The sequence below is a fragment of the Salvelinus namaycush genome, chromosome 1, assembly GCF_016432855.1.
Source record: "Salvelinus namaycush isolate Seneca chromosome 1, SaNama_1.0, whole genome shotgun sequence".
Lineage (NCBI taxonomy): Eukaryota > Metazoa > Chordata > Actinopteri > Salmoniformes > Salmonidae > Salvelinus > Salvelinus namaycush.
In genome coordinates this window covers 73435505-73507593 of record NC_052307.1, presented here as the reverse complement: position 1 = coordinate 73507593, position 72089 = coordinate 73435505, and the positions used below count along the sequence as shown (strand labels likewise).

The 72089-nt window shown below is 44.1% G+C and overlaps 1 protein-coding gene across 2 annotated transcripts; it reads right to left on the bottom strand.

Moving 5' to 3' along the window:
• Positions 1-15138: 15138 nt before the first annotated feature.
• On the bottom strand, positions 15139-59220 carry ppip5k1a (diphosphoinositol pentakisphosphate kinase 1a). Of its 2 annotated transcripts, none has more exons than XM_038994438.1 (29): positions 59118-59219; positions 53037-53656; positions 50889-51084; positions 50305-50395; positions 49690-49775; positions 45334-45488; positions 42347-42448; positions 42065-42226; positions 41365-41486; positions 40595-40696; positions 40236-40322; positions 39713-39788; positions 38649-38761; positions 38012-38097; positions 37238-37363; positions 37034-37155; positions 36772-36954; positions 35844-35985; positions 35114-35337; positions 34621-34748; positions 34257-34371; positions 34042-34149; positions 33847-33963; positions 33195-33335; positions 32775-32868; positions 28981-29106; positions 19639-19776; positions 19372-19485; positions 15139-18707 (listed from the first exon to the last, which is right to left on the bottom strand). In XM_038994438.1, the coding sequence occupies exons 2-29, from the start codon at positions 53190-53192 to the stop codon at positions 18073-18075; spliced, it is 4047 nt and encodes a 1348-aa protein (XP_038850366.1). In that variant the 5' UTR covers positions 53193-53656; positions 59118-59219; the 3' UTR covers positions 15139-18072. The 2 variants fall into 2 exon arrangements, with proteins under 2 accessions (XP_038850366.1, XP_038850375.1); XM_038994447.1 differs by having other exon boundaries at positions 18589-18988; positions 59118-59220.
• Positions 59221-72089: the final 12869 nt, after the last annotated feature.

The following is a 72089-nucleotide window of genomic DNA, read 5'->3' as shown; positions in this document are numbered from 1 at the left end:
GCATTACTTTGAAAACTCTGACAGTAGTGAGGAAGAGGATGACGAGGAAGGTTACATGCGAGAGATGGGCCTGTCCTTCTCCGAAAAACACGGCAGCAGCACCACCACCTCAGGTAAAATAGATGGCGCTGGTCTCCCTGATGTGCTCACCTCGTACATGCCCTCCTCTCTGCTGCCCACCAAGCCAGACACAGTCAATGGTCCCATGGAGGTCAGCAGCATGAGCTCCCCCATCAGTGCAGGTCCGGGGGCCAGCTGCGTGAGCCCAAGTCTGGGTACAGCTGAGGAGAAAAAGGTGAGGAGCTCCTATGAGTGGAACATGCAGAAGCCCCAAATGGACATGGTTCCTGGCGACTCCCCGCCTCATTACCGCCACGAGGACGAGTTTGAGGAGGAATGCGAAATGGAACCAGAGTGTCCCGCCCGCCCGCTCTCCCTCTCCTCCACTGATCACACCTTCGGCTCCCCCTTCTACACGGAGGCGTCGTGCCGAGGAGAAGCAGGAGGAAGAGATGATGATGACGACAGCGACCCGGACCTCCCTCCTGAAATGGGCGCCTCCTCCTACACGTCCTCCTCCAAAGCCTCCCCTGGCTACTCCTCCTCGGAGCACAGGCACCGCAAAGGAGACCTCTCGCCCTCCTTCATCAATCCCAGTATGCAACAGCAGTCCAGTGATGAGGAGGACGAGGAGCGGGGACGCAGGAGCGACCAATCGCAGGAAGGGGACGAACATGACCTGTCAGTCAAGAAGAGAGCCAACAAACAGCCACACCACCCCCACTTCCAGGGCGACCCTGTCCCCCACGCCGGGACGGCTGGGCTGGGGTTAGCCAGAGAAGACACCCCCCCAACCTCCGTCAGCGAGTCTATACCGTCGCAGTCAGATTCAGACGTTCCCCCAGGGACAAAGGAGTGCCCCTCCATCACGGGCAACAGCAACATGGACTCGGATGATGACACTGAGTACCTGCCTGTGGATAAGTTCTCCACCATGGGAGGGGGCCACCATCACTCCTCTTCCTCCTCCTCCTCCTCCAGGATGAGCCTCCGTGACCCCCCTCCCGCCCCCCTCATGGACCCCTTCCCCAATCCCCCTCACCCCGACGTCTGCATGGTGGACCCCGACGCTCTGGCCAATGACCAGAACCGGGCAACCTCAGAGTCGCCCCTCAAGAAGGACCCCAAGACGAAAGGCGTGCGGAAGACAGGGAAACCCAAGTCGGCATCTCCGGCTCGCCGTAAGCGGTCCCCCATGCCAGTGAAGCAGTTGCCGTCCCCTCGCAGTGCCTCGCTGAAGAAGAAGGAGACAGAGAAGAGCTTGAGGATGTCCCATCTGTCAGACGGACAGGGCTCCAGAGACGATGACCTCTCCAGGTCCAGCTACAACGCCGGCAGGGTGGCCAACGGAGTTAAGAGCACCTCAGGTAACAAGTGTCCCCATTATACAGTATATTTATTCAACAATCGTATTATTATGTTATGCATAATATGACTAGTAGTGTACAGTACAGTGCATTACACATTGCACAACATAGCACAAACAGATCTGGCTAAGTCAAGGCTGCTAGGCTGTGGAAAGTGATTGAGGAAAGGAGGGGGGAGGGAGGAAATAAGCAGTTGGAGCAGAGTTTAAACCAGCGACCTTGTGGAAAGCATCAAATCGTATGGAAACGTCTGAGCACTGACTCCTTGTCCTTCCCCCTAGGCTCTCAGAGGTCCAGTTCCGTGGTTCCCCAAGGCCCTCCTATCTACGTAGACTTGGCCTACATCCCCAACCACTGCAGTGCTAAGAACGTGGACCAGGAGTTCTTCAAACGCGTCCGCTCTGCATACTACGTGGTGAGCGGGAACGATGTGGGCAATGACGAGCCCAGCCGAGTGGTCCTGGACGCTCTACTGGAGGGCAAGGCCCAGTGGGGATCCAACCTACAGGTAACAAATCAATGCCATAGAATTAGATGGAGCTCAATCATTCAGTTGATGGATCAATACATCACCTGTGCATGACATTCACCCCCTATGCATCTTAACTAACTAACTAACTAGCACACCTGACTACCTGTGGCGCTCAACTCAAACAGCGGAGTGTAGCCTACTGTAGCTCCTTGCAAAGTAATTCAAAGCCTCTAATTTATCACTCAGGATGGAACCAGTGCTACTATTTCTGCCATGTAATGGTGTTGTTAAAACAATCAGACAACCTCATAGTAGAATAGTTGACCTATTTACCCAGACGGCTTGTTGTTGTGTGTTCTATGCGGGATAAATATTCCTCTCGATGCGCATTTAAGTTGCGAGAGCCATAGGGAGGGAAATGTATTCTGACAAACAGTCAATGCACAACCATTGTTAATGCAAGCGTGGGGAAAACACTTCAGAAAGCAGTTTTGGCTTTTGTTTAAAGAGAGGGGAATCCCAGCTTTCCATTGCTGCCACACTTATTTCCCTACTCCCACAATTGCCCACGTGGCATCATTTAAAAACTGCAGTTCCAATCTGAGTTGCATGGTTTAGGCACAGCTGTGCAACAGAGCTCTTAAAGGGGCAATGGCATACTTTGTAATAGAAACCAAGAAAAAAACATATTTTTCCGATTGAATAATAATTAATAATTATTAACAATAATTATAAATGATAATAATATCTATCAGGATGTTGTGTCCAATGAGGTACATACAGATGGATAAACCCCATGCTTCAGCCTATGTATGTATAGACACTATGCTGCATCAGTTGGGCCACAGGTGATAAAGCTTATTGTTAATAGCACATCTGATAATATAAACCAAGGGACAGGACCTTTTATAGGCCTGCAGATCAAGGGGACTGGAATTGGTCAAACTCGCAGTTTAATACATGTTCAAAATGATACTCTTTCCATTAAAGCATGATGGTCATGACTTTTTACATGAAAGGGGAAATTTACTTGGCCCCAGACAATCAATCTGAGATGGACTTCAGTTTCAGTCATGGGATTTCTTTGTCTGCTTTAACACCTGATTAAATCTCCCATCTTTCTACCTCTCTCCTTTTCATCTCTCCCTTCTCTCTCTCTCTGTTCTCCCCATCTTCTTCTCCTCTGATTTTCCTCCTTTCTTCCTCCTACCTCTATCCATTACCTCAATCTCTCTGCCTCTCTCTCTTTCTCTCTCTCCTGCAGGTGACGTTGATTCCCACCCATGACACAGATGTGACTCGGGAGTGGTACCAGCAGACCCATGAACGGCAGCAGGAGCTAAACATCATGGTTCTGGCCTCCAGCAGCACCGTGGTCATGCAGGATGAGTCTTTCCCCGCCTGCAAGATAGAATTTTAAGCCCCATCCCCCCTCTCTTCCCTCTGTAATGGGACAACACACAGCTCCCCTGGTTCAGTCTGTCTGTTTCAATGTTTTGGATCTGCCTTTTCTAGGGATTTATTTCTTACGGTAAATCATAACAGTACATCTCAAATTACACCCTATTTGTCTTATAGCTAACATAGAACTCTGGTCTAAAGTAGTGCACTGGACTCTATGTGGAGTAGTGTGTCATTTATTTGTCTTATAGCTAACATAGAACTCTGGTCTAAAGTAGTGCACTGGACTCTATGTGGAGTAGGGTGTCATTTATTTGTCTTATAGCTAACATAGAACTCTGGTCTAAAGTAGTGCACTGGACTGTATGTGGAGTAGGGTGTCATTTTAGACACAGCGATATTCAACAACCACACGTTTGATTATGGTTATTGTCATTGTTTGTATTATAAAGGTGCTCTTCAGACTACAACGCTCCTCTACTATAATTATAAGGTTTATTACAGGAAACAAGTCAGTTGTGCATACAGTAGAGATCCAGGACAAATGTCCAGGCAATGCTTACTGTTTCCTTCAAGTTAAGACAGGTTTTCTTCTAATAGGCATAATTCAAAGCACAAGTATGCCCTATTATAATGTTACAGAGTCATCAACAACAACAACTTAATCAACTTACAACTTAATCAACAACAACTTAATCTTTGTTTAAAGAAGTTATAACACCAAAACACATTTTGTACTTTAGTGTTTATATGTTTTGTAGAACTGAATACACCATGCTAATGCCAATGGTACTTTTCTCATCCACGTGCCACTCATTGAACTTTGTGCCTAATATTGACACATTGACATAGATGATATTCTAAGTAGATTGTCTCTAAGAGTCTTTTAGATGTCGAATAATTATGTTTGTAGTAGAATAGGGTGGAAAAAACAAATCGAGTCATACTCAAAGGTGTTGTGTGTGCCATTCAGTTTTCATGTAATTTCTGCAAGGTGAAATTCGCTTTTAATGGATTTCTCAAGCTCCATATTCAGTAAATCGTAACTATCAGTGCTGTCTGGTTGTAAAGTGAAGTCTTTTGAGAATGTTCCCAGCCAGAACACATCCAGATCTGTCGAACAGGGCTGGTGTATATTGTACAATATACAACATGCACAGTAGATTACCCTTGCATTTATTTTCCAAGCTTGCATCCACAAACATATCTTGGACCAGACCAATGTATGCTACTGTGTGAAAGGAAAGGAGAATACTCACATTGCAACATTTTGATGACTGTATGTCAGGTTGCAATGTTGCTACATTCAATGTACTACTTCCTCGTCATAGCATTTATACGCATGTATAACATAATGTAAGCATTACACATTGGCTTGGAATAGTGTGGCTTATTAAATGACAAATAGCTTAAGCAGCTTGTTTGTGTTCATGAACTCATTGATAGAAAGGAGGCTGTCAGGTTAAAAGATGTTACGCAACTTAAAGACAACAACCCTCCGCTATTTAACTGCAGAGCTACAGACCGACACTGTCTGTGAACTGGAGTAGGTCCACACTTTGGGAAGGTATCACAGATCATATGATTATTCTCACATTTAGTATTGACCCTTTAAGAGACATGGGTGTGATTTGGGATTTGTGTAAGGTGAAGATAGTGTAGACTAGTACTCCAGCTATGACCATCATGGTATCGTCCCAAATGGCACCCTATTCCCTATGTAGTGCACTACTTTTGACCAGAGCCTTATGGTAGTGCATTACATAGGGAATAGGGTGCCATTTGGGGCAGTCATACCTAACCTGGTTATGACTACAGCAATAGGACCATGTGGTTGTGAGCCCATGGCCCATCACCTGTACAGGGTACTAGTTAGATTGAGTGTCTGAAGACTTGTCTGTGAGGTGTTTGTGCCGTGCATTAAGACCACGTTGATGAAACGTTGATGAACATTGTGGGGCGGTTCCATAGATGATAGAGGTTTGACTGTCACCCACATGTGCCTTTCTGTCCTGTCGTGTGTTCAAGGAAGACTCAGATGCTTGCTTGAAATGGCCCTTGTGGCAAAGCCATAGATATTCAGTGTTCGGCAAATATTCAGTGTTCGGTCTCAGAATTTGAACGGGCGCCATGTTGGCACTGAAAGCTCCAAGACAATTACATTGTAGTTGGAATGCATATTAGAATGTTCTCATCATGGCATGTTTGGTGCAGACATGGAGGATGGTTTGCCATGGTAAAGTAGTGGCTAGGTGGGCAGGTCAGTGTTGTAGTATGATCACTAAACTAAAAGCAAAGGTCCAAAAATATGATTTGCACATCCTACTAAGCAAACTAACGTGGTACTTTTACCAGTCAGTGATCACAGTGTCTGATATTCTCCGTCGGCGATAGTGAACAAGAAGAACAAACTATCAAACAACTTAACAAGAACCAACTGTGGTCAAACCCTTATTCTAAGAACTTGTAGGCCTACTCATATGAAAATACTCTAATTTGGGATTTCTACCAATTGTGTTTATGTTCTTTAACACAAAAGCAGTCATTTTTAATCAGAAAAAGAGAGAGCTTTGTTGGAAATGTTAACTCACACAGATGTGTTATTTCCTATTGAGTTGTATTATTTTCTTAATCCTTATGATGCCCATGGAAAGGGATTGAGGTATTTTGCTCTAGGGCTGTTTTAGAACCGTTAACTTTGGGACCAGAGGCCAAAAGGTTTTTACTCTACCACAATCACCTTGACTCAATGCCTTGGAATGTTTTTTAAAGACAAAATGTACAATTTGCTTTTGATTTTATGTGATCATATTCAGTGTGTCTAGAATGTAATTTTCAGTGTTATTTAAGATGGGTTTTCATTTGTGTGCACAGTTTGTAATTGTATCCTTTAATATTACTGTAAGTTAGGACTAACTAAGTAGATTGTTAGAAACGAACTGTTAGAAAACGAGACAAAAATACATGTTTTAATTCCATTTTATTGCATCATGACATTGAGTTTGAGGCTTACAAAGAACAAATTATAACATGCCTTGTTCGAGGGTCTAGACAAATTGTACCATTGCGCAATCTTTGAGGCCAATCAGAATATTCAGCAATGTATTCCAGTTTTTCTGACACATATGGCACACACACATAAATAATATCATAGAGACAAAGAAAATAGAATGAATTGTCAAATGCTTTCAGTAAACATGCTTTGAATCCTGCAATGTCTTTTTCTTTTCGTTGCCGATGCTCATTGCACAAATGTACCGGACCATGCAGATTATCAGAGAGCAGTTCTGAGATAGCCTGGTTAACAGACTGAGAGCAGTTCTGCGATAACAATACTGAGAGCAGCATTCAGTCTGGTTTAACCAGGCTAGTTCTGAGTGTTCCAGCTGATCCGAATGTGAAGAAGCAGATTAACCTTTACGTTCTCCGTGGAGGACATTGATATCTTGGTTGCCTTGGTGACATACTAGTTAGTAGTTGTATATGTTTTCTGCTCCATCAACTCAAAAGGGTTGTCAGTCAAAGTCAGACTGTCTCCTCTATTGTGTGTGAATACAGTGCATATCAAACTTATTTTTAGGGCAGAATGTCTTATTTTATTTCTTTACTCTTGTCTGAAGTCTGTCTATTTCTAATGGTTGCCCTGAGAAACGAGTGCAATTAATTAATCAGCGATTGATTAAAGAAAACTGGACAAGTTCTTCATGTTCAGAGACTGATTTTTGACCGTACAGGTAATTGTCTTACTAACAGTTTTTCAAAGGAAAACTAACATGCCTGCTATATTGTTTAGCTGAGAGAACATTCTGTATAACAAATATTGGATAATTTTACAGTGTTTGCAATTGGCTTTCACATAGAGAATGGGATTCAGAACAACAGTATCCCTTTATATCTCAGCAACTCTATGAGAAGATGCTCAATCTTCTTGTGCTGTAATTTAACCAGTTTTCCTGTGGTCTTTGACTTCAAGGTTGTCTTAATCGAGACATCAACTGTTAACTCATGTCAGCGTCATTCTGAAGACTAGAATTAACATTATATTCATAGACATAGACATACAAAACTGACTGCCAGATAGTGACTCGGATCACTATATCAATACATTTTATATCTAGGGTATTTATAATGGTTCACACAGTGAATTTTTCCAAATAAAAAAAACAAACAGAACAAAAACAGTAACAATGTATTGTGCAAAAAAATTATTCAGTTGAATTCTCCAGAACTCCTCAGAATCCTGATGTAGAAAATCCTCATGAAGATTGTCCATCATTCCAATAAACTCTGCTTGTCTGTGCATGCTACCTTATTAGTTCTAATCCTGTAGGTAATAGTTTAAAAATGAATAAAATAAAAACGCTATTTTAAAAGATGCATATTTAAAAAAGCTAACTGTGTGGATGGTATGGGGAAGGCTGGTGCAAGGTCGTCATCTTGCCTCCACTGGCTGTGCTGTAAGGAAGGCGTTGTGATCGCTTTCCTCTTTCTTTCTGCGAGCTTCATGACTGTTCTTAAATCTTTTGTTTTAAGTGCAATATACTTCTGTATCTATCTTTAACACGTCAAGGAACATAGAACTTCAGCAGATTTATTGTCAAAGGGAAAAGTGTGGTGACCATCAATAAAACACATGTATTGAAGAATACAAAAAGCCTCAACTGTGTCTGATTTCAGGTAACTTTTGATGTGAGTGCCTGGATACCTTGGCAGCAGCTAATGGGGATCCATAATGAATACAAATGTTTTATTCAATGCCTAGGTTTACCTCCACTGTACTCACATCCTACCATACCCTTGTCAGTACATTATGCCCTGAATCTATTCTACCACACCCAGAAATCTGCTCCTTTTATTCTCTGTTCCCAATGCACTAGACGACCAGTTCTTATAGCCTTTAGCCGTACCCTTATCCTACTCCTCCTCTGTTCCTCTGGTGATGTAGAGGTTAACCCAGGCCCTGTAGCCCCCAGTACTACACCTATTCCACAGGCGCTCTCATTTGTTGACTTCTGTAACCGTAAAAGCCTTGGTTTCATTCATGTTAACATCAGAAGCCTCCTCCCTAAGTTTGTTTTATTCACTGCTTTAGCACACTCCGCCAACCCTGATGTCCTAGCCTTGTCTGAATCCTGGCTTAGGAAGGCCACCAAAAATTCAGAAATGTCCATCCCCAACTACAACATTTTCCATCAAGATAGAACTGCTAAAGGGGGCAGAGTTGCAATCTACTGCAGAGATAGCCTGCAGAGTTCTGTCTTACTATCCAGGTATGTGCCCAAACAGTTCGAGCTTCTACTTTTAAAAATCCACCTTTCCAGAAATAAGTCTCTCACTGTTGCCACTTGTTATAGACCTCCCTCAGCCCCCAGCTGTGCCCTGGACACCATATGTGAATTGATTACCCCCCATCTATCTTCAGAGTTCGTACTGTTAGGTGACCTAAACTGGGATATGCTTAATTTCAATAAGCATTTTTCTACGGCCTGCGATGCTTTCCACCTGGCTACCCCTACCCCGGCCAACAGCTCTGTACCCCCCGGAGCAACTTGTCCAAGCCCCCCCGCTTCTCCTTCATTCAAATCCAGATAGCTGATGTTCTGAAAGAGCTGCAAAATCTTGACCCCTACAAATCAGCTGGACTAGACAATCTGGACCCTCTCTTTCTAAAATGATCCGCCGCAACTGTTGCAACCCCTATTACCAGTCTGTTCAACCTCTCTTTCGTATCGTCTGAGATCCCTAAAGATTGGAAAGCTGCCGCGGTCATCCCCCTCAAAGGGGGAGACACTCTAGACCCAAACTTTTACAGACCTATATCCATCCTGCCCTGCCTTTCTAAAGTCTTCGAAAGCCAAGTGAACAAACCGACCATTTCGAATCCCACCGTTCCTTCTCCGCTATGCAATCTGGTTTCCGAGCTGGTCATGGGTGCACCTCAACCACGCTCAAGGTTCTAAACGATATCATAACCACCATTGATAAAAGACAGTACTGTGCAGCCGTCTTCATCGACCTGGCTAAGGCTTTCGACTCTGTCAATCACCGCATTCTTATCGGCAGACTAAATAGCCTTGGTTTCTCAAATGACTGCCTCGCCTGGTTCACCAACTACTTCTCTGATAGAGTTCAGTGTGTCAAATCTGCCACAGGTTTCAATTCTTGGGCCGACTCTTTTCTCTGTATATATCAATGTCACTCTTGCTGCTGGTGATTCTCTGATCCACCTCTACGCAGATGACACCATTCTGTATACTGTACATCTGGCTCTTCCTTGGACACTGTGTTAACAAACCTCCAAACGAGCTTCAATGCCATACAACACTCCTTCCGTGGCCTCCAACTGTTCATAAATGCTAGTAAAACTAAATGCATGCTCTTCAACCGATCGCTGCCCGCAGCCGCCCGCCCGACTAGCATCACTACTCTGGACGGTTCTGACTTAGAATATGTGGACAACTACAAATACCTAGGTGTCTGGTTAGACTGTAAACTCTCCTTCCAGACTCACATTAAGCATCTCCAATCCAAAATTAAATCTAGAATCGGCTTCCTATTTCGCAACAAAGCATCCTTCACTCATGCTGCCAAACATACCATCGTAAAACGACTATCCTACCGATCCTTGACTTCGGCGATGTCATTTACAAAATAGCCTCCAATACTCTACTCAGCAAATTGGATGTAGTCTATCACAGTGCCATCCGTTTTGTCACTTAAGCCCCATAAACAACCCACCACTGCGACCTGTATGCTCCCGTTGGCTGGCCCTTGCTACATATCCGTCGCCAAACCCATTGGCTCCAGGTCTATAAGTCTTTGCTAGGTAAAGCCCCGCCTTATCTCAGCTCACTGGTCACCATAGCAACATCCACCTGTAGCACACACTCCAGCAGTTATATTTCACTGGTCATCCCCACAGCCAACACCTCCTTTGGCCGCCTTTCCTTCCAGTTCTCTGCTGCCAATGACTGGAACGAATTGCAAAAGTCACTGAAGCTGGAAACTTATACCTCCCTCACTAATTATAAGCATCAGCTGTCAGAGCAGCTTACCGATCACTGCACCTGTACACAGCCCATCTGTAAATAGCCCACTCAACTACCTCATCCCCATATTGTTATTTTTTTGCTCTTTTGCACCCCAGTATCTCTTCTTGCACATCATCATCTGCACATCTATCATTCCATCATACAATTTAATGCTAAATTGTAATTATTTCACCACTATGGACTACTTATTGCCTTACCTCCCTAATCTTACTACATTTGCACACTCTGTATATAGATTTTTCTATTGTGTTATTGACTGTATGTTTGTTTATCCCATGTGTAACTCTGTTGTTGTTTTTGTTGCACTGCTTTGCTTTATCTTGGCCAGGTCACAGTTGTAAATGAGAACTTGTTCTCAACTGTCCTACCTGGTTAAATAAAGGTGAAATAAAAATAAAAAATAAAAATGGCGCAAATCTGATCTTGCCAGAGTTTCCACCTATGTTAAATCCATGTGAGAAAGTGCACACTTCAGGAGATGGGGGAGAATTGGGACACAGCCATAGCCTTGTGTATAATAGCTGGCTGAGGACCCCACGTCTCTATCCCAACATGCCTGTGAATTTGGGGATGATGTCATGGTGAATTTTGGATGACGTCATGGTGAATTTGGGGATGATGTCATGCTGTGGTGATGAAGGGGAGACTGAACCCTGAATAATGTCCCTCTGCATGTGAAAGGAGGTCTGGACAGGGGGACAATGTGCAGATTGTGCTGCCAAGGCTGGCCACCAGTGTCTGTCTTTAGGAGGGTGGGGGCATTTCCACAATTTGGGCAAGGGATGTAATGTTGCTTGCAGTAAGACCCTTTTTTTCTACTGTCATTGAGATCAGTTATAGTGATGAGTGTTTGCATTGTAAAACTGACACGGTGGAAAGATACAGTTAATCTACAACAGAGCAGTTATTCTATCTGTTTAATTAGTATAGAATAGGTCTAGATTGTGCCTAAATTGATCTGATCAAATACGCTGCCACTGTGCTTACTGCTTACACAATATATCAGCCATTGTCTTGAGGCGAGCTCGGGGTACAATCCGTGCTTTGAGCAGCTGGCGAATGAGTAGTGATCTGTTGAATACCCCAGCTGGCACACGCTGAATGGCAACAACTATGACATCATCCGCAGGGTCACATGAGCTCGATGTAGTAGGACCAACAGATGTAGCCGGAGCCTGTTCTTCCTTTTCTCCTCTTTTCTGAAATGGGATGAATGTGGAGCAGTGTTCCTGTGTGTTTGTGTTCCAACTGTCGTACTGGGCAATGGGGTAATGTCGGGTGGCCGCCAATTGGTCCAACAGTAGCATTTCAGATGGTTATCTATTCCATGGTTGGCCCAAATCTCACTGAACAGTTACAATGCCATTTTGAAGGAGTTTATTTAGTTCCCGTTTTTTCCCAAGGACGTTTATAGGACACTCTTAGAAAGTTCTGTCTTAGTCGCCTAGAGGCTTTTATCTAGTTCCCGGCTCAATCCGGGGACGTCCCTAAAGACGTTTTTAGGATATTTCCAATACATAATTTTTCCCCTGCTGAACAGAGTATTGAACTGGTTATCAATGATAAAACATAATGCAAGTCCTTTATACTGCTAAACTTTATGTTTATGTATTGTTTAAAGAAAGTCATTTTGCTACCATATTTGGAATTGGAAGATGTACCCAAATAAATCTACAGAAATGAAGTACATTTCTTTCAAGATGCCATAGCAATTGAAGAATGACCCACCTGACTACTCTCAAAGGAGCAATAAGGAGAGGACAATACAGAGCACTAGATGAAAACGAACTCACCTCCCTGCTGTTACCATTTATACAGTTAAATGCATTGGACTGCTGAGTCAGCAGCTGACAGCATTTCAAGGGATAAAGGCTTTTATTGATATTAAATTGGACGATGTAGTGATGTGGTTATTTTTAATGTAACCTTTATTTAACTAGGCAAGTCAGTTAACAAATTCTTATTTACAATGACGACTCAGGAACAGTGGGTTAACTGCCTTGTTGAGGGGCAGAACAACAGATTTTTACCTTGTCAGCTGTCCCTACGCTCTAACCACTAGGCTACCTGCCGGTTACTGTCCCTACGCTCTAACCACTAGGCTACCTGCCGGTTACTGTCCCTACGCTCTAACCACTAGGCTACCTGCTGGTTACTGTCCCAACGCTCTAACCACTAGGCTACCTGCTGGTTACTGTCCCAACGCTCTAACCACTAGGCTACCTGCCGGTTACTGTCCCTACGCTCCAACCACTAGGCTACCTGCTGGTTACTGTCCCAACGCTCTAACCACTAGGCTACCTGCTGGTTACTGTCCCAACACTCTAACCACTAGGCTACCTGCTGGTTACTGGCCCAACACTCTAACCACTAGGCTACCTGCTGTTTACTGACCCAACGCTCTAACCACTAGACTACCTGCTGGTTACTGTACCTACGCTCTAACCACTAGGCTACCTGCTGGTTACTGTCCCAACACTCTAACCACTAGGCTACCTGCTGGTTACTGTCCCAACGCTCTAACCACTAGGCTACCTGCTGGTTACTGTCCCAACGCTCTAACCACTAGGCTACCTGCCGGTTACTGGCCCAACGCTCCAACCACTAGGCTACCTGCTGGTTACTGGCCCAACGCACTAACCACTAGGCTACCTGCTGGTTACTGTCCCAACGCTCTAACCACTAGGCTACCTGCCGGTTACTGTCCCTACGCTCTAACCACTAGGCTACCTGCCGGTTACTGTCCCTACGCTCCAACCACTAGGCTACCTGCCGGTTACTGGCCCAACGCTCTAACCACTAGGCTACCTGCTGGTTACTGTCCCAACGCTCTAACCACTAGGCTACCTGCTGGTTACTGTCCCAACGCTCTAACCACTAGGCTACCTGCTGGTTACTGTCCCTACGCTCTAACCACTAGGCTACCTGCCGGTTACTGTCCCTACGCTCCAACCACTAGGCTACCTGCTGGTTACTGTCCCAACACTCTAACCACTAGGCTACCTGCTGTTTACTGACCCAACGCTCTAACCACTAGACTACCTGCTGGTTACTGTACCTACGCTCTAACCACTAGGCTACCTGCTGGTTACTGTCCCAACACTCTAACCACTAGGCTACCTGCCGGTTACTGTACCTACGCTCCAACCACTAGGCTACCTGCTGGTTACTGTCCCAACGCTCTAACCACTAGGCTACCTGCCGGTTACTGTCCCAACGCTCTAACCACTAGGCTACCTGCTGGTTACTGTCCCAACGCTCTAACCACTAGGCTACCTGCCGGTTACTGTCCCAACGCTCTAACCACTAGGCTACCTGCCGGTTACTGTCCCTACGCTCCAACCACTAGGCTACCTGCTGGTTACTGTCCCAACGCTCTAACCACTAGGCTACCTGCTGGTTACTGTCCCAACGCTCTAACCACTAGGCTACCTGCTGGTTACTGTCCCAACACTAACCACTAGGCTACCTGCTGGTTACTGTCCCAACACTAACCACTAGGCTACCTGCTGGTTACTGTACCTACGCTCTAACCACTAGGCTACCTGCTGGTTACTGTCCCTACGCTCCAACCACTAGGCTACCTGCTGGTTACTGTCCCAACGCTCCAACCACTAGGCTACCTGCTGGTTACTGGCCCAACGCTCTAACCACTAGGCTACCTGCTGGTTACTGGCCGAACGCTCTAACCACTAGGCTACCTGCTGGTTACTGTCCCAACGCTCTAACCACTAGGCTACCTGCTGGTTACTGTCCCTACGCTCCAACCACTAGGCTACCTGCTGGTTACTGTCCCAACGCTCTAACCACTAAGCTACCTGCCGGTTACTGTCCCAACGCTCTAACCACTAGGCTACCTGCCGGTTACTGTCCCAACGCTCTAACCACTAGGCTACCTGCCGGTTACTGTCCCAACGCTCTAACCACTAGGCTACCTGCCCCACCATGCGGCTGAGAACATGTTCCGTTTTAAAGCCAATTGTTCTTCAATAATACACATTTTCTCATGGCTTTGCCTTGTTCTACAGTATCTGAGTGACTCAAATATTGGAACAAATTCAATGCCATTTTTTTAATTTTAGATGAACCCTGATCGTTTGTTCTCTAAGACTATCGTATTTAAAACTGGAATTGTTCCATTATTTTTTCTACATACTTTCTGGTTTTAGTTGTTTCATTTCAGCTCATGAAACATGGGACCAACACTTTACATGTTGGGTTTATATGTTTGTTCGCTATACATGACAATGGTAAATGAGACAACACATTTTTATCTGAACATTCTGTTTCGTTGAACAGGCCCCTGTTGCACGAGGCATCTGGCAGTTGTTACCCCAATGAGATTATTGGGCTGTATGTATGACACCATTAACAAAATGCTAGTGCTCACGTAACTGACGTACTGGGGGATGGGAAATACTGTCAACGTAAAAAGGGGTGAGGATGCACCTCTGTAGACCCAATCAGTCAATAACCCACCGCTCGCTGCCACGAACATACTAATTCAAATCACAATTCCAATTCAACTTTTTATGAATATATGATTTGAGCCATGTTATCTAAACATAAATATTGTCAATGTAAAGTAAACCATATTGTTATCTGCTGGTAAAGGGTTGCTATGTACTGCAAGTACAATACACCATACTGTCTTTTTGTTGTTGTGGAATTGTTGTGTACCGTCCAGATGCTCACAAATATAAAAAGAGGAAAAGCATGGTTATATGAACAAAGGCCAGCCATGTACTCACAAGTCAAATCCAATAGAAGCACACAGTGGGAGAAATATCATTTCACAGGACATTTTATTCGGAACATCCTTTAGAGAAATAAAGCGGCATTTGTAGAAACCATAGAGCCATTGAGCCGATTACCCCACACAGCAAATAGCATAGAAATTAAAGCAGAGTGTGTTTTCTCAGCTGAATCTTTTAAGTTAAAAGTCTGAAATCACTGAGAGCTCCAAAAGCATTTAAGTGCATTTTTCATTCGTAAAAGCGTTCATGAAGAGTTTAGAAGTGCATAGCAGCTAAACAGGGAATTCTTCATTACGCTATTTCATTTTATCTACTCACTTTCCAACTCCTTCAAAAAGATGACTCAAAAAGGGTTAATCAATCTCTTTCCAAACCTAACAGATACAGCACTTCAGTGTAGTTTAGCATCCTGAATTGCAGATTAAATGTTGCAAACACTTAACAGACAACACTAACCACTACTGTAGGCCGGAGACACAGACCAAAGGTATTACACACAATCAGATATAGTTTCATTGTTTAGATTTTGACACACATCTGTACATGTCCACTGAAACAATGACAGATTACAGTGTTAATGTTGCTTCTATGCAGCAGCAGTGTTGTTCATTCTTTGACTGACATTAAATTGTTACGTGACAGAAATAATCATCTCTACAGTACATCACGATACGACTGCGCCAACCCCAATAGTCAAATACAGAATCTCATTTACTCTCACACTGATAACAGTCCACACACAGAACAGGCCCTGCAACAAAAACTGTCTAACGCAATGGAACCACAGAGAACCATCCAAAAATACCCCGACCTCTTTTGTTCAGTCAAAAAAAAAAGATTGCTTAATACAGCAATGTTTGAGGTGATCTTTTACAAAAATATACAGTTGCTATGATACAAGTTAAAACGGTTAATAAATCTGATGGCTCTGCATTAAAAATATCACCTCACTAGGTGTCATTCAAAGTTAAATATAGATCTCTCTCGTCATATGGTTTCTATATGATTACTTATATTAAAGTGGTAGTTGAGGTTTAAGGAATTTGGCAAAAAAAAAATCAGTGCACAAGTTGTGATCGAATCAAACGTTGATTATTTTTACAGTCAGTAGAGTACTGCTCCCTCCTATGCAGGTCCTTCAGGGGCTAGGGGAAGTGACTAGGGGATGCTTTCAAACCGGGGCTAGAGGGATAGTAGCCTGGTGCTCCAGTCCGTTTGTGCTTTAGCCAACTCCTGTGTGTTTGCGTTCATTGTCGTGACAACATGTATGGCTTGACAACAATAGAAGAGCTAGCTACAGCACATAAGATGTAAGATCTTCATTTGATCACGATGTTGCAGGAGAACTTTCATTGCAGGAAATGTAAATTGTGTAGTATATTTGATGTTTAAAAAGGATTCTGAAGTTTGTGATTTCCACTTAAAAATGTATCAAATGACCCCCTACAAAAATGTCCATTAATTATAATCCACATTTCCAGTTCCTGCAGGATGATTTTTCTGCTGTAGCAAACTGGCTCAAATTAAGATCCTACATCTGTGCAGTGTGGGACCAGGCTAGGATTTGAGTATATTGAATCTCAAAAGAGGAAACGGAAATAATAAATCTCACCACACATGTAGTGGAGATCTTCTTTACCCCTAAGAAAAGACCTCAGCTGCTAGTCAGGAGTTTCTAAGGCCCGTTCACTTGATTGGCACAAGGTGCGTAGCGCTGCTTGGTCGGGTGCAGCGCAAGATCAGAGTTTAATGGACTTTATCTCGGAGCGCAGCGTGGTAACAGGAAAGAGCCTACCGTGGCTCGTTGGCTCGATGCAATACATTTGTGGCGCATATCAAGTGAACAGACCTTAACGGTGATACAGACCATCACAGGGAGAGGAGAGCCTAGAATAGGACAACTGGGGAAACACACAGGGTGACATCTTCTGTTTGATGAAATGTCACAGACCAGTCATGTGGTGCATTTATCATTTCAATGTGTGACAAGACCATGATTTCAATATATTGCAATAAAGTTGCCAACTGAAAACGCATTTCAAAACGGCTCTGTTTGTGTTTGCCGAAGCCGAACTTGATGAAATTGTGTTTAAATTACATTGCAACACAACATAAACACATTTTGACGTGTACATTTCCCAGCAGGAAAAATAAACGTATTACTCACAATACTTGAAGTGAGATTTCTCTCAAACCATCTCCTTTTACAATGTCCATGAGTTGGTGGACATGCTGCAATTCTAGCTATAGTAAACGGTATGTATGTAGCGATGTACATGATGCAATATGCGAGCCCACCTGTCAAATTGAAATGTTGTTTCAGTTATATTTGGCGAGATCTCCACAATGGTGCACACTGAGGGCTGTTCAGTGGATAGAAGATGTCACCCATTATAGACTTTACATCAGCAACATTAAAGCTTCTCTTCAGAACAAGAGGCTTTCTATCGGACACCGGGACAAAAACATCCATACATGACAGTCCTGATAAGGATGTTGTACTGTACTAGGTGGTAGTTCTATGGTCACACTGAGTTCTCCTACAACGGCTGGTTCACAGACAGCTGTGGGATAGAGACTGGGGTCGTGTTCATTACATTTTAAAACGTTTTGTAATGGAAATAGAAAATGCGCGTATCTTAATGGACAAGTCCAGGAAGTCTCTCCCTTTTTCAGGCCCTTTTCCTCTGTTTCTGTGCCTAATGAACACGACCAGGGTAGAGAAGCACTAAGAAGCAGCAGCCCGATCCACTATTCACCAGACATAAGTTACAAGCCACAGGGCCTTGGTCTTAGACTAGGTCACTAGAAAGCTCCACTGGGGGTTCACCACATGGAACTGGCCGAGGAGAGTTTTTAAGGGCTTCCTGGAAGCCTCCTTCCAGCCCCCTAGAAGTTCTACCTTACTTCCTTCTAGCCTCTTAGAAGACCTAGGCTCCTTCTCTGGTTCTCTGAGCCCCCACCTAGGCCTCTGACGCGTGAGGGGCTCCCACCTCCAGTGGCGTCCCAGGATGGGGGAGGCTCCCCGTGCTGCCCCTCCACATCTCCACCGTCTCCTGGGTGTCAAAGAACTCGTCAGGCCCCTCTGGGGACTGGGGCGTCTGTGCGCTGGATCCTGCCTCACTGCCACTCTCTCTGAGCTCCAGGAGCACCGGGAGAGAACCGGGGAGGTATCCGTCCATACGGCCCAGAGAGAGGTCTGCCAGTGGGGAAGATGGCGGGCTCAATGGGCTGAGGTCCGGAACTTCACCGCAAGTGGCCTCAGTTGAAGCAGGGGACTCGCCTGGCTCCTCCTGCCTTGTTTCAGAGTTTACACTCAGGGGCAGGTGGCTGGCTGGGGCCTCAGGATTGTCTTCTGGGGGTGTCTGGCAGGGGGTGGTCGGTTCCTCCATGGGGCTGGTGGGATTGGAGAATTTGGGGGTTTGGGGGCCAGCAGTAGGGGCCTGCTGGCCTGTGTTGTGATGGCAGGAGTGGATCTCCTCGCTGTTCTGGGGGGTGAAGGGCGTCTTGTCGCTGAAGCTAAAATGGGGGGAGGCGTCTGCCGTGGTGGGGGAGGAGGGGCCAGCGCTAGACACCGTACTGGACGGACCGCTGCTGTCTGCAGAGACCAAACAAATGTTCAATGAATCAATGTACCAAGCAATCAGTCATCTATCAATTCAATTATGTTTTACTAAGGTAATGTTAATCATATTGAAATTGTGTCTAATAGGTTACAATTGAGTGCAGGGAAAGACATGACCAGAGAGGAAAGAACTGAGCTAGTTAGCACATAAAAAAGCCAAACCTACCCACCGCTAAGGAAAATGGTACCTGGGGATTTCACTTACAACAAAACCACCATTAAAACAGAGAACGTTTCTGTCCTTGAGCACACCTCTGAAAATCAGGAAATAAGTGGTTTACAGAAGATGATAGAAGACAGCGGTGGGAGAGGGTTGGAAACCCAGTTAGTCAACACAGGCTGTGGTGGGCCACTGTAGTAGTAAATCACTTTAAATAGCCCACAGACAGTGGAGCCTAGGGATACTGTGGGAGGCAATTACATGTAAGCCTTAAAATTAGAAATTTCAACTCCAACTTCTAACAAACAATTTTTGTAATGTACACACACACACCAGAATAAGACCTACTGATAGTCATTTGATGCTAGATACCAACCCAAATCAACACTCAAATACCCCCCACTGCAACTCTAAAAACAACTTAACCAGTCAAACTAAAAAGTTAAATGAATTACATGAAAGAGAATGGACACTCACACCAGGGAGGTCTGTCAGAGCGCTGTCGGGGGGATACGGAGGAGGAGAGGACTCTCTGAGGCATGTAGGAGTCCACCAATGGCTGGTTCTGAGAGTCAAACATGGCCGACAGAGCTGTGAGGAGAGAGGAGAGCGGTTGACAGGTCTGTGAGGAGAGCGGTGGACCCAGGGCTGTGATCCAGTAAGCGTTTCATTAACCAGTGATACCTTATATCTGTCAAGTCAAGACATTTCCATGTGGTTTTCCTGTGTGTAACAGTCCATTACCTCTTGTGGTCCTGGAGTGGGCATCTCCACCAGTCTCACACACGGCGGTGATGAACTCATCCACCTGCTTGAGGGACAGCGAGTTGTGCAACGTCTCCAGTGGGTAAATGGAGGGCACCATGGAGCAGCCTTCAAAGCCTGCAGTCAGAGAGGGGAAAGACCCAGGCCCGCAGCCCCACCACCCTTCAGTCAGACTGGGCTAGGAGAGGTGGTTAGAGGGGTCTCTGGAGCAGGCAGGACCACTACTACAGCCAACACCACCTCCCCAGTCCCCAAGGCCAGTCACCCTACTGCAGTCATCACCGGCCGTCCTAGTTCTGGATGTGGAGCGCTTTGTTCCAGCCCTGCACTATCAGCTGATCACAAAGAGTTCCATTTGTTTGTTAGAGCTGGGCTGGAACCAAAGCCTGCACACCACTAGAGGTGGAAGGTGAACACTGCCCTAATATTACAGCGTATTTCGGTTATGGTGTATTTCTGCTACGGTTGGTTTCCACACAAACAATACTGGGGGCAGACACAGGACATGTCTGATTCATGTAACCACATACAGGATGAGTCAAAAGTTTGGACACCTTCTTATTCCAGGGTTTTTATTTTTTACATTGTAGAATAATAGTGAAGACATCAAAACTATGAAATAACACATATGGAATCATGTAGTAACCAAAAAAGTGTTATACAAATCAAAATGTATTTTATATTTGAGATTCTTCATATTAACCACCCTTTGTCTTGATGAAAGCTTTGCACACTCTTGGCATTCTGCCAACCAGATTCATGAGGTAGTCACCTGGAATGCATTTTAATTAACAGGTCTGCCTTGTTCAAAGTGAATTTGTGGAATTTCTTTCCTTCTTAACGCGTTTGAGCCAATCAGTTGTGTTGTGACAAGGTAGGAGTGGTATACAGAAGATAGCCCTATTTGGTAAAAGACCAATTCTATATTATGGCAAGAACTGCTCAAATAAGCAAAGAGAAACAACAGTCCATCGTTACCTTAAGAAAGAAGGCCAGTCAATGCGGAAAACTTCAAGAACTTTGAAAGTTTCTTTGAATGTTGTCGCAAAAACCATCAAGCGCTATGATGAAACTGGCTCTCATGAGGACCGCCACAGGAAAGCAAGACCCAGAGTTACCTCTGCTGCAGAGGATAAGTTCATAAGAGTTACCAGGCCCCCCAAAATTGCAGCCCAAATAAATGCTTTACAGAGTTCAAGTAACAGACATCTCAACATCAACTGTTCAGAGGGGACTCCGTGAATCAGGCCTTCGTGGTCGAATTGCTGCAAAGAAACCACTACTAATGGACACCAATAATAAGAAGAGACTTGCTTGGGCCAAGAAACACAAGCAATAGACATTAGACCAGTGGAAATATGTCCTTTGGTCTGATGAGTCCAAATTTGAGATTTTTGGTTCCAACCGCCGTGTCTTTGTGAGAAGCAGAGTAGGTGAACAGATGATCTCTGCATGTGTGGTTCCCACTGTGAAGCATGGAGGTGGTGGTGTGATGGTGCTTTGCTGGTGACGTCAGTAATTTATTTAGAATTCAAGGCACACTTAACCAGCATGGCTACCACAGCATTCTGCAGCGACACGCCATCCCATCTGGTTTGCACTTAGTGGGACTATAATTTGTTTTTCAACAGGACAATGACCCAAAACACACCTCTGGGCTGTATAGGAGCTATTTAACCAAGAAAGAGAGTGATAAAGTGCTGCATCAGATGACCTGGCCTCACAAACACCTGACCTCAAACCAATTGAGATGGTTTGGGATGAGTTGGACCGCAGAATAAAGAAAAACCCTTGAATGAATAGGTGTGTCCAAACTTTTGACTGGTACTGTACAAGACAGATATCATTCAAAACGACTGTACAAAACAAAAAGCATCCCTTACCCCAGGACACTAACAGGAGAATAAAGAAAAAGCACTGTGTTATGCGATCGCACGGCACTATGTGAGTATTAATCATGGCTCAGCTATATAGCTATTTCCTACCCAAGGCTCTGAAGAAGGCGCCCAAAGCCGACATATGTCCCGTCAATAAATACTCAGATCAATGCAGACACAGAGCGCTCCTTTTTATATATTGTCACCTGCTGAAGTGTCCTGGGGTAAGAAATGCTATTTGGGATTTTCCAGTCCCTCAGTCGAGCACTCAATTCCCTTTTTTGTCCAGGCTGGGTTGAAGCGAGTTTGGGTACGCTTTCTGTCTACTGTACAACACATTTTTATACATTGTAGTGGACACACGACTCAAACCATATCCAGGAAGCAAGACAGACATGCACGCTGTCTTTCACACTACTGCGCCGACCCCAACTGTACGGGTTTGAATATTATCTTCACTGTCTTTTTCGGCCACTATGGTGGATGTGTAACCAGGGCAGTACAGTTCAGCTTGACTCAGTAGAGTGAAACGGGTCTTATTGACAGTCAGTAAAGCACCGGAACACACAGCCCAAGGTGTCTACAAAGCAACAAATCAGTCCAGTCGATAGACCATCCATTCACTGTGCACTGCAATCCGTGTACATTTCACATCAATCGCGAAAAACAGTTTACAACCAAGTTCACTCTATTGGATAGAAACGCAATAACCAAAGTCTACACCAACCAGACAGGGATGCTGTTACTATGCTAAATTGAACTGCCACACAGTTTGAGTATGTTGTATCAGGAACATCCTAGTGGGCAAAACTGGTTGAACTAATGTCATTATAACCAGAAACTAGTTGATATTATGTAATTATGATGTCATTTCAACCAGAAACCAATGATTTCCCTGGTTTTCTAGTAATACCTAGGTAGTTGTTTAATCTCAGACAGGTGATCTAGTCACAGGCTGTGCAGTGTTATACAACACAATGGGTTTCATTTAAGACAAACAGCATCTGACAACATCCATCCACTAGCTAAGCTACATTCCAAACTGCAGCCAGTTCCTGGTTCAAAAGACCTACGTTGGGAACAGTCAGTCAAATGAAGACCATTAGCACTAAAAAGAAGCAAGATCAAATAAGAACTGAACTGCAGGGAGGAAATAAGATTCAGTTAACTAATGCAAGACACCTGAAAAAGCCACACCAATGACAAGCCGCTCTCCCAAAAGTCGCAGGCAAGCATGCGTCAAACAAACCCCTGAAGGCAAAGCGGCGAAAGTCAACTGCGGCGGCAGCAACTAGCAGCACACCAGTACCAAACCTCAGATCTGCAAGCAGTACAGCAGAGGGTTTAAAGGGCATAGGAGGGCAGGGGGTTGAAGAGGGGCTGGGGGGCTGACCGTGGAAGTACTCTAGGGGGTCTTGGCCAGAGATGAGCCAGTTACGGAAGAGGCGGAGGTGGTAGGAGCACTGGTTGAGGTGGTGGGCCAGCGCCCCGTCCAGAGAGAGAGGGCGGCACAGGCTGGCATCAGTGGAGAAGCGCCTCAACAGCTGGGCCACGTGGTGCTCCTCCAAGGGCTCTGGGGAAGGAGGAACAGGAGAGAGGATAGGACAGATGGAGCAGGGTAGGAGGAGATGGACGGAGGAGGGGAGGCAGAGGATGACCATAAAGGATGAGGGAAGAAGATGAGAAGGATGGAGGAGGAGAGCCAGAGAGGTGGGAGTGGGAAAGATAGGAGGAGAGCAGGGAGGGGTGGATAGATGAGGTGGGAGGCAGAGGAGGATGCGAGAGGAGGGAGTCGGAGAGATAGGAGGAGAGCAGGGAGGGGTGGATAGATGAGGTGGGAGGCAGAGGAGGATGCGAGAGGAATAGGAGGATAGAAAGTAGAGGGGGAAGAGAGGAAAGAAGGACAGTAAGGGGGGGAGTAAATGAGGAGAGGGAGTGGATGAATGACACAGCAGAGGTAAATGGGGGGAAGGACAAAGAAGAGGTATCATCCATTGTGTGGACAGAGAGGGGGAGACTGGCAGGAGGGGGAGAGGTATCACCCATTGTGCGGACAGAAGGGGTGACTGGGAGGAGAGGTATCACCCATTGTGTGTACAGAGATGGGGTGACTTGGAGGTACAGTAAATTACTGCTATTTCTAACAGCCAACCTTCTCCTGTCAACCATTCCATTCCTCCATGCTCTGGACCAGCTACCATAAATGGCAAAAACCTTCAAGCAACATTCAGCGGACCCCATCCAACCCAATCATCCCACAGGTTTGCACAAGACCTCCAACTGTCCCCAGCATTGACAGAGAGAAACGCCTCAAACTCCAAAAGACAGAATAGCGTATCACATGGCTCCACTGCAATCTCATCTTGGTTACGGAAAAAGCTCTGGGATACAATCTATAGGTTTAGAAGACAGAAAAACAAATCCAATGAAAATCCACAGAGGAAATGTCAATATTGCGTTTGTATTTAATGCATTTCATTTTTTAACAGCATTGACTAGTTTCAAGTTGAGAGACCACATAGGAGCATTTGTGATAGAACTGAAGATGTTCAAAACGCTGAGACAATCTGGTGTCCAATAAAAATACACTACACGAAAGCGGTCCAGCGTGCATAGCGTTTTTGCCGTGCCACAATAATTTTGTACAATCAATCCTGTTTGACAGGTTGCATAAAGCTGCAGTTGGATGTAAACCTTAGCCTCATTCATTACTGTACCTGACACAGGCCACCACAGAGGGGGAACAACAGCCACAGCAGACGTGTCATCCTGTGTCCCTATCAAAGTCAACATATACACACAGCTGTGGATTAACATGCTTCAAGTTGCTTAAAATAAAATGACTGTCATTACAAAATAAAATAAATCCCATAAAAGCAATTAGGTGCTGTGTTCATGTACTGGAATTACATTTTAGGGCCCTCATTTAAAAACATTTGGTACGCACAAAATATACCCCGAAATATACGTGAGCCAGTTTCCCTTACCTCCCCTCAAACTTTAGGCCATGCATACACACATTTTCTAGTGGTTGAAGTATTGTACAGCAAGCAGACAAGTATCCATTTCTCATTTAACTGGACTGAGTATCCTAGTAGGCCTAAACAGACATGCTATGTACAGTATTTCAACTTTTGCTTTATGAGATCCCATAGGCAGCGCAGCATATAATACACAGTCCAACAGTCCAACTGTGGTCTTCTCCAGAAGTGGCTCTGCCCTCCAGCAGTATTGGCTCCAACGGTGGCAGTTACCCAAGGACACCTGTCCCTAACCAACATCCCTACAGTCAGAATACTGGACCTCACAGGCAGTGGCCAAGTACACCTATCCCTGTCCCTAACCAACATCCCTACAGTCAGAAGTACACTTGTATCTAACCAACATCCCTACAGTCAGAATACAGGACCCCACAGGCAGTGGCCAAGTATACCTGTCCCTGTCCCTAACCAACGTCCCTACAGTCAGAAGTACACTTGTCCCTGTCCCTAACCAACGTCCCTACAGTCAGAATACTGGACCCCACAGGCAGTGGCCAAGTACACCTGTCCCTAACCAACGTCCCTACAGTCAGAATAATGGACCCCAGAGTGTGAAGTGTGCTCAGAGCAGGTACCGTTTTCATGTGTCAATCTAATTATAATTTTCTCCAGGTATTTAGTGATTGGACATGGAGTTCCTCCTGACTGCAACAAAGGCAAGACTGTAAATAAAAGCCTTCATTCCAGGTGTGCTATATTAGGGTTGGAGTGAAAACCTACAGCAGGGTTGGAGAGCCCTGCTGTATACACTACATAGACCCTCTGAAATATACAGTTGATACACAGTGGTCTGTTTTATGTTGTAGTTGCCTGTGTGGCTTAGTTGGTAGAGCATGGTGCTTGGAGTGTGAGTTTGATTCTTCCTGGGGGCACTTGCACAAAAATGAATGCACACTTTGGATAAAGGAGCTTCCAATATTTCTCTCGAAAACCAGTTCTTCCTTGACAGTGTTGCAAAGAAAATGTCTAAACTCCTCCAATATAATGATCATGTTTTAACTTTCACTACATAGCTTGTAGGCCCCAACCAGGAGTAAAATATTTTCATAAAACGGAAGAGTGATTTGAATTCTCGTTTTCTGTTTAAAAACATTTGACTCCTGTTTGGTGCCCACTACCCAGTGAATATAACCGGTGTCTCAAGGAAAGTGTTCAAAAGCCCAATGTACTGAAAAGGTTCCTGGAAAACAATGAGCTGGGTATTTCACAAGCACAATCAAACAAACACATTGGTCATATGCAGATTCATCCATATCATGACAACCATACGTGGTACAACATTTTTTAATTTATTTTTTAAACACGTTAACCCTTTCCCCGTTTAGCAGTAACCGCCAATCGTTCTGTCCCAGTCAATCTAGACTGCAAAACAGTTTATTCAGTTATCCAGTCACCTATTCAAAAGTGTAGGGTATAAGTTGTAGCTTAGGTTGCCAATGCAGAATATTAAATGAGAATAGAGGGGACTGAAGTCACAAGAAACAGGGGAAGGGTTAGGAGTTGGTGAGGGTTTTTGGTTGGTGTTTTCAAGAGATGGTTTCAATACACATCTTCAACATAAATAATACACATCTATGTACACACACACACAATCTATCCACTGACAAACATTGAATCATTAGGTGAGGGTGAAAATTCTGTAACAAAGAGTATGTGGGGTAGTGATAAAGTGAATGGGTAGACAGAAGAAAAACTGAAAACCCCAGAGGGTTGGGAAACATGGTAGTAAAGGCCACGAACCGAAATGTACAAATAAAGAGAGATTTCCAAAGACATGCAAGACAAACGGAGGTGAAATATACCGGAAAGAAGCAGACGTACCATTAGTCGGATGCTTTGCAAACGACACAGAAAATCTCTTTACTGCCGGCATAGACAACAACTCTGAGGAAATAGAGAAAGGTCACTAGTGTTACCATCGGTCACAGAGCACCTGCAAAGGGTTTGTGTGTGTGTGTACACTGGATGTCTTGGTGGGAGGGGTGTTAACTCTTCTTGAAATAGTTTTTATGGCGTTAGGTACAGTGCTACAGGTGGGAGGCATTTAGGGGCCATAGCAGAAAAGTAAACACGTTACTCCATGTGAAGCGTTTGTGGTTCTAAGAGGAGTTAAGATAAAAAAGGGACATAAGAGGGACAGACAGGCAGGATCTTTTGTAGGAACACGCTAGATGGTCTATAATTGACGAGGTACAACGTGTGTTAGAAGTGCGGACACTTTCAAGATCAAATTACAGGCACATTGGATGAAAATCTCTCATGGTGACAGGACGAAATGAGACGGCTGGAAATGTAGGAGATGGAAGACAAAAAAGGAAAACAAAAACCCATTTCCCATCTTGACAACTTCTCAACGATGAGGGACATTTAGCGGTACGTATGATGTAGGCCCATACACGCCCCCAACTCCAACCACTCCCTTCAGATGTGTTGCATCCCAAATACAGGAGGAGAGAGATATGGTGCGTTTGATTTAGCTTGCCCATTCCATTGTGAATTAGGTTATCAGCCCTTCAGGTGTGCCACGGTGCTGGGCAAACTATATCAAAAGCTTGGAGTATTGTTCGAAGTAACAAAGCATCAAGACTAACAGCAAAGTACTGCTCAACACAATCATTTTTCTGGAAGGCCAGCTTCACAGACACATGCACGCACACACAAGCACTAATCATGTCAATATAGGTTCTTCAAAAGGGACTATGTATGAGAACACCAAAGATCAGTGATCTCCGATTCAGATGTTTTTCATGATCAGTAACAAGAGTAAGGACGCGAATGATAGACTTAATGGAACAGCAGACATGATGAGCGTGACTCGACACTGAGTGAGACGCAACAAGACAACCGAGAAGATGGCAGCCCAATAGAAAAACAGCTATGACAACATCACAGTGACACCATGTGGACAGCCAACTACAGACAGCTTTGTCGTCTCATGTCTGCTGGTCTAGAGAACACAAAAGACAATGAACAACTCAAAAGCTTGACTGCTACGTAAAGTTGGTATGTACAGGTAAACACAAAATGGCATCTCTTGACCGTCAATGACAGCAATTAATGATGAGGGCATTCTCTCCATAAAAAAACAAAAACAAAACTGTCATTTAGGCTCAAACAGATCCAAATACAGAATGGCCTAATCACTCATTTGTGTGCATCGTGATATCAGCGCAAATATGTGCAAATTGTAAGAGCAAACATGGCCAAGTAAGAGTATGGACAATGGCACACTGTGCTCATCATTGAATGGGAGCTAGAGCTCCAGAGCCATCTGCTGACCGAGTCTCATAAATACATTCAACTCTGATCAGGAAACCATGGGAACATTCTAGAAATCATTTGAAAATATACATATATATATAAATAAATCGTACAAGTCCATTTAGAATGTCTTAAAGTCAACATTATAAATAGGCCTACAGATGATTTTTTTCACCATTCAACTGAAGATAATTTATACAGCTTTGACATTTAGCCTAGTTTCTACTGGACACTTGATATGGAAGCAGTACAGATATTTCACAAGAAAAGTCTAAACAGATATTTCCTAATTATACTGCAGCACTATGTGCCAGCAGGTTGGTATTGAAGGAGGCAGGAAACCTACAGTAGTGAGTTAGATAAGTGTTCTATGTTAGCCTTATTGCGTGTAAATAGTTGTAAGACCATGTTAAACAGATATGAATACCAAAACATGAACCATGCAACAAATATGAGCTCACAACAGTGGTGTAACATCTGATTTAGGTCAGGGTTTCTAAGGGAATATGTTCAGCTGTGGCTACTACCTTGTGGACCCAATTGATCTTTTCAGGCTTTGTGCTTTGCCAGTCTTTAAGGAAGAAATGTCATCGTCAACTGACAAACTTATGTTCCATATTCCAAAAATGTCAAAGCTCCTTAATCTGGGTGCCACACTGTTTCTACGTGTATCTACGCAGGCTACATCGTGGTCTTGGCAAGACAACAACAACAACTTGGCTACTGGCTAGAAATGACCATTTTCACACTATCGTGCCGACCCGAACTGTGCTGGCTTGGATCATTTATTTTCATATTTCTCCTTTACAGCATGGTTCCAGCAACTATGGTGAATATGACCAGGCCAGCTCAGCTTGGTTTGGCTCAGTACGGTTCAGCTCAGTAGTGTGAAATACACCAAGGTGCATTACAAGTATGAAGGGAAACCCGCCCTGCTTGGTGTGTGACTATGCAATGTGAGGGATGGTATGGAGGTCTGGTGGCCAGCAGTCTAATGCAGGGTTAGACAACCATGGTCCTAGATGGTCCTAGATAGCCACAGGGTGTGCAGGACCAGGGTTGCCCACCCCAGGTCTAACAATACCATCCACTGTGTGTCTCTCTAGGCTAGAGGAATTAGAAATAGGATCTTGGCCACATACCGTCTTTATAGGACAGGCTGCCTGAGGAGAACTTTTTCCGGTGTGTGCGCGCGTAGTCCTGCAGGTTGGGGGCGCTAGAGGAGCCTCCCAGGACAGTGGTGCTGAAGAGTCCCGCACACTGAGATCCTGTGGGAGGGGTGGGGGAATTAGTCACCACAACACAACATGCAGTTATTCAAACAATGCTCTGACTCAGTTAGCATGAGGGGAGAGAGGTACTTAGCAGACCTGGGTTGAAATACTGTTTGAAATCCTATCAAATACTGTATCTGGGCTTGTTGAGCTTGTCTGGCGCAAAGGAACCAACAGAACAGTTTTAAAGTGGAAACCGTGGGCGGCAGGTAGCCTAGTGGTTAGAGTGTTGGGCGAGCTAACAAGGTAAAGATCTGTCATTCTACCCCCAAACAAGGCACAAGGCACTGTTCCTAGGCCGTCATTGTAAATAAGAATTTGTTCTTAACTGACTTGCCTAGTTAAATAAAGATTAAATAAAAGATGAATAAATAAAACCCTGTACATCTGACACTCACTCTAGGCAGACTAGAGCTAACACCACAAGTATTTGCAAGATTTCAAATAGTGTTTGAACCCAGGTGTAGTAGTCACATGACTCCCCATACCAAGGTCATTAAACATCCCGACTCCTAACCTATGCAAGGCCAAGGGATCTACTGTAAATAGACTTATTATGAGCCACTAGGATTATTTAATACCCTTTTCACATTAGCGCTCCGGCCAGACCTTACTGGCTCTGATAATATGTGGTTCAGCTGGTAAGAGAGTGACGCTAGCAATGTCAAGGTCGTAGGTTCAATTCCTAAAGGTATCACACATACACATAAGAAATGGAGGCACTCACTGTACTATAAGTCACCTTGGATAAAATAATCTGCTAAATGGAATATTATCATTATATTTAGATTGTAATTTTCTTTTCACATGATCCTTTCCAGCACAGTTCCAGCAACTATGGTGGGTGCGTAACCAGGCCAGCTTGGCTCAGATGAGTGGTGTGAAAAGGTTTAAGTCGGTACATGTCACTTCATAGTTACACAGATGCGGTCAAATATATTGGCAGCTTTGCACGCTTCACTATTTCTTCTAAAATAAGTTTACATTTTTACATTTTTTGTACACACATGTATTTGTTTGGTTTACAACTGCACATAATTTGATTTACTTTGAAGTGAAAAATCTAATTGTCTTCTTTTGTAAAAAATTATTATAATTATGGCCTGGACTAAATTACACAAAAATCTAATTAATTTGGTTGGAGGCAAGTGATTCTTGTTTATGTGTAATTTATTTGTGTAATCAACTGGTAAAAATAGCCATTCAATCAGTTTAAAAAATCTTTCTCCATTGACCTCCATTTAAAAAGCAGGAAAACACCATTTTGCATTGAAAATGGAACCCTATTCCTTCCTAATATGGTGTTAATGACCATGGCCCAGCTGATTCAATGTTATAACGCTAATATTAGCATTCAAACCAGTAAGTTCAAAGTAAGTTTCTCAACTGTTAGGAAAATTCTAAATTAGAGTAGATGCACTTGGAAAATCAAAAGAATTATCATTAGGATGGTTAATCATAAAAACATACATTTTTACCAAAACTCGGATTAAAAATAAATAAAAGAAAATCAGTGACAAGATAACTACACATCCCTACAATTTTAAAACCGAAAACCTGGCTACCACTTGAATAGGCCTCTAGCATGGTCCGTATGTACCTACAGTAGCTAGGCCTCTAGCATGGTCCGTATGTACCTAGCTAGGCCTCTAGCATGGTCCGTATGTGCCTACAGTAGCTAGGCCTCTAGCATGGTCCGTATGTGCCTACAGTAGCTAGGCCTCTAGCATGGTCCGTATGTGCCTACAGTAGCTAGGCCTCTAGCATGGTCCGTATGTACCTACAGTAGCTAGGCTTCTAGCATGGTCCGTATGTGCCTACAGTAGCTAGGCCTCTAGCATGGTCCGTATGTACCTACAGTAGCTAGGCCTCTAGCATGGTCCGTATGTGCCTACAGTAGCTAGGCCTCTAGCATGGTCCGTATGTACCTACAGTAGCTAGGCTTCTAGCATGGTCCGTATGTGCCTACAGTAGCTAGGCTTCTAGCATGGTCCGTATGTACCTACAGTAGCTAGGCCTCTAGCATGGTCCGTATGTGCCTACAGTAGCTAGGCCTCTAGCATGGTCCGTATGTGCCTACAGTAGCTAGGCCTCTAGCATGGTCCGTATGTGCCTACAGTAGCTAGGCTTCTAGCATGGTCCGTATGTGCCTACAGTAGCTAGGCCTCTAGCATGGTCCGTATGTGCCTACAGTAGCTAGGCCTCTAGCATGGTCCGTATGTGCCTACAGTAGCTAGGCCTCTAGCATGGTCCGTATGTGCCTACAGTAGCTAGGCCTCTAGCATGGTCCGTATGTGCCTACAGTAGCTAGGCCTCTAGCATGGTCCGTATGTGCCTACAGTAGCTAGGCCTCTAGCATGGTCCGTATGTACCTACAGTAGCTAGGCTTCTAGCATGGTCCGTATGTACCTACAGTAGCTAGGCCTCTAGCATGGTCCGTATGTGCCTAGCTAGGCCTCTAGCATGGTCCGTATGTACCTACAGTAGCTAGGCCTCTAGCATGGTCCGTATGTACCTACAGTAGCTAGGCTTCTAGCATGGTCAGTATGTACCTACAGTAGCTAGGCCTCTAGCATGGTCCGTATGTACCTACAGTAGCTAGGCCTCTAGCATGGTCCGTATGTACCTACAGTAGCTAGGCCTCTAGCATGGTCCGTATGTACCTACAGTAGCTAGGCCTCTGGCATGGTCAGTATGTACCTACAGTAGCTAGGCCTCTGGCATGGTCCGTATGTGCCTACAGTAGCTAGGCCTCTAGCATGGTCCGTATGTACCTACAGTAGCTAGGCTTCTAGCATGGTCAGTATGTACCTACAGTAGCTAGGCCTCTAGCATGGTCAGTATGTACCTACAGTAGCTAGGCCTCTAGCATGGTCCGTATGTGCCTACAGTAGCTAGGCCTCTAGCATGGTCCGTATGTGCCTACAGTAGCTAGGCCTCTAGCATGGTCCGTATGTACCTAGCTAGGCCTCTAGCATGGTCCGTATGTACCTAGCTAGGCCTCTAGCATGGTCCGTATGTACCTAGCTAGGCCTCTAGCATGGTCCGTATGTGCCTACAGTAGCTAGGCCTCTAGCATGGTCCGTATGTACCTACAGTAGCTAGGCCTCTAGCATGGTCCGTATGTACCTAGCTAGGCCTCTAGCATGGTCCGTATGTACCTAGCTAGGCCTCTAGCATGGTCCGTATGTGCCTAGCTTGACATTTTAGTAATTTAGCAGACGCTCTTATCCAGAGCAGTAGTGAGTGCATACATTTTCATACCGGTCCCCCATGGGAATCAAACCCACAACACTAGCGTTGCAAGTGCCATGCTCTACCAACTAAGATACACAGGACTAGTACCTAGCTAGGCCTCTAGCATGGTCCATAGATACTGTACTAACTCCAGGTTGATTTCTATCAGAAATAGACAGTGAGAGCACCATGCCACCCCTCCCTCTACCATCATAGGCTTTAATGAGAGTTGGGGTGATATAGGTAAACACAGTTGCCATAGCTACAGTGTAAGGGAAGGGAAGGATTGGGTAAAGTTGCCCTTATATGTTGCTCTGAGGTTCATTTTGTATTCCCCCCACTAATGGTTAAGGCTAGGATTGGGGGAGGGGAAACTGATCCTAGATCTGAGTGTGTTAGGGAGCAGGGAGGAAGGAGACACCCACCTAGACCACTCTGCTTCATCTCAGGGGACTGGCGAGAGCAGGAGGGGAAGAGACGGTAGCTGCCTGCTTTGAATGAAGACGTCTCCGACAGGACCTGGGGTGACACACACACATTATATGGTAAGGAGCAAATTCAGAGCGTCTGACACCATACACAGATCTCCATCACTGGCTGCCAGACTGAAGGACCACATGTTATCTCTGCCAGACAGACAAGTAACTCAGAGCAACAATACAGCAGGAAAGCCCTGGCTTATGGCTGCATCCTAACTCATGGAACACAAATGTCTTATAGTATATCTCTATAGTCAAAAGATGCTTGCAATCCTTCTCATCTTTCACTGCTGCTGCTACTACCACTACTCCTACCTCTGGCTTTATTGACAATAGAAGGTTGTGTGTGTGTGAGAGAGATTTTACCTCCATAGACCCAGTCTTGCGGTTGCGAATCAGAGGGGATCTCCGGTGGATGCCCATTGGCTCAGAGAGTGGTAGGGCCCGGTCGGGCTCGTCACGTGATAGATCCTCCAAGCTGCCAGGGTCTGTCTGTTTCTCATCATTCTGAACCAGGAAGAAGGGTGACACAGACATGGGGCGCGTGCACACAACACATTTAAAAAACACAATATAACATACCCACACACTTCACAGGGCATTGATGTACCACTATGGGCACTTTCACATTTCCCTGTATGATCCGGAAGCTGGATCGTTTGGTACCCTGATCCACGCTATAAAGCATGCGTGAAACTCAAACAAACCTTGGCTGAATGAATCCTGGACCTGCGAGAGTGGTGGGTTCAAGATCCAGGACCAGAGTATCAGGCTTTGTGACACGGCAGCCCGAGTAGCGATAAACTTTTGCCCGTTGTAAACAAGCTAGCTTGCTAAGTCATGTAGAATGTGCATCTTGCAAATTGCACCGTGAAACAGTTATTTTTAGTTCTTGTTAAACCATAATATATTTTGTAGAATTCTCAGAAATGCCTCAAAACCAAACCAGGGTAGTGAATTTCATATGTGAAAACATCCTATTAGATTAACATTAGGACCAGACATTAAACACTGTTACCTCTGCGGAAGCGGGACGGAAGCCGAAGCCCATTGGTGCTTTCTCCTCCTCCTCGCAACCTTTGACCCCAGGGCTGAAGTGAAGCTCCACATGGAAACGCTCCTCTGACGACGGGTCCTGAGGGCCAGCACAGAGAGGGCTTAGTGAAAGAAAGGGAAACAGACACACACCTACTACAGAAACACACACCACTACCTTGTTGTTGTCCTCATACAGCATGATAACTATCTGGGTCATGTAGTTGAGTTCAGAAACGGCACCAAGGTAGTCCATCGCCCGCTTCCACTGCTGGTCCTTCTCCTCCTGTCACACACACACCAATTATTGGATCGAATGTAGTTCTGTTGCTGTTGTTCAGGGAAATGTAGTTCTAGGTAACCGTAGTTCCTCTGTGGTAGTTATGTGCTTACGTCAAGCAGGCCTCCGTAGCGGAAGGTGCTGAGTAAAGAGTGGACGTGACTCTCGCTGGTGAAGTACAGACGTGTCCGCACGTGGCGACCTGGTGACATCACTCCTCGAGAGTACCTGAGTCGCCAGAGAAACAGAACATCACTGTTTTATTTAAGTTGCCGTCAAACATGGACCCTGTGAACAAAGACATATGTGGGACATAATTGACTGAGCTACAACTTCATGTTGCAGTTGCCTTTAGACGCAGATCTAGGATCAGCTCACCCTTTCCAAATCTTAACCATTCGGAGAGAGGAAACGCAACTGACCTTAAATCAGCGTCTAGGTGCAACTTGACTATTGCTGCCCTGTGTCAAGACTCACAGTGGATGGAGTTTGTTGACTGACTCATCCTCGTGGGTCCTCTGAAGGTCCAGCTGGATCTTCTTGACAAGAGGTAGGCAGTAGGCGTACGCTATGTCCAGCTTCTCCACTTTGTTAATGCCGTATTCCTGAGGACAATACATAAGTCGTGAGAATTACTCCCTGCCTAAGACACACAGCGGTCAGAGCGTTGCTATATACAAAGTCTGGGAGCATATAAACAGTGACTGGTGTCCATCAACAGTAGGTATGAGGATGTCAGCCAGAGCCTCTGACAGCCTGTGGACTTCCAGAGTATCCATCTACCGCTTACAACTGACCCACCCAACCCTCCTTCCTCATCTGTGGTATGATAATATCAGCGAGGGCATGTGACAATCTGAACAGCTCCAGAGTATCCATCCATCCATCTCTCCAAACATCCATCCACCCACCCATCTCTCCACTCACCATTCCATCCATCTCTCCACCCCTCCTTTCCTCTCTCCCTCACCTGTGGTATGATGATGTCGGCGAGGGCTCGGGACAGCCTGAACAGCTCCAGTGTGTCCTCCAGGCCCAGCGTGTCGTTATGCTGCACGTCGTACTTCACGCAGTCGTAGATATCCGGGATCTTGCTGATGTCGTAGCGGCCGCTCTTCATCCGGAAGTCCCGCTCCAGCTTGGACCAGCGTTGCAGCATCAGCTCCAGAGTCTCACTGTGGTACAGCTGCAGGTCTGAGGGTCAAGAGGAGAGGAAGAAAAGGAGATGGAGGAGGAGGAGAAGAGGAAGTAGAAGACGGGTAGGAGAAACACAGTAGTCTGGGATTGGTACAAATCAAATTGTATTAGTTACATGCGCCGAATACAACAGGTGTAGGAGACCTTACAGTGAAATGCTTACTTACGAGCCCCTAACCAACAACGCAGTTAAAAAAAAACAAAAAAACATAAAAGAAATAAAAGTAACAAGTAATTAAAGAGCAGCAGTAAAATAACAACAGCGAAACTATATACAGGGGGGAACTGGTACAGAGTCAATGTGCGGTGGCACCGGTTGGTCGAGGTAATATGTACATGTAGGTAGTTATTAAAGTGACTATGCATAGATGATAACAGAGAGTAGCTGCAGATCCACCTCACCTTGTGCTGTATTGATGGCCAATGTATGGTTAGCGTTCAACATTGTACCGAGCTGAAATAACACCATCACAGTGCTATACTATGTTAACAAAAGGGTGTACCTGCAGATTTGGGGTCCTCTAGTCTCTTGCGTATCTGGGAGGTGAGACTCTGGATGAGTGTGTAGACCTGGTCACATGTCATCACAGGGTTCTCCACAATCCTCATAGAGTTAACCACAGAGGCTGCACCTGTAGGGGCCAGCTGGACGGACGGACACACACACACACACACACACACACACACACATCTCGCTAAAGAACATTATGCAATAATGAACAGCTTAAAACATCTAAATCCGCTTTGCTCTCATTACAACCAATTACAGAGCCCAGAATGATCAAAGAGCAGAGCAATAACATAGCAGAACAATTTCCACCCTCCTGTAGCAATCACTAGTTTCTATACATCATCTCAATCACGTATGATTTAGCCTAGCTCCAGCTTGATTTAGCCTAGCTCCAGCTTGATTTAGCCTAGCTCCAGCTTGATTTAGCCTAGCTTCTGTCCTTTCCCATTCAGTAAGACGCATTAGAAAGGATGAGGAGGAAACTAAAAGCTTCAGAAAGGATTTGTGGAAAAGGAAGCTTGTTCCGCTTGCAAACCTCATTACGATTAAGCCCTTCCGGAGGCTAGATTTACTTTAGAGACTTTGTAACAATGCCTATTTCTTTTTCACTCTAACCCCTTTTCTTTATAGCTTGTTTTTCGTAATGGAGGTAGTATGGTGATCTACCTATGCTTTCCTGATAAGACTCGTGTCAGCGCCCCAAGTTAATGCCTAGGCTAGGGCACACAGACGACCCGAGTTTGATACCTGAGGCACAAAACCAATGAAAACGTCCCAAAACGGAGTGAATGGGCAGGTACTATCTACTAGTCTGTTTTTGTTTTGCATCGTACAAAGTTTTGCTACAGTGTGCCCTGAACACTACCCAGGTCGGTTGCACTTAGTGATTGGCTGAGCAGGAATTCAATGACATCAATTACCCTATCGTAGTCCTCCTCGGTGAACTCCTGGTCTTTCTGCATGATCTCGTGGAGACGGGCCTTGACGCGGTGCTGGCAGCCGCTGAGCGAGTCGCTGTCGTTGTCCAGCAGGCCGTTCATGTTGGCACTCTTCACCATCTGCACAAGGATGGGCGTCAACTCTCCCTCTAACGCCAGCAGACCCTGCCAAGCAAACACTCAGATAAACACATTTACACACACAAAGAGCTTTGACCTCTAACCTCTGATGCCTAGTGGTTACCTTGGCGAAAGCTGCGGCGGTCATCTGCACTCTGCCTTCGTCAGACGCGTAGATCTTGAGGTCGTGTCGGTACGTGCTGTGTAACCGTAGCAACCCGCAGCCAGGGAACCCAGCGTAGTCTCCTAGAACGACAGACAATGATCAGATGTTTTTTTCCAGTGAACATAGTTGGCAGCAGTGTTTTGGTGTGTGTGTGTGTCTCACCTTGTCCTCCGGGGTACATGCAGCGGAAGGCCCTGCCCAGCTCTTCAGCCTGTACCCTGCCTGCTGGGGTCAGCTCCCCTCCCCACTTCAACACCAGCAGCAGAGAAGGGCACTCCTTACGTGTGTCTGTGGAACAACACATCAGCTTAACTAGCAATCAATTCAATCCTACGTATCGTAAACCCTCAATTCAATGCCCAGGCTGGCTTTAACTGTGTGTGAAGTTGAGTTTGGTTGGAGACCAGTACGTATTGTACTCAGGCATTTAATACAATTCCTATCACTGATAGCCCAGTTTGAAATTGACAACACTTGTGTTACATTTAGCACACAAAGCATGTTACAAAATGAGAAAATGAAGATTGCGCAAAAGTAACTGCAGATCACCTACCTACCACTCTGTGATAAAACTTACTAATTGGCAATACCAACTGTGTTTTTGACATGCAGGGCTCAAATGTCTAGCACTAGATAGAGAAACTATGACTATGAACTGGAGCAGAGTGGCAATTTGATGTGTTCATGTGAGGAGAAACTGATACCCAGCTCTTACTAGAGACCAGTGTTTATTTGCTGGAATGTCTAGTGATATCTGGCTACCATAAGACACTGATGCTTGCTGGAGGCTTGGCGCGTAAGGGACGTTTTACGGTAGAACACTTTTTCTACAAATGCAACTCAGACATATCGTACATGGTGCTGGTGACTGGGGGAAAGCTGCCCCCCTATGATCTAAGCAGTAGAGGTGAAATGTTTCCTCCGTTTTCTCCATACCTTCCTCCTCGCTGGATGTTTTGGGCTGCCCATGGGGCAGGTAGGTGATCTGCACTTTTCTGTTGATCCCAGAAAAGTGGCCATACCTGGAAAAGACAGGAATAGAAAAAAGGGGGAACCATGTGTTATGACTGTCCCCATGTCCAGTCAATCATGCATTGAATAGCCTGGGTGTCAGTCTGTTTCTGCTTCAGCCAACTTGTCATTGTCTAGCTAGCCAAAACACGCCTGGAAATCAGGGACTTCGCAATGATAGTGTTGTTGAATGCAGAACCAGTTAGTCACGGACATTTAAAAAAAAAAAACAGCCTCAACTTTGTTCTGGCTGCTTGTAGATCATTTGTCATCATCATAAAACTAGTTACCAGTTCAAAGACAACTGATTCTCTCTTCCTCAATCTTTCAAATGTCTAAGAATTACATCTGATTGGACTATCCTACAGGTTCCATACACTACTTTACAGCTTTGTGATTGCACAGACAAAACTGGAGATTATGTGCATTGTCCAGTTCAGATTTTTACCACAATCTAGTTTGATGACATTTTGATAGAACTACGATGGCCCAGAAAGTCAAGACTCCCCAGGTGAGATTGTGTGCCTAATAACACGTTGGTCTAGTTAGACACGTCACTCACATCTCCAGAACAGTCTTCAGCTGCTCCAGTTTGGATTTCTTCTCTTCGATCTCGCAGTCTTCTCTTCCATCACCCAGTTCTAGCAACAGTTGGCGAGCTATGTCCAGTACCTCCTAACCACACAAAGGAGATGGACAAAATGACAAAGCCATCAGAGACATGGAATAGAATGTATTCATTTGAGGAAATTATTTTAACAGTCTTGTGGTTTACACAAACAAAATGGACAGTTGAAATTAGTTGTGTCAAATGGGATTCCTACACAGCTTTGACCATCTAAACACAGGAATTGATACATTTGCGATCAAAGAGCTGTGCGATGGCTAACTAACTGTAAGTAAGTGAATTCTTTCAAACCACATTTAGCCAAGTTAGTTATATCTTACTGAGTACAGATGTGGTCAAATGAAGAGAAGTATCTCAATATACAATTGTTTTCTTCTTCTTGATCCTATGCAGTTGTTAATCAAACACACATGTAAACAAAACAAAAATGAAATTAACAGATTTTAGAAGAAAGTGAATCATGCAAGAGTGCCAATATATTTGACCGCATCTGTAAGTAAGTTAGCCAGACGTATTATTTACAGTTAGTTAACAATCCCTCCTACACTCATTCGCTAGCTACCGTAACACGTTAGAAGTGGCCACAGTTGTGCTTACATTTTACCGAAATGTGACGTACACTAATCCACTTTCCATGCGTATTGTCCTCCTCCAAGGAGGAAATTATTTTCACAGTCTCGTGGTTAACACAAACACATGGACAAGTACAGTTAAAAAGTTAAGTCAGCCATGTCAAATGTGATTCACACAAACATGTGACAGGAATTGATTTATTACTTGGCTAAAGTCAGTAAAATAACAAAGATCAACAGTGAAGTATATCCCCTAAAGGGATACATACTATAGAAGTAACAAGGAAAGAGGATATAGTTTGTATAATATCAACTTTTCAGTACAAAGGCCTTTCTCAAGACCAGAAAGGCCTTTGTACTGAAACGTTGAAACTATAACGCCCTCTTCTCGTGTGGCTTTGTTGGTCGCTCATTCTATTTACTTACCTGCAGTTGTTTGGGCTTCTTCAGCTTCAGTTTCCCTGTCTTGTAACCGCCGTATTTGTCAAACAATTCAAAAAACCTATTGGAGAAAGACATTGTATTTTATACCAAATGTAGTAAAATATATATATATATAAAGAGATCAAGTCACTTATTTTGTATATTTACATTTTAGTTATTTAGCAGATGCTCTTATCCAGAGCGACTTACAGGAGCAATTAGGGTTAGGTGCCTTGCTCAAGGGCACGTCGGCAGATTTTTAGAAATCTAGTTTGTTTGCGATTCGAACCAGCGACATTTCGGTTAATGGCCAATAGGCTACCTGCCGAGTCGTCATGGAACAGTGGATGTCATGAAACTTAATGACTGGTAATTTGTCAGGATTATTATGACACGATTTAAAGATGTAAAATAGTTAAATAAAGGTTAAATTAAAAATATTAAACACAATTAAGGGGTCATTGACAATCATGACATCTAAGGCATTACACCTAGACTTTACATACAGGGTTACCAAAGAACTCACATGGGATTCCGCACTTCCATCTTCATCTTCTGCTTAGGAGTTCGGTCTCCGTGGCGGATTATTGCGATGACACAGCGTAACTCCATCCTGATTGGAGGGAATGTGACAGTAAAAAGGAATATGAGTGAACAATGATGGTAGGTCGGGGTAATGACTTTTACCCCATCACTGGCATGTCTAAATAAGCAGAAACTTCACAGTGAAGCCAGTTATCCTTGAGACAGCAGTGGTTTTTATGTTGTGGCTACAGTAAAGCTGTACATTTGTCTACCTCAAAGTTTTTGCGCCTACAAGTTTGTCTTGGAAACGTTTTACCAATCATATGCACTAACATACAAGTCTGTGTGTGTGAGACTCACATGGTGCCAGATGTGGTTGGGACGATGGGGATGTCCTCAGCCTCAGTAGGGATGGACCAGGGGATGTGGAACTGAGGAGCTAGCTCCCTCATCACTATATTACTGCAGAGGACAAGGAAACACAGTTCACATCATAGAATTACATTATGGTTAACATACAGTCAACATTTACCAACATCTGGATCTTCTGACGGATTATTAACTTCTATGTAACTAGTGAGATAATAATAGCAAGTCATCTGTAGTATCATTTGTTTCCCCACTGACATTGCTGATAGCTACTTTATTGAGGAAACATGTACTTACTATGACATGTGGTTGTTCCACCTAGCTATCTTAAGATGAATCCACTAACTACATGTCGCTCTGGACAAGAGCGTCTGCTAAAAATCACCCCAAAAAACTTGAAATGTTTCAGGATCAGCTGTCCCAAACGACACCCTAGGCTACCTTTAATCAGTTTGTGCTGAACTGGACTAGATGTTATTGGCTTACAGAAGGGGGGGTGGCCAACCTTGATCCTGGAAGCTGTCAGGTTAATTTACAACCCAGCACCAACACTAAACTCAAATAACCAGTCTTCAACAAAGACCACAATTAGTCTAATCAGTTGTGCTACAGCAGGGTTGGATCTGAAGTCTGCCCCTGTTGGACCAGGAGTCAGAACACTATTCCCCGCTTGGACCAGGAGTCAGAACTGGCATACCCCTGGCATAATGTAACCCTATGAAAACACAATATGACCGAAATAGCCCTCTGGCACATCGTACCCCAGGATCTTGGCACAGTCGTCGTAGTACTTCATGGAGTTCTTGACGAAGCTGAAGCCGTTGACGTCGCAGACGTAGGAGTGACCGTTGGCTCGGAGAAGGTCAAAGCCACACACTGTTTGCTGCAGGGGGAAAAGACAGTCAGATAGGAATGACATGTAGTGTAATTGGGGGTGGCATTATCGAGAATATCAATCAGGGTAAGAGGGGGAAAATGTACTTATTGAGGGTGTGTGTTTGTTGATTCTCCTTTATATGACCTCAGCCTCTGTTCTGTTTTCTCTTCCCTTATCAATCAAAGTGATCGATCAGCTTGAGAGTGCCCTCAACAGGCTGCCTGGAGCTACAGTACGTCAGACCTGGGTTCAAATAGGTTAAGTGCTTTCTTTAGCCTGCCTGGGGTGCTAGGTGGGTGGGGTTTGCACTTTTCTATTGGTTCCATTGCAACAGGGAAGCACAGATAGGGTATCTAAAATAGCATTTGAACCCAGGTCTGAACTGTGTACCAGCTCATCAAATAGAAGAGGGGCAAATCAATGACCAATTCCACGTCGACCCATAGCCCCTACCCAGAGGCACTTGATGTAGATTTTATCCAGAGCAGCAAATAGTTCACACCTATCGGCTATTCAGTATAATGTGGGAATCTATTCAGCACCGCATGGGAATCGAACCCACAACCAACTGAGCCATAACTGACCTTGAATGCCAGGCAGACCTTGCGGGCCACTAGTTTCTCCATGGCGGTGAGCATGACAGGGTAGCGGATCTCCTTCCCCTCGCTGTCTCTCTCCACCTTACCGTCCAGGGCAGGAGACTTCCTGGCCTCAGCGTGGGCATAGTCAGGCCCCACCGTATACACCTGAGGACACATACACATGGAGAGATTTAGTACACACACAGTGCACTTGCATAAGACAAACAAACAAATATGCATAGATGGACAGAAACAGAAATACAGACTGACAATCGCATAACACACCTTAACGTCCGTCCCGTCCGTTGGCATGAACTCTTCGTAGATGTAGGAGCCAGTCTTCCTCACGTTGCTCTCTGGGGAGTACACACTGCTCCGGCTCCCGATCTACAGGACAGAGAGGCAACAGCGTCAGAACTGGCAGAACTACGTACTGTCTACAGCAGTGGTTCCCAAACTCCTTTAGCTCTGTGATCAAGCGAAAGCTGTTGGTGTGAACCACCAACTAAACAGACCACTCATTCTACAACTCAGAATAAAACTACCCACCAGCAGGCGCCCAGTGGACTAAACACTTGGGAAACACTGCTCTTCACACGACAGGATTACATTAGGACTGAATGAACGTCCACCATACTACTCAACTGTAGCCAGAGTCAAAGAAAGAGACTAGGGTTCATTCATCAGTACACAGTGTTGCACATCGCTTATGATCTATTCCATTTCAGAGGAAGAACACAGAGTAGCTTACTACAATCGACTGGGATTGAGAGGGATGCCAATAATGTGTGTGATAAAATCAGCTATTGGGATCGAATGGTTATAAATCATGACAAAAACATTGGCCCGTTTTATGACAGGTTAAACAGTCCCGAAAGCCCTCTGAGAATGTGAGGTGAGATCACACTGAATAAAACAGACTGAGTCAAATAGAATTTCAATGAGCTGTATATTTGGAGGACTATGTATTACTATTAATATTGTAAGGTGAAGACACTGATCTTGGGTCAGTTTAGCATTTTTCCCACTAATGGTTAAGGTTATGATTGGGGAGTTGATCCTAGATCTGTACCTAGATGACAAAATCTTGAAGTATCCCTTTAAGAATGTTATGCCTAAAAAGACACAAACTAAACCATCTTTACATTACCTTTAGTTCTATCATCTACAGTGCATTCGGAAAGTATTCAGACCCCTTGACTTTTTCCACGTTTTGTTAGGTAACAGCTTCATTCTAAAATAGATTTTTTTAAATTCCCCTCAATCTACACACAGTACCTCATAATGACAAAGCAAAAACAGTTTAATAATAAAAAATGAAATATCACATTTACATAAGTATTCAGACCCTTTACTCAGTACTTTGTTGAAGTTCCTTTGGCAGCGATTACAGCCTCGAGTCTTATTGGGTATGATGCTACAAGCTTGGCACACCTGTATTTGGGGAGTTTCTCCCATTCTTCTCTGCAGATCCTCTCAAGCTCTGTCAGGTTGGATGGGGAGCGTTGCTGCACAGCTATTTTCAGGTCTCTCCAGGCTGTGTGCTTAGGGTCGTTGTCCTGTTGGAAGGTGAACCTTCGCCCCAGTCTGAGGTCCTGAGCACTCTGGAGAAGGTTTTCATCAAGGTTCTCTGTACTTTGCTCCGTTCATCTTTCCCTCGATCCTGACTAGACTCCCAGTCCTTGCCACTGAAAAACATCCCCACAGCATGATGCTGCTACCACCATGCTTTACCGTAGGGATGGTGCCAGGTTTCCAACAGAGTGACGCTTGGCACTCAAGCCAAAGAGTTCAATCTTGTTTCTCATGGTCAGAGTCATTTAGGTGCCTTTTACTGAGGAGTAGCTTCCATCTGGCCACTCTACCATAAAGGCCTTATTGGTGGAGTGCTGCAGAGATGGTTGTCCTTCTGGAAGGTTCTCCCATCTACACAGAGGAACTCTGGAGCTCTGTCAGAGTGACCATCGGGTTCTTGTTCACCTCCCTGACCAAGACCCTTCTCCCCCGATTGCTAAGTTTGGCCGGGCAGTCAGCTCTAGGAAGAGTCTTGGTGGTTCCAAACTTCATCCAGAAATGTTTTGGTACCCTTCCCCAGATCTGTGCCTTGAAACAATCCTACCTCGGAGCTCTACAGACAACAGGTTCCTTTTCTTTGTTTGACATTGGGGTCATTTGAAAACACTGTTGTAGTAAAGTGATGGTTGTTCTCCTCCCTCTGTCAGAATAGGAGGTCTGCATCCCAAATGGCACCCTGCTTCCCTATGTAGTGCACTACAAGGGCCCATAAGGCTCTGGTCATAAGCGTCGCACTATATTGGGAATAGGGTGCCATTTGGGACGCATACTAGATAAAACCTAGGCCGTGTCTACACTTGACAGTTCATGCAGCTTTTGTATTCTGATTAGAGTTCTGATCATGGAATTCTAGGCCGACATTTAAATGTGTCTACCGTGTCCACATTGTGTCTGGATTCCCTTTTCCCACGTAATACTCAAATGCATGTATGGATTCTGCAAACGGTGGAACCAGCTAAATCTGATAACAACAACTGGATGGCAGTAGCCAACTACTGTAGCTAACCTCTAACTAGCCAGAAAGCAACGTTAAAGGGATTACAAAGAGGTTAGCATAACTCTAGCCAAACCAAAAATATTTTTTTCTAAATAAAGCTAGCTGGCTAGCATTTGAAGCCAGCAAACACGTTCCTCACATGCTAAGAACGCATTTCCTCCCATGTTTAATGACAAAAAGTGCCTCTCGCTCCCTAAACACACCATTTCTGGAGACCTGTGGGCGGACTGCTGATTACGTTGCCCACTGTATGCGCTTTCGGTAGCCTGATTGCGTCCAGACTGAGGAGAAATCCACACACAATGCATCCCTGACCACCTCCTGAAGTGGTCAGCCAGATCTGAACACAATCTGACCACACGACCACCTGTCTTTTCAATGCAATCTTCGTAATCTGATAGCAGAGGTTGCATGTCAAGTGTCGACACAGCTCTAATGTCATCGTGTTCCTGCCTGGTTGATGAGCCCAGCCAGAGTGAGTGCCTGGTGTGGCTTCACCTATTTCAGTACCCTTAATGTGCTTTAGAATAAGTGCCATTATGGCTAAGAGGAACCCTTCGGTCGGGGGAGGATAGGAAGTGTGAGCGAGAAAGAAGCCTGGTCAAAAAGCTACCCCAGGGCCTTTCCCATGTGGGTTAGACAGAGGAACGGATTGGAGTCATTTTTGAAGGGGTTAACGGCTTAGGGATCAGAATGTGACCTTTCTGAAGAGGCGCTGGCTTCCCCCTCCCGCTGAGGTGGGGTAGTAGATGTAGACGTTGTGGTCTTCAGCACAGACGGGTTTCTCCACAAAGGGTTTAGGGAACACCTCCCCATTCACCTCCACATGGTCTTCTCCCTCGACCAGGTTACACTCTGGGGAAGACACACAAATACAAAGTTGTAATCATTAGTGCACACCGCAGCTAAATGTTTTGCAACAGAAAACATTATACAAAGAAAATGTGTTTTATTGGACAAGTTCCGTTAGCCCCTCCTAGTTTCGGTCCATTTCTTCCATTCAGTTTGTAGTGAATACGAACCAGGTGCATATTGTCAGTTCATCGTCATATTCAGACGATGGTCAGCCCTTTCAACTGTAAATAGTATGATTCAACCAGTTGAACCAGTACATTACATAGTCCCGGTTTCAAAAACAGACAATTACATGTCTTAGTATACCATTGACAGTCCGTACAACTATGCCCTCATACACTGAATAGTGTTGTTTTATCAAAATTCTCAAAGTATCATGGCAAGCAAACAAAGCATTAAGCAGACTGAAGTCCCTGAGGAAATCAGAGTCCTAATGTTAGAAACTAACAGCTAGTCACGTGTTTACTCTTCAAGCTACAGCACACAGTATTTGACATAAAGCAGGTTCTTAAAAGGACCATTGAGTGGAGTCTGCTTCATGTTCTTTTTTTGACATTGAAAATCAAGTATCATGACAACACTAACTGACAGCTCTACCTTTACTGAGAAAGGGTTCTAACATTTTAGAAGATTTTGACAAAAACCTTGATAGACTAAGTTTGAACATTAGTCATGAAGATCAGGCTCTTGTTGTTACATCTACTGGCGTGACTTCTAAACTGTAAATGGAGGTCGCTATTCTACCGCCATTACACCCATCAGGGATGAAGAAGATATAACCCATCTAGTGAACTCTACCTTGCGGGACTGTGTTCAATCAGAGTATTAAAAGGGAAAATGAATGGCCTCCAAGTCACCACACTCAGATATAATCACAGTATGCTCACAACCTAAGACACACTCATAACTGCTCCTCATTAGCTGCGATATTTACCACAGGAACCAAAGTAAACCAAGTCAGTGTCCCAAATGGCACCCTATTCCCTATATAGTGCACTACCTTTGACCAGTGCCCATAGGGATGAAGGGAATAGGATGCCATTTGGGACATTGTCCGACATCCTCCCAAGGCAGTGATGGTCTAAGGCTGGAGAAGTCTGTCTGGTGTTTATACCCAGAAGAGAGAAAAACCGAGACCTCACTGGAAAGTGGTTTTATTCTTTCTGACTATAACCAGGTTTCCATCCAACCTTTTTATGCGAGTAAAGTACATGTCAGATAAAAAAAAAGGCCTGAAGGAAACTGCTAATTTGTTGGTACATTTTTCAAATGTCGACAAAACAAGATTCGCTAGACAAAGTGAGATATTTGTATGTCTGTAAAATGTATTATGCGAGAAATGGCAAAGGGAAAACCTTTATGCGCAAACATATAATAACATATGAAGTCACACAATGATATGCTGTGTGGTCCTCCCACTACGACATGGGAAAGCATGCAGTGTATTAGGCTACAGATGAAATAAGTTGATGAATTTCACAGGGTGGTGAAAGTGCACAGTGATGAGCTTGATGCTCCTTTCCAATAAATATTGAGGGTCTTATTCTGGTGACATGATGATGATCGACTGCTGTTTTCAAAATAAATGTATCTTGCTCTTTTGTTTAAAAAAAGGCACATGTAGCCTACATATCAACGCATACACACAAACTATCTAGGTCAAATAGGGGAAAGGCGTTCCTTTATCGTTTTTTTAAACCAGGTTTGCTGATTATTTGAGCAATATGAGATGGAACGGAGTTCCATGCAATAATGGCTCTACATAATACTGTACACTTTCTTGATTTTTTTTCCGATTTGTGGACTGTGAAAAGACCCCTGGTGGCATGTCTGGTGGGTAAAGTGTGTGTCACAGCTGTGTGTAAGTCGACTATGCAAACAATTTGGAATTTTCAACACATTGTTTTACATAAAAATAAGTAATGCAGTCAGTCTATCCTTAACTCTTAGCCAAGAGAGACTGGCATGCATAGTATTTATATCAGCCCTCTGATTACAATGAAGAGCAAGACTTGCCGCTCTGTTCTGGGCCAGCTGCAGCTTAACTAGGTCTTTCCTTGCAGCACTGGACAATAATCAAGATTAGACAAAACTAGAGCCTGCAGAACTGGCTTTTTAGAGTGTGGTGTCAAAAAAGTAGAGCATCTCTTTATTACAGACAGACCTCTCCCCATCTTTACAACCATTGAATCTATAGGTTTTGACTATGACAGTTTACAATCTAAGGTAGCGCCAAGTAGTTTAGTCTCCTCAACTTGTTCAACAGCCACACCATTCATTTCTAGACCTCAGCTGAGGTCTAGAACTTAGGGAATGAGTTGTACCAAATACAATGCTCTTAGTTTTAGAGATGTTCAGGACCAGTTTATTACTGGCCACCCATTCCAAAACAGACTGCAACTCTTTGTTAAGGGTTTCAGTGACTTCATAAGCTGTGGTTGCTGAGGTGTATATGGTTGAATCATCAACATACATGGACACACATGCGTTGTTTAATGCCAGTGGCAGGTCATTGGAAAAAATAGAGTAGAGGGCCTAGAGAGCTGCCCTGTGTTACACCACACTTTACATGTTTGACGCTTCCATTAAAGAAAACCCTTTGAGTTCTATTAGATAGATAGCTCTGAATCCACAATATGGCAAAGGTTGAAAAGCCATAACACATACGTTTTTCAACAACAGTTAGGGTCAATAATATCAAAGACTGCACTGAAATCTAACAGTACAGATCCCACAATCTTCTTACTATCAACTTATTTCAACCAATCAGTCATTTGGGGAACGTTGAACAAATGTCAGAAATGGAGCTTACATGATTCCTTATTCCACATGTCAGAGATATTATGTTTGTTCTATGTGATATACTGTATAAGTTCCTGGGGAGAATACAACACTATGTAAGTAGTGAGAAATACATCCTGCCTAAGACGCACAGGGGTAAGTATGGGAGCCTCTGAACTGTGAGACAACGGGCCAGCCTCCCTGTGGAACGCTTTAGACACCTTGTTGAGTCCATGGCTCGATGAATTGGGAGGTGTGGAGGGGCGACTCCGGGATGCTGGCATTCTAGGCAGAGTTCCTCTGTCCAGTGTCTGTTCTTTTGTCAGTCTTAATCTTTTATTTTTATTGGCCAGTCTGAGATATGGCTTTTTCTTTGCAACGCTGCCTAGAAGGCCAGCATCCCAGCATCCCTGTTGCCATTGAGACTGGTGTTTTGTGGGTACTATTTAATGAAGCTGCCAGTTGAGGACTTGTGAGGCGTCTGTTTCTCAAACTAGACACTAATGTACTTGTCCTCTTGCTCAGTTGTGCACCGGGGCCTCCCAATCCTCTTTCTATTCTGGTTAGAGCCTGTTTGCGCTGTTCTGTGAAGGGAGTAGTACACAGCGTTGTACGAGATCTTCAGTTTCTTGGCAATTTCTCGCCTTCATTTCTCAGAACAAAAATAGACTAACGAGTTTCAGAAGAAAGGTCTTTGTTTCTGGCCATTTTGAGCCTGTAATCGAACCCATAAATGCTGATGCTCTAGATACTCAACTAGTCTCTTGCTTCTTTAAACAGCACAACAGTTTTCAGCTGTGCTAACATAATTGCAAAAGGGTTTTCTTATGATCAATTAGCCTTTTAAAATGCGAAACTTGGATTAGCTAACACAACGTGCCATTGGAACACAGGAGTGATGGTTGCTGATAATGGGCCTCTGTACGCCTATGTAGATATTCCATTAAAAAAATGTAAAGAATAAACAGACATTTCCAGCTACAAGTCATTTACAACATTAACAATGTCTACACTGTATTTATGATCAATTTGATGTTATTTTAAAATGGACAAAAAAAATTGCTTTCCTTTCAAAAAAACAAGGACATTTCTAAGTGACCCCAAACTTTTGAACGGTAGTGTAACACGCCCAGTTATCTTGGAACCCTAATGACTGATTTACACTACAGGGCCGAGAACAAGAACTGTACTGGCTCAGTTATTTTATTTTCACAATGTCCTTTCTAGCTGTTCCAGCAACTGTGGTGGATGGATAACCAGGCCAGCCCAACACAGTACAGCTCGGCTCAGTATTGTGAAAAAGGTACAAGGTTTTAAGAGTGACAAGAAAGCTATAGCACCAGTAGAGGCGACAGGGACAGAATATTGACCATTCCTGATGGGACTGTCAACGCTTGACCTTTGGGGACCGCACACTGACCGTCTGGTTTATCTGGGTCACGGTTCAGCACAGCGTAGCGTGGCAGATCGATGCCTTCCTGCTGCAGGATACGATACACCTCCCTCCTACAAAACAGACAAAACATAACATTCAGCATTCAAGTGAGAGATAGTCAGCCATCTCACTTAACATGAACACTGTATATCTAAGACTGCACACGTCACCACGTGACACCAGTCCAAACAATGCTGGTCACACATCACCACGTGACACCAGTCCAAACAATGCTGGTCACACATCACCACCAGTAATCACCATAATAGCAATATAACATCATTATTCCACATAAGACCTCCAGAACCGCACAGTATTAACCATGATGCTCTGTGATAGCTACACCTCTCTATACAGAACGCTAGGGTTGTCCCGATACATGGCAAATATGGTAAATAGTGTGTCCTATTGCTTGGATAATAAACACATGACTCTGGGTGACAGAGTAAGGCTGTTTGTTTCCCAACATCAGGACTGTTTTCCACAAGAAATGAAGTCTGCTTCTTGTTTTATTAGCTTGCCATGATACTTCTGAATCGGAGTATCGTGATACTGTTGTCATGACAACCCTACAGTATGCATCTCTAGTTTTGGTTGTACCTGTCCTGTATGTAGTACTGTGTGTTCAGGTCATTGATGAGCAGTGGGTTTCGGAGATTGGCGTAGCTCACTGCCTTGTCCAGCGGGAATCCTACAAATTCAAATGCAAAACCAACTGTTAGCAAATCCTGTACGCAGGCCACACAGTATGTGCAAACTTCGCCAGGGGCAAGAATGGGACACATTAATGAAGACAGACAAGTGAAAGTAATTGAAATGAACACAGTCCAGTGGGCAAACATTGTTCAACTGGGTTTCTCCAACATTTTGCTAAAATCAATGGTTGCAAATTTAGTCACATAGTCAAAACAGGCTGTTGTGGTGTCAGACAGAATTACTCAAGCTGGGTTAAAGACGAGTAATGCTGACACAGCGTGGTACGAGAACGGGCTGTGTGTGTGTGTGTATGATGTAGTAGCATGTGACTGTGTTTAAATATGTGTAATCACTTTTTGGACTATAGAATAATGGGTGGGGTAATTTAGTTGAATACAGTTATTTCATCAGCGAACAGAGTTGGTGTGTGTGTGTGTGTGTGTGTGTGTGTGTGTGTGTGTGTGTGTGTGTGTGTGTGTGTATTCCACCTTTGGAGTGGAAGGAGACGAGGCAGTCACACAGGGGCCATTTGTCCACGGGCTCGTTGAGAATGACGTCCTCGGGGAAGATGACCACAGTGATGTACTCAAACCTGCACAGCCGCTCCAGGATCTGGGTCATGGGCTTAGACTTGGACTTCTTCATCATGGAACAGATCCCCACCACGATCTGTCTCTCCGGGGGCTGAGAGGGAGGGAGGGAGATCACTTTATTGAGTTAGGCTACTTTGTCTATTGACGACAGTCTTGAGTAGCTTTACAACCAGTCAACCAACTAGTCCATGAAATGGATCAACAGTTGTCACAAAAGTGCTTTACGGTTGAGTAGTCTCATGCAGTCTCATGCGGCCTTACATGATCTTGTGCTGTGGAATTAGCCCTAATATCTGTAGCCTCCATTGTGATGGTATCTACAGTTGAAGTCAGAAGTTTACATACACCTTAGCCAAATACATTTAAACTCAGTTTTTCACAATTCCTGACATTTAATCCTAGTAAATTATTCCCTGGTCAGTTAGGATCACCACTTTATTTTAAGAATGTGAAATGTCAGAATAATAAGAGAGAGAAGGATTTATTTCAGCTTTTATTTCTTTCATCAAATTCCCAGTGGGTCAGAAGTTGACATACGCTCAATTAGTATTTGGTAGCATTGCCTTTAAATTGTTTAACTTGGGTCCAACGTTTCAGGTAGCCTCTCACAATAAGTTGGGTGAATTTTGGCCCATTCCTCCTGACAGAGCTGGTGTAACTGAGTCAGGATTGTAGGCCTCCTTGCTCGCACACGCTTTCTCAGTTCTGACCACAAATTTACTATATGATTGAGGTCAGGGCTTTGTGATTGCCACTCCAATACCTTGACTTTGTTGTCCTTAAGCCATTTTTCCACAACTTTGGAAGTATGCTTGGGGTCATTGTCCATTTGGAAGATCCATTTGCGAGCAAGCTTTAACTTCCTGACTGATGTCTTGAGATGTTGCTTCAATATATCCACATCATTTTCCTCCTCGTGATGCAATCTATTTTGTGAAGAGCACCAGTCCCTCCTGCAGCAAAGCACCCCCACAACATGATGCTGCCACCCACGTGCTTCACGGTTGAGATGGTGTTCTTCAACTTACAAGCCTCCCCCTTTTCCCTCCAAACATAACGATGGTCATTATGGCCAAACAGTTCTATTTTTGTTTCATCAGACCAGAGGTAATTTCTCCAAAAAGTACAATCTTTGTCCCCATGTGCAGTTGCAAACCGTAGTCTGGCATTTTTATGGCTGTTTTGGAGCAGTGGCTTCTTCCTTGCTGAGCGGCCTTTCAGGTTATGTTGATATAGGACTCGTTTTACTGTGGATAGAAATACTTTTGTACCTGTTTCCTCCAGCATCTTCACAAGGTCCTTTGCTGTTGTTCTGGGATTGATTTGCACTTTTCGCACCAAAGTACATTCATCTGTAGGAGACAGAACGAGTCTCCTTCCTGAGCGATATGACGACTGCGTGGTCCCATGGTGTTTATACTTGCATACTATTGTTTGTACAGATGAACGTGATACCTTCAGGCAGAAATTGCTCCCAAGGATGAACCAGACTTTTTCCCCCTGAGGTCTTGGCTGATTTCTTGTGATTTTCCCATGATGTCAAGCAAAGAGGCACCGAGTTTGAAGGTAGACCTTGAAATACACCCACAGGTACACTTCCAATTGACTCAAATGATGTCAATTAGCCTATCACAAGCTTATAAAGCCATGACATCATTTTCTGGAATTTTCCAAGTTGTTTAAAGGCACAGTCAACTTAGTGTATGCTAACTTCTGACCCACTGGAATTGTGAGACAGTGAATTATAAGTGAAATAATCTGTCTGTAAACAATTGTTGGAGAAATGACTTGTCATGCACAAAGTAGATGTCCTAACCGACTTGCCAAAACTATAGTTTGTAAACAAGAAATTTGTGGAGTGGTTGAAAAACGAGTTTTAATGACTCCAACCTAAGTGTATGTAAACTTCTGACTTCAACTGTAATAGTAATGGAGGTTACCATATCAGGGCCAGTTGTCTAATGTACTTTCATGCGGGTGATTCATATGTGACATCATGAGGCCTGATGTAATCTTGTGTAGTCTCGTCTCATGCGGTCTCACCGAGTCTGTGTCCTCGTCGTCCTCGTAAAGCTCCATGTTTGTCCTCATGCTGCAGCCGTCGTAGTCCTCCAGGCCCTCGCTCTCATCGTCCTCGCAGCCCACGAAGAATCTGGGAGCGCCGTGCTGGCTCTCGCCCGGGCTGGCGGGCTCTGACATCACAATCCCCGGCGGCAGCCCTCAGCGTCCCGCCGCGCCATCGCACACCAACACACCGCCGGGGAGGGCCGCCGATGGAGGCGCACAGGGCCTACTAGGAGCTGATTGGCTGGTGACTCAAGTCTCGAGGTGGGCTAAACTGCTCTGTGGGGTGTTTTGGGTTGGGGGTGGAATGGGGTTGGGTGAGGAAGGGAAGGGGATACAAGAGCTGGTTCTGGGGCAGGGGGCATGTGTTGAGGGTTAAGTTGTAATAGGTGTGTGACAGACTATGTTAGTAGTAGTGGTGATGGTGTTTCTGGGGTGGGGTTGCTGAGGCCTCATTCTTTACTCAGCGGTTAAAGATCTCATGTTTCGGGCCTGGCCTGGGGCTGGGCTCCTTGTGTGGTCTCAGGACTAGTAGGGGTAGATCCAACTATAATGGGACCACAGCCCATTCCTCTATGCTTGTCCAAGATTGACAGAGTCTAGAAATGAAACAGAGAGATTATAGAGGATATTCAATAGCAGGTACCCCAGGGGAACACGCAATGCTGTCAGGGGTACGCCAAATAAAAATGTGATTCACATGTAACTACAAAAATCAATAAAAAAGTTGAAATAAACTAATAATAATTCACATTTTCAAACAGTCCATTTAGTAAGGCCTGCATCCATAGAGACACATACCAGCTCTACTGGTAGTACTGCTACTACCAGCAGTACTACACCTGCACCTGTCGACGACACAAGTTGTTCTGCTTCCACGAGCACATCCAATGCTAGCATCAGTAATTCTACATGTGTTAGACCAGCTAGCATGGTCACTGACAGTAGTGAATCTGATGCAGCCGAAGAGCTACTGCCCCCTTACCAGGGAAAGCACCGAACAGACAATGAAGTTGGACGATCGAAGAGGCACAAATATGATGAGAACTACATTGATTTGGGGTTCACTTATATTGGGAGTAGTGCCTTTCCTCAGCCACAGTGTGTTACAGTATATGTGCAAAAGTACTCTCACAACTCAATGAAACCTTCACTCTTGCGCAGACATTTAGAAACAAAACATGCCAATTTAAAAAATAAGCCACAGGTGTTCTTTGAGCGAGAATTAAGATGACTTTCAAGTAGTAAGACATGTATAAAAACAACAGATACCATTAATAAGAAGGTGCTAGAAGCGTCTTATATGGTGAGCTACCGAGTGGCTAGGACAGGCAAGCTCCATACTATTGTGGAGGACTTAACTATTCCTGCTGCCGCAGATATGGCTGGGACAATGCTGGGAGAGAAGGCAAAAAAAATACAGACAATTCCTTCATCAAACAACACACTGTTTCACGACGCATCAGTGACATGGCAGGAGATGTTTTGAAACAATTATTGCTTGGCGTACAAGCCAGTGAATTCTATGTGTTACAGCTGGATAAGTCAGACGTGGTGGGCCTGGCACAGCTCCTGGTATGTGTACGTTACGTTTATGGGTTGTCAATTAAGGAAGACATCCTCTTCTGCAAACCAGGAGAGGATTTTTTGAAGTATTGCACAGCTTTGTGACATCAAATGGACTTTGGTGGTCAAGATGTGTTGGTATCTGTGCTGATGGCAGAAAAGCCATGACAGGGAGACATAGTGGAGTGGTAACGTACGTGCAAGCAGTTGCTCCCGACGCCACTTGGGTACACTGCAGCATCCACTGAGAGGCTCTTGCTGCCAAGGGAAATACGTTTTGGACACTACAGTGAAAATGGTAAACTTTTTTAAAGCAAGGCCCCTGAACTCGTGTATTTTCTGCACAACGCAATGATATGGACAGTGACCATGTAACGCTTTTACAACATACAGAAGTGCGCTGGTTATCAAGGGGCAAAGTATTGACACGTTTTTTTAAATTGAGAAACAAGCTTAAAGTTTTTACTGACCATAATTTTCACTGACTGGTTGCATGATGACGAGTTTCTCACATGACTGGCCTACATGGGTGATGTTTTTTATCGCCTAAATGATCTGAATCTAGGATTACAGGGACTCTCCGCAACTATATTCAATGTGCGGGACACAATTGAGGCTATGATTAAGAAGTTGGAGTTCTTCTCTGTCTGCATTAACAAGGACAACACACAGGTCTTTCCATCATTGTATGATTTTGTGTGCAAATTAACTCAAGCTTACGGACAATGTTAAATGTGATACAGCGAAGCACCTGAGTGAGTTGCGTGCGCAATTACTTTCCTGAAACGGATGACAAACAACTGGATTCGTTATCCCTTTCATCCCCTGCCTCCAATCCACTTACTGATATCTGAACAAGAGAGCCTCATCGAAAATTACAACAAGCGGTTCTGTGAAAATTGAATTTAATCAGAAGCCACTGCCAGATTTTCTGGATTGGGCTGCGCTCAGAGTTTCCTGCCTTGGCAAATCACGCTGTTAAGACACTGATGCCCTTTGCAACCACGTACCTATGTGAGTGGATTCTCAGCCCGCACTGGCATGAAAACGGAATACAGGCACAGACTGCGTGGAAAAGGATTTAATGCTGAGACTCTCCGATACAACCCAACATTGCAGAGTTATGAGCATCCTTTCAAGCACACCCTTCTCATTGACCTGTGGTGAGTTACTCATAATCTGCGATGAACAAATAAGGTTTTATATGTAAGATGGTTAAATAAAGACCAAAATGTATTATTATTATTTGTGCCCTGGTCCTATAAGAGCTCTGTCACTTCCCACGAACCGGGTTGTGACAAACTCACTCATTCTTATGTTTAATAAATGCATTGTATAATGTGTGTGGCAGGCTTACAATGATGGCAAAAAACATTTGAGAGTGCGCTGACCCTGGTGCTAGAGGGGGTACGCAGCTGGAGGTTGAATGTTTGAAGGGGTACGGGACTATAAAAAGTTTGGGAACCACTGGCCCATAGGATTCCCAACAGCATCCATATTACGACGGGGGGGGCTAGAGGCCCAGTTCCATACTGATAATTGCTCTTTAAAACTGGACACTGCGTCCGACGCCCCAGAGTGTGACCAAGCTCATATGTTAAGAGCACACAGCCGTGGCATGAGGGAGCGTCAATTCCCCCCCAAACACTAAATGTTACACCGCCTGCCCTGACATCAGCAAAATCCTGCAATCAGGGGTTGGAAAACCTCTGGAAGAACACATCTGTTGTATGTGTTGTGTGGATGATTTGACATCAGCGCTGAACTGTGGTTGCAGGTCGGTGTCCCATGACAGAGCAGCACTGGCCTACATCGCCGATTACTAAGCTCTCGGTTAGCTGTTACCACTCATTACAACCTGCAAAATCATACAGAACTTTGGAAGACAAGCCTCTCTTGTAGAGACAATATCCAGCCAGTTGATTCCCATCAGGAGAGCTGTTATTCACATACTGTTACTAATATTCTGTGCCTGACTGAGTATTATAGAATAGCCTAGTCAGGCTACTTCAAAAAATATGTTGCCTAATTATTGCACAAAAGCATCTTACATGCCTGGACATGTCAACAACAAAAAACCTAGCGAAGAAAATGGAGAAGCCTAAAACGTGATTACCTACAATATCGGAACAAGGTAGGGGTAGACGAGGAAATGCAGGGGAGTGTGTAGAACTAGTCAGGTCTAATTACTCTATCTACTTGAACGATGCTGCATTAAAATCACATCATAGAGAGACAGAAATGTCAACACAAAATCCTGTACTTGCCAGCACTGACTAAATGAAAGCTAGGCACAAACAGAACACTGCTGTTTGATATCTGCCCCCAACTCCCATACAAAGCTCAGTTCTGCTGACTGTGTGAAAGTAGCAAAGTCCATGGTACATTGGCCATCATTACTAATGGTAGGCTAGATGCCGTTACAGTGACTATTAGCCGTGAAAAAGCTCAAAGACAATTTAGGCTATCCATGTGAGTAATGGCACAGTTAGGCATACAGCGGCAGGACACGTATAGACTACAATAAATCTCACATCCAATTCTAACCGCCCACCACATATATATGTTTTAGTTTAGGCTACGTTCCCCAACAGAGGTCATTCAAAAATGGCCTAATCATATAGGCTAGAATCTAACTGAAAAATCATAATGAGAGTTGATTCATCTTCACAAATCTATCAATCTGCACAACAAAGTAAAAGACACACCAGTCTTGATCTGTCAACAATGGAGGACAGTCAGTAACACATGGCATCAAATAGTATTAGATTAAAACCCAGGTAAACATAAGGAAAATCCCTTTTGCATCTTGGCATGCAGTTTATTTAAAGTAAACTCTTTCCCTAGTTAACTTAAGGGGATTACCCAGGGCTTTGGAGCTGGGGTTTAAACTCCTCTATTACACCTGTTCACTTAGGGCTGCAGGGGCAGCATGGGGTGAGAGCTATTAGTTTCTCTTGGGCCATTAGGCTACACTGGCTAACAGTAAGACTCATATCAGACAAACTTACAAATAGGTTTTATGTACCTGTGCGGTGCATCCAATGAATGGACAGGTAGAGTCCAATAGAGTTGAAATTTTAAAACAAAATAATCTTTGCTCATTAAGATTTAGCTTATTCCATATCAATGTCAGGTAACCAAAGAATGTACCAACTCACTAGCTAAATATAAAAACAATCTGATGTTGCTGACTTGATGGCTGCACAGAACACTAGTCCTATAAACAGTATGCCAAATTCTAGCCCATGATGTACTCTTAAGGAGCCTATCGTTACCCCTAGAGGTCCAATGACCTTATATGTTATTTTCAGAGGTAGACTGACTGACAGCCAAAACAGCCTATCACTCCATCTAAACTTGAATCAATTGTCACTTGCGATACAGTCCTAGAAACATAAAGCCCTCTACGTTCATATCAGATCAATTATTTCACAAATGCAAAATACACTTACTGTACACTGTTTCAAACGGCTTTATACGTTGCAGCCAACAATATTTTCCAGTAAGTTTCTTGCTGCCTTCGTTACACACAGGTGTTCTGAGCATTCTAGATAGCTAATTAGCACAGGTGGTCCCTCTGTCTTCCACATTCACGCAGTGTAACATGGAGATATGGCCGTGTGGGAACACTACCCCTCCCACCCCAAAAAAGGTGTCTCAATTTAACGTTTTATTATAAATATATATATATATTTTTAAATGTACTCCACCATACAGAAGACACCTTCGTCCAATAACTTATGTGTAATGGAACTGAGAGTCATGACCAAATTCATGATACTAATAAACATTTACATATAGTATTTTTGTGTGTGTAATGAATGTCTATTAAAGCATAACATAAATAAACAATTACATCCAAATGTAAATATTTGTTATTAATATGAATTTCGCATACTATTTATAGGGCTAAGTGAACACACAGTTGTAAACAGATGCACGCAGTAGTCTTTCATCAAACCAATGTTATATCTTGCGAGATGATTGTCCTATTATTTTAAAGCCCTGACACGTCGTTGTGTCAACATGAGGGTTGAACCTCGGCCCTCTTATCCACAGAGCAGGGAGAGAAGACTTAATTTGTTGTCGGCTTCAAAACCATGATCAAAACTAGCTAACGTTAGTGTGAATAAATCAGCAAGTTAGGTTAGATTAGCTAGCTACGTTAGCTATTTTATCCGAACACCTCGAATAATACTACCTATAGTTAACTACCTAGGCTATCTTAAATAACAGAGCAATAATAATAATAAATAACACTATTGGCATCATAGCTAGATAGCTAAAAACATAACAGTAACGTTAGCTAGCTACGTTTGCTAACCCGGCTGTACTAGCTAGTACTGGTAACGCTAGCTAGCTATGTAATCAAGTCTGTATTCGTACCATTTTTGTATGTAATCCATGCCCCCCGTGATTCAGCTAGCTAGTACTGTAGTCATTATACCAGAAATATAACTGTCGATGATAATTAAGCGACCAGTTACTTACGAAGTGGCTAGATCGTTTTGTTGACGTCTTTTCGCTTCTTTCCCCCTTGACAGCTTTCAAGCGATACCTCACTTCTTCTTCGGTGAGGTTTAACAGTGGATGGCATCCAATAAAAGTTGCATTATCGCCACCTACTACTACTACTTCTTCTTCGGTGGAGATTATCGGCGGTTGGCATCCAACGTTGTGGTGCATTACCGCCACCTACTGTACTGGAGTGTGAGACAGAGAGAAACTAAATCCTATCTGACAGCCCCGTTGCTCTTAAAAAATAGAAAATATTTGAGACTATATCTAATGACGTTCTACTCAATCCACTCTTTAAAATAATTTCCTGTATCCCCTTCTCCCTCATACTAGATATCAGCCTCTCTCTTTCCCTCTGATACTGCCCACACTGTAGCAATACATGCTTCACGGTCTCTGTTTCCTGGCAATAATCACACTTTCCTGTTGGATGCTTTCCTGTCACATTTAAGTCTAATTTAACCGGCTGTGTCTCACCCTTAATCTTGTAAAAAATAGCCTCCTCTCTTCTGTCCCTTCCTGCCGTACTCCCCTCCCCGACTTTCCTCTGTACTTGAAATAAATGCTTGCCCTTAGTATCTTTATTCCACTGCTCCTGCCATCTCTGCACCATCACTGTCCATCATAGGCGGAAATCCCAGGGGGGACGGGGGGGAAACGACCCCCCCATCCTGGGAAAAATATGATTTGTCCCCCCCAATCTATCACTGTAAACATAACTATGTAATTTCAATAATATTAATAATACGCAATGAAAGCACCTGTGCTGATTATAGACACTTAATAGCGCGTTTTTAAGTTTCAAAAGATTGCGACCCCCCCGCCCTTTGCCTCACAATGGTTTGATCCACTGACAGTTTTTTAGCTGGCAAGGTAAGAGAGGGTTCGTATTTACTGTCCGAAAGGCACTCAATGCACGTAATTAACGTGAGGTTAATCCAGTCAATCGCACCATAGCCATGTTTTATGTTGGCAGGATTCACACACACTATAGCTGAATTTGCAGAGCTAGCGCGCAAACTAAAGCAAACATTAACTATCAAGCTAGCTAGTACCTATTCCAATTATGTGGCGTAGTCAAAGATGGAATCTTTGCTATCGTCAGTTTATTCCAAGATCAGCATGCAGCTGTAGTGCTTCAAAGTCCCTGTGATAAGGTTAGCGATAAACTGAAGTCCAAACTGAACACTATATTTAATGGTCTCATTTCAAAAGCTAAATTGTCGCTAGTGAACTTTTTTAAATTTTATTTTACCTTTATTTAACCAGGTAGCAAAGATTATAGCAAACACCACAGAAACGGAATTTGTGCTCGCTAGTTTTACAAATTCAGCTATTGTTGGAAGCCAGCCAATATGAAACAAACTATATTAAAAGTACAAAAGGTTGCAGCATATGTTGTGTAAATGTGTGTGTGTGCTGCTAATCGAGCACTTCAGCAAAGGCAAGGCTGTGCTGGGCCTCACACTTGCCTCTGCTGTTCTTGGAGAGCTTGAATGTCTAAACATTTCACTGCAGAAGAAAACTCAGACTGTCTCTGGTATGCAGGCTGCAGTCGAGTGTGTGCGGTCATCTCTTAGGGGCAAGAGAAATGACGAAAGCTACCTTGCACTGTATGAGAAAGCAACAACATTGATTGACTCCATTGAATCCATTGAGTCACACTCAAGACAATTTGCTGGCAAAGCAGTGGATCACTATAGTGCAGAATTCTTTTAAGTGTTGGATGGTGTAGAGGTTCAGTTTGGCGACCGTTTTGACCAGGACAGTCTAAACGTCCTGCAAAAGTTGGAAAGAGCGCTTCTCACGGGGGAGTTGGATGAGTCTCTAGATCATTACCCAGAGGTGAACATAGATTCTCTTTCAGTGCAGATCCCTCTCTTTCACAACAAATACCCCTGTAGCAGCAGTGGAGAGGCAGCAGAGGTCCTCAGGAGGCTTCCAGTGGAGGTGCAGGGGTTGGTTGACCAAGTTGAGGTGCTGATCAGAATTTTGTTTGTGGTGCCAGTGTCTTCATGTGAGGCTGAGAGGAGTTTCAATGCACTCCGCAGGTTAAAGACTTGGCTACGGGCTAGCATGGGCCAAGAGAGACTGAACTGCGTAGTTGTCTGTAATGTACATAAAGACAGGCTGGACAGTCTCAAGAGGGAAAATATCTGCCAGCAATTTGTTGGATCCATTGAAACCCGCAAACATATGTTCGGTTCTTTTGTTCAGTAGTGTGTATAGCAGTGGTTCTCAACCTTTTTGGGTACTGGAACCCCTGCATATTTTGAGGCAAGGCAGGCAAGGTTTTGAGTGGTCCTCAGGGACCTCCACTCTATATTATATGTAAACTTACTGGAAACCCAATTAGTCCATGGACCCCTGTTTGAGAACCCCTGGTGTAATTGGTATTTGTTCTTTTGTTTAGTAGTTTTCAGTTTTTAGTACATGACAGTACACTTACAAATTATTTATTTCCTGTTATTTTATTTAAAATTGCATACTTTGTGCGACATACTTGTCCATAGCTGCTGTTTGAAGAGTTGAGACACTGAAGGATATTTTGTTTGATTATTTGGCTTTTTCATTGAAGTAGTTATTTTGCTTTTAGAACTGTACTTATTTTAAGCTTTTTGTTATTGTAAAGCTATTGTAGTAGACTCAGGCCAGTGGCAGATATTTAATGACTATATAAATGTATCAGAAAAAGTCTAATTAAAAGGTCAATTCAATACGGAGACCAACTTTGTGATGGTTCTCAATGGAGATTCTTTTAGATGTGATCGCACCATGTTCATTGTATTTATGAAAACTACACCCATACAGTGTACAGTACCATTGTCACCTACTGGCCTTTCTTGATATTGCTGTTTTTAAGTACGAATACCTGCATACATACTGGACTGGTAAGGAGCACTGCTATAACTATTATTAGTAGTAGTATTATAATGATTTAAACATTTGAACAAGTTGGGAAAACCCTTCAGTTAACTACTGTACCTATCAATTATCCAGTAGTAGTGATTATGGTTCCTCAATATACATTTAACATATTACAACGTAGGCTATGTGTTACAGCACTACTTTTGATGTCCCCCTCAGGAATTGCTCTTGAGAAAATTTAATGTAATTGTCCCCTCCAAGGTTGATATCAGATTTTCGCCCCTGCTGTCCATATCAGTCTTTTTGCCTCTGCCTTGCTCATTCAAACTACAACATCCCCATTTCTTAGTGCTTGTTTAGCCAGTACATCAACTGCCTCGTTCCCTTCCACCCCACATGGGCTGGGACCCAAGTAAATCTTATCTGTATACCCATCTGTCTAATCCTGCAATGGGTTTGTAGCACCTCATAAAGCAGGTCTTGTCTGCTACGTGATCTAAAGGACTGGAGACTAATTAACACTGCACATGAATCAGAGCAAATAATCCTCTTTCTGGGTTGACTTCCTCCACCCACTGCAAGACCAACAGTATGGCCATCAATGTTGCCGTATATACAGCCATAGGATCTGTAATACGTTTCCTGACTTCCACCCCACATTCCTGCACTACAAATGCTGACCATCTTTTGAACCATCTGTGTAAATGGATACAAAATCCTGATACACAATATCCAAGGACAGGAGGTGGTAGGTAGCCGAGTGGTTAGAGTGTTGGACTAGTAACCGAAAGGTTGCGAGATCAAATCCCTGAGCTGACAAGGTAAAAATCTGTTGTTCTGCTCCTGAACAAGGCAGTTAACCCACTGTTCTTAGGCTGTCATTGAAAATAAGAATTTGTTCTTACCTGACTTACCTAGTTAAAGAAAGGAAAAATAAAAAACCCAGATGTCTGTTAAACAAATCAGATGGCTCAACACTATGTTTTCCCAACACTTCTAGATCAACTACTGGAAGTGGGAGTAGCCATGGTGGTTTTACAGGAAAAGCTACCATTGGACTAAACTCCCTTCCATACAGTCCTATCTCCTTTGCCTGGGTATTACCCACCCACCCAAAGCTTGTGTTCTGTCTTTGCTCATGTTCCCAGCATGCCTGTAGGATGAGACATTCAGCACCTTCTTACACTTTCTCACCACTCTCTCAATGTGTTCTGCCCAGGTCAGTCTAGTACACCCTAAGGAACCTGAAGACCCCCACACTCTCCAAGTTTCTCCCATACAACCTCAAGCATACCTCATCTCCCACCTTCTTCCTGGTAAAGAACACTGTCTGAGTTTTCTCTAGAGAACCTGAATCCCCACATTAATGGCCACCGCTCTACCTCATCTATTGCTTCCTGTACCTTCCTGACTATGTATGGCACATTTCTTCCCTTCTTCCATAAGGCACCATCATCTGCAAGTAACGACCTCCCAATATCCAGCTGTACCTGAGAGTAAACATAATTGATCATGATTGAGAACAACATAGGACTAATCACGCTCCCCTGTGGTGTACCATTATCCACCAGGTAGCTGCCTGATAGTGACTTTCTCACCCTCACCTGGATAGACCTTCCAAACAGGAAATCCTTTATTCAGTTGTACATTCTTCCTCCATCCCCATAATATCAAGCTTGATTAACACTCCCTCCTTCCACATCATATCATACGTCTTCTCCACATCTTCTTCTATGATATCATGGGGGCCGAAAACAAATGTTTAAAGTGCATGCCGCCACCTACTGTGCTGGAATGTACTATCAATCATGATCTGCCCAATTCTGTACTATCATGAAAATAAAAACCAAAACCAAAATCAAAACCAAATAGATCCCTAACTTCTACCACCCCCCCCCCCAAAAAACCCCATCCCCAACCCCATTTAACTTTATCTATATCATGCTGAAACACTCCAACCCTAGGATTGTTCAGAATGTCAACAGTAACATCTGTTACCCGCATTATCTCTTTTGCCTTCTCCACAATAACCTTCAACCTAGCATTTGTGCTTTCCACAACCCGAGGCGTATTGGCAACCTTAACAATAAAAGCTATGAAGTTAACTTTATTCATTTTCAGTGTCCTTTGACACCACACATTCATGAGCACAAGATTTGTAAACAGGCCTCGAAACCATGCCAGGAACACCAGATGCACCAGCCCCAAAAATAGGTCCACTTACTACAGGTACATCCATGTAAACTCCATCAGCCTGACAGTAGGTCCACTTACTACAGGTACATCTATGTAAGCTCCATCATTCCGCACAGTAGTTCTACCAATCTGTTTTATGGCTTCTGCATATGATACATCACGACTGATCCTAGATCAAATCAAATTGTATTTGTCACATGCGCCGAATACAACAGGTGTAGAGTGAAATGCTTACTTACAAGCCCTTAACCAACGACGCAGTTTTTAGAAAATACCTAAAAAAAAAAAAGAATAAAAAAAAAAAAAGAGGTAAGAATAACAAATAATTAAAGAGCAGCAGTAAATAACAATAGCGGGGCTATATACAGGGGGTACAGGTAACGAGTCAATGTGTCAATGTGCGGGGGCACCGGTGTCGAGGTAATTGAGATAATTATGTACATGCAGGTAGGGTTGTTAAAGTGGCTATGCATAGATAATAACAGAGTAGTAGCAGCGTGTGGGGGGGGGGGGTGCAAATTATCTGGATAGCCATTTGATTAGCTGTTCAGGAGTCTTATGGCTTGGGGGTAGAAGCTGTTTAGAAGCCTCGTGGACCTAGACTTGGCGCTCTGGTACCGCTTGCTGTGCGGTAGTAGAGAGAACAGTCTATGACTAGAGTGGCTGGAGTCTTTGACAATTCTTAGGGCCTTCCTCTGACACCGCCTGGTATAGAGGTCCTGGATGGCAGGAAGCTTGGCCCCGGTGATGTACTGGGCCGTACGCACTACCCTCTGTAGTGCCTTGCGGTCGGAGGCCGAGCAGTTGCCATACCAGGCAGTGATGCAAGCCGTCAGGATGCTCTCGATGGTGCAGCTGTAAAATCTTTTTGAGGATCTGAGGACCCACGCCAAAGGGGGAATAGGTTTTGTCGTGCCCTCTTCACGACTATCTTGGTGTGCTTGGACCATATTAGTTTGTTGTTGATGTGGACGCCAAGAAACTTGAAGCTCTCAAGCTGCTCCACTACAGCCCCGTCGATGAGAATGGGGGTGTGCTCGGTCCTCTTTTTCCTGTAGTCCACAAGCATCTCCTTTGTCTTGATCACATTGAGGGAGAGGTTGTTGTCCTTGCACCACATGGTCAGGTCTCTGACCTCCCTAAAGGCTGTCTCGTCGTTGTCGGTGATCAGGCCTACCACTGTTGTGACATCAGAAAACTTAATGATGGTGTTGGAGTCGTGCCTGGCCGTGCAGTCATGAGTGAACAGGGAGTACAGGAGGGGACTGAGCACGCACCCGTGAGGGGCCCCCGTGTTGATGATCAATGTGTCGGATGTGTTGTTACCTACCCTTACCACTTGGGGGCGGCCCGTCAGGAAGTCCAGGATCCAGTTGCAGAGGGAGGTGTTTAGTCCCAGGGTCCTTAGCTTAGTGATGAGCTTTGAGGGCACTATGGTGTTGAACGCTGAGCTGTAGTCAATGAATAGCATTCGCACTTAGGTGTTCCTTTTGTCCAGGTGAGAAAGGGGAGTGTGGAGTGCAATAGAGATGGCATCATCTGTGGATCTGTTGGTGCGGTATGCAAATTGGAGTAGGTCTAGGGTTTCTGGGATAATGGTGTTGATGTGAGCCATGACCAGCCTTTCAAAGCATTCCATGGCTAGAGACGTGAATGCTACGGGTCGGTAGAGTCCTACAAAAACTATCCGTCTGAGAAAACATCCGTCTGTTCGCGCGCCACGAAGAGGACACGCGCTTACTAATTTTACTTTTCTATTGAACATACTTCTTTACATATGAAATATTATAGTTTATTTACATTTTAGGATACCGGATGATTAATTAAATGATTAATTAGAAACGTAGATTGACTTGTTTGAACAAAGTTTAGCGGTAGCTTTTTGGACTTGTTTGTCTGCATGTTGAACAAGTGGATTAACGTAAACTAACTCACTACATCGCGCTGGTCCGTACAATTGACCTTATTTTAGCGCCAAAAAAAACGTAATACTTCCAGATAAACTGTAATATCAATACCGTTGTAAAGCACAATTTCTCCCCTTTCTGACAAAATCAATGACGAGACCTTCACGATGCCCATCTCTGCATGATTCAAGAAGGCAATGAGCTCCGTCAGGTCTTTTTAAAAATGGCAGGTGGGGAAGCGAAACCTATTGCGTGATAGTGAGAAGGAGTGATGTTGTGTGGGGAAACCGCTTTTTTTCACTCTATCTGTCCAACTTATCACCTCTAAAATTTAAATAAAACACTATAAAGAGTTTATATAATGTGTCATTACATACCTATTTGAAGGTTTGTGTTGAATTTGAATCGGGTTTTTAGGGCGGTGCTAAAGTGATCTTCAGAAGTAAACAGCGGCTTTGGAGAGTCATGATAGCTTGTAATGATGATGCAAAAAATGACTAGGTATCCCCCCTTACCTTGTCCCTATCTTGTTTTTAAACAGTGAGAGAAGTGCTAGACCTGGTGGAGAGAGGCTGTAAGACAGAATTAGTTGCTTTATGCGTGCTGTACGTTACGCCATGACACGCCACGATGTAACGTACAGCATCGGAGGCGTCCGTTTTTTCAACTTTTCTCCAATACTATAGAGCCATTACCATGTCAATCAACGCTTGAATAGAAACGTAGTTCACACCCCAGATTTTGATGACAACACAGTCGCCACAGTCCACAAAAACAATCACAGTTAGTTTTCTTTGCAGCCTCGTTTGAATATCGCGGTTGTGCATATTTGTACAGAATGGGGTTAGCGTACGTTACTGAAATCGATGGCGCCAACTAAACAGACTTTTTGGGATATAAAGACGGATTTTATCTAACAAAAACGACCATTCATGTTGTATACCTTGGGATTGCGAACAGAGGAATATTTTCAAAATCCTGTGATTTATTTAATTTTGTGAAGCCTGTGCTGGTTGAAAAACATGTTGATGTGGGGCGCCGTCCTCAGACAATCGCATGGTATGCTTTCGCTGTAAAGCCTATTGTAAATCGGACAACGCAGTTAGATTATGGCTTGGGGGCGCTATTTTCACGTCTGGATGAAATGTGTGCACAAAGTAAACTGCCTGTTACACAGGCCTAGAAGCTTGGATATGCATATAATTGGTAGATTTGGACAGACACTCTAAAGTTTCTAAAACTGTTTGAATAAAGTCTGTGAGTATAACAGAACTGATTTGGCAGGCGAAACCCCGAGCACAATCCATCCAGGGAACAAAATGTTGATGTTAATCTGTTTTCCATTGGTTTTCTATGGCAAGGTCGTTTTAATAGAAATATCCTTGCAGTTCCTATAGCTTCCACTAGATGTCAACAGTCTTTAGAAATTGGTTGATGTTTTTCTTTAGAGAAATGAAGAAGTAGCCCTGTTATTTTCCTGTGTCACTCTAATGATTTGGTGCGGGTGACCTAGAACATGCTTTCTTTGTTTTCGTCCGGTATTGAACGCTGTTTATCCCGTCTTAAATTTTATTGATTATTTACGTTAAAATATACCTAAAGTTGTATTACGAAAGTTGTTTGAAATGTTTGGACAAAGATTACAGGTAATTTATGAGAGATTTTGTAGTCATGTAGCGTGAGTTGGAACCGGTGTTTTTCTGGATCAAACGTGCCAAATAAATGGACATTTTGGATATATAACGACGGAATTAATCGAACAAAAGGACCATTTGTGATGTTTATGGGACATATTGGAGTGCCAACAGAAGAAGTTCGTCAAAGGTAAGGCATGAATTATATCTTTATTTCTGAGTTTTGTGTCGCGGCTGGCGGGTTGAATTATGATTGTCTGTCTTTGTTTGATGAGGTGCTGTCCTCAGATAATAGCATGGTTTGCTTTCGCCGTAAAGCATTTTTGAAATCTGACACTGTGGCTGGATTAACAACAAGTGTAGCTTTAATTTGGTGTATTGCATGTGTGATTTCATGAGTTTAATATTTATAGTAAATTAATTTGAATTTGGCGCTCTGCCATTTCAGATGTTGTCAAATTGATCTCACTGAAGGGATTTGATCCATAAGAAGTTTTAACAAGAATTTAAGCTTTTAAATTATATAAGATACTTGTATGTTCATGAGTGTTTAATATTACGATTATTTATTTGAATTGCGCACCCTCCAATTTCACCGGATGTTGTCGACTGGTGTGCCGCTAGCGGGACGCCTATCCCTAAGAGGAACTTCTTCTGTGGATTTTATATGGCGGTTGGCAACCAACTTTAAGGTGCATTACCACCACCAACTGGACTGGAGTACAGAGCAGAGAGTGAAGAATCCTACACAATATTATTGTCTCCCTAAGGAAACGAAATACATAATTAAATACTACATCCCCTGAAGATTTCCCCAGCAGTTCACTTAATCCTGGCTCTTCAACCCCATTACTCCACAAATCTAATAACAATCGCTCCCTTTCCCTACCATATTTCTGCCACTGAAATAGAACGTGTTCCACTGTTTCCATCTCCTCCTGACAATGATCACACCTCCCAGTCGGATGTTTCCCCATCAATTTCAATGTACTATTGAGCCTTGTGTATCCCAGTCTCATCCTTGTGACTACACTTTCCTCCCTTCTCTCTCGGCCTGAGGACCTCCCTGCCCCCACCTTTTCCTGGATCTTATATCGATGTCTTCCCTTTTTCTCCCTGTTCCACAACTCTTTGTTTTTAACCACTGTTCTTATTCACCCCTTGGCTTCTGCTTTACTGGTTGACAGTTCCATCTCAACATTAGGATGTTTAAGAGCCTTCTAGGCGATAACATCCACCTCCTTATTCCCATCTACTCCCACGTAGGCTGGTACCCAGAGGAACATCACAAATACCCCAATCTGTTTCAACCTATACAAACACTGCTGAAACACAAATGAATTTAAGCTCATCAGTGCTGCACAGGAGTCAGAGCAGATGACTATTCTGTCTGGCCTCACCACCTCCACCCACTCTGCAGCCAATAGTATGACCACCACTCCATTGTGTAAACAGATAAATGATCCATTGCTCTTTCTGTCACTGCCACCTTAAATTCAGGAACACTAAAAGCTGCACCTGTCCTCCCTGTTTTGTGGTCCTTAGATCCATTTGTGAATATATTCAATAAAGCGTAGTATTGTGTTCTTAAATGTTCACTTACAACTGAATCTACTCCTTCATCAACATCTCTTACCCTTTCAAGCAACCCTAGATCTATCACTGGCTGAGGGAGAAACCAAGGTGGGATAGCAGAAAGAACCACAGAGGGGCTAAACTCCCTCCCAAACAACCCCATCTCTCTCGCCATGCAATTGCCTATATACCAAAAGCATGTATTCAGGTTTCGTTCATGTTCCCAGTCAACCAAGGAGTAACTTTTTTGTATGATGTGTAACCTTATGGTCCTTGTAGATTTACCCAATATGTCATGGCTAGCTCTTGTCTTAACTTTAACGTCATTTCTCCCAACTGCACCTGCATCGCTGCCACCGGAGAGGACCTCCACAACATATCCTTAGGGCTTGGGCCTGGATTACATCTAGCTTTTTTAAAGATATCTGAGCTGCTGATCCATATGCTACACTTGAATAATCCAGTGATGATCTTAACAGCTATAGCATTTTCAACGCCATTCTGTCAGCCCCCCACTCCATTCCTGACAAGCAACCCATCACATTCAATATTTTCTTTTCTTTGACAACTACGCTGTTAATATGCTCCGCCCATGTCATTCGTATGTCAAACCAGACCCCCAAGAACCTAAACCCTCTCAAGACTCCTTCCATTCAACTTCAAGTATATTTCCGCCTCAACCTTCCTTCTAGAAAAAAACACAGTCTATGTTATCTCAACTGAAAACTTGAAGCCCCACCTGAGGGACCACTGCTCAACTTCACTAATCACTTCTTGAACTCTTCTGGCTGTATGGATAATATTTCTCCCTCTCTTCTACAGTGCCCCATCATCCGCAAACAATGACCTCCCAATATCAGGTCTCACCTGGGAGAATACATCATCAATCATAATGGAGAACAACAAACGACTAATGACACTTCTCTGGGGGGTACCATTATCTACCTTATAGCTTGCTGACAGAGCTCCCCACCCACACTTGCTTTTCCCAAGTGGTTGCACCTTAAAATATAAATGTATAATGTGTCATTCTGTAAGTGCTGTTAATGTGAAGGGGAAACGTCTAGGAGCAACAATGGCTCTGCCGCGAAGTGGTAGGCACACAAGCTCACAGAACGGGACCGCCGAGTGCTGAAGCTTATAGCAAGTAAAAATTGTCTGTCCTCGTTTGCAACACTCACTACTGAGTTCCAACTGCCTGTGGAAGCAACGTCAGCACAATAACTGTTTGTCGGGAGCTTCATGTAATGAGTTTTCATGGCCGAGCAACTGCACACAAGCCTAAGATCACCATGCGCAATGCCAAGCGTTAGCTAGAGTGGTGTAAAGCTTGCCATCATTGGACTGGAGCAGTGGAAACGCATTCTCTGGTGTGATGAATCATCCTTCACCATCTGGCAGTCTGACGGATTAATCTGGGTTTGGCGGATGCCAGGAGAACGCTACCTGCCCCAATGCATAGTGCCAACTGTAAAGTTTGGTGGAGGAATAATGGCCTGGGTCTGTTTTTCATGGTTAGGGCTACGCCCCTTAGTTCCAGTGAAGGGAAATCTTAACGCTACAGCATACAATGAAAATCTAGACGATTCGGTGCTTCCAACTTTTTGGGGAAGGACCTTTCCTGTTTCAGCATGACAATGCCCCCATGCACAAAGCGAGGTCCATACAGAAATGGTTTGTCGAGATCGGTGTGGAAGAACTTGACTGGCCTGCACAGCTCCCTGACCTCAACCCCATTGAACACCTTTGGGATGAATTGGAACACCGACTGCAAGCCAGGCCTAATCGCCCAACATCAGTGCCCGACCTCACTAATGCTCTTGTGGCTGAATGGAAACAAATCCCTGTAGCAACGTTCCAACATCTAGAGTAGAGGCTGTTATAGCAGCAAAGGGGGGACCAACTCCATATTAAAGACCATGATTTTGGAATGAGATGTTCGACGAGCAGGTGCCCACATACTTTTGGTCACGTATTGTATAAGAATAGAAACATAAAGTAAATGGCTCAGTAGAATAGAATAAACATGTTAGCATCAGTATAACACAGGAAGGAACAATTTTTGGGAAGGGGGGGGTTGGGGGTCAAGTGTTTAAATTGTGCAGCAGCCTAGGCTATTAAGCAATCATAATGAGTCTGGTAGCAGCAGCTGTGATGTGTGTGTGTAGCATTAAGCTATGGATCCTGGGACTTAACACCTCCCTCTGCAACTGGATCCTGGACTTTCTGACGGGCCGCCCCCAGGTGGTGAGGGTAGGTAGCAACACATTTGCCACGCTGATCCTCAACACCGGATCCCCTCAGGGGTGCGTGCTCAGTCCCCTCCTGTACTCCCTGTTCACCCACGACTGCGTGGCCAGACACGACTCCAACACCATTAAGTTTGCAGACGACACAAGTGGTAGGCCTGATCACCGACAACGACGAGACAGCCTATAGGGAGGAGGTCAGAGACCTGGCCGGGTGGTGCCAGAATAACAACCTATCCCTCAACGTAACCAAGACTAAGGAGATGATTGTGGACTACAGGAAAAGGAGGACCGAGCCCGCCCCCATTCTCATCGACGGGGCTGTAGTGGTGCAGGTTGTGAGCTTCAAGTTCCTTGGTGTCCACATCACCAACAAACTAGAATGGTCAAACACACAAAGACAGTTGTGAAGAGGGCACAACAAAGCCTATTCCCCCTCAGGAAACTAAAAAGATTTGGCATGGGTCCTCAGATCCTCAAAAGGTTCTACAGCTGCAACATCGAGAGCATTCTGAC

Excerpts from the sequence above, each read along its gene's own strand:
- ppip5k1a (XM_038994438.1), bottom strand. The coding sequence starts at position 53,192 with ATGTCAGAGCCCGCCAGCCCGGGCGAGAGCCAGCACGGCGCTCCCAGA. Across the intron at positions 49,776-50,304 it reads CAGTACTACATACAGGACAG|GAGGGAGGTGTATCGTATCC; the intron begins GTACAACCAAAA and ends TCTGTTTTGTAG. Across the intron at positions 19,777-28,980 it reads CAGCCTGTCCTATAAAGACG|GCTTTGAAGGCTGCTCCATG; the intron begins GTATGTGGCCAA and ends CTCTGACTGCAG.